This window comes from Giraffa tippelskirchi, chromosome 14 (assembly GCF_054371585.1).
Source record: "Giraffa tippelskirchi isolate mGirTip1 chromosome 14, T2T-mGirTip1v1.2.pri, whole genome shotgun sequence".
Classification (NCBI taxonomy): domain Eukaryota; kingdom Metazoa; phylum Chordata; class Mammalia; order Artiodactyla; family Giraffidae; genus Giraffa; species Giraffa tippelskirchi.
In genome coordinates this window covers 29,216,886-29,288,974 of record NC_137288.1, presented here as the reverse complement: position 1 = coordinate 29,288,974, position 72,089 = coordinate 29,216,886, and the positions used below count along the sequence as shown (strand labels likewise).

The 72,089-nt window shown below is 37.5% G+C and overlaps 1 long non-coding RNA gene across 1 annotated transcript; it reads left to right on the top strand.

Annotated features, from left to right (window-relative positions):
- The first annotated feature begins 27,484 nt into the window (after positions 1 to 27,484).
- Positions 27,485 to 61,159, top strand: LOC145534224 (uncharacterized). The gene is made up of 3 exons (XR_014074358.1): positions 27,485 to 30,784; positions 46,440 to 46,526; positions 60,975 to 61,159. It is a non-coding gene; the product is annotated as an uncharacterized LOC145534224 (long non-coding RNA).
- The last annotated feature ends 10,930 nt before the right edge of the window (positions 61,160 to 72,089 follow it).

Sequence of the window (72,089 nt, the reverse complement as noted above, 5' to 3'; positions counted from 1 at the left end):
GTCAGGAAAATGAATGCTCTCTATCACCTTGATAGCGAGAGTGTGATCTTTGAACTAGTAACATTGCCATTTTCTGGGAATTTATTAGAAATTCAAACTGCAATCTATGGGCTGCAATCTCAGGATATCCCCTGGTAAAATTCACAACTAGTCCTGAACTCAGAGTGTGAGAGCAAGGAAAGAGGCAGGTCATCCAGGTTGGTAGGTGGGAAGTTAAACAACGGCTTGTCTTGGTGGTACAAGATAAACAGATCCCATAGCTGCTAGCAGAACCTAAAGAGTTTATATAGAGACTTAAACAGGATTTAGACACACATTCATTTTCAGATGGTCTTAATACATTGTTCTCTCAATCCCTTGCCCTTGAAAACAGCTCTTGCTGTGGGAACTGTGTCCAAAGCATACCTTCCAAGGACAAGGGAGGGGGCAAGGAGCACCTTGATTTCATGTCAACTAGGGGTTACATCCTCTGGATGGACTCCTTCAGCACAGGCCTGCCTCAGACCAGAAATTCAGGGCACACAGGCAGGATCCTGGTATTAGCAAGATTTCAGGTCATTGATTTACTCATCAAATTTTGAAAAGCACTGCTCTATTCTTATGAGGTTTATATTATAAAGTTTAAACCAGTCACTAGTGAGGCCAGCTGGATGAATCCAACCAGGATTCCTTGCAAAAGATAAAAATAAGCCTAAAGCGTAGACCAGTGGTTCTCCAAATATGGCAGTGCTGGACCAGTAAGCAGCAGCAGCAGCAGCACTTGGAAAAATACAGATTCCTTGTCCCAACCTAGAAGTGCTGAATCAGAAATTTCAGGGGCGAAGTCTAGCCATAAGGGATTTAGCAAGCCCTGCAGAAGAATTAAATGCCTACTAAAGTCTAAGAACTACCTACTTAGAACCAGTCACAAGCCTGTGCCTAGGCCTACACCAAAATTTTCTGCCATTTTTTATTTACCACACTATTAGTGAAAAAAAAAAAAAAAAACCCAAATAGGCCACTGCTGCTGCTAAGTCACTTCAGTCGTGTCCGACTCTGTGCGACCCCATAGACGGCAGCCCACCAGGCTCCGCCATCCCTGGGATTCTCCAGGCAAGAATACTGAAATGGTTTGCCATTTCCTTCTCCAAAATAGGCCACAAAGGTCACTTAAAACACACCGAAAGCCAACCAAACAGCCCACGTGAAGTTTGCTAAGGATTCTCAAGCAGCAGTGTTCTCTTTACTTCCTTATTTTTGGACAAAACGATTCCCCCAAAGGTTCCTATACATGAAGGCCCAAAGCTTAGCCACCTAAATTCTAGGCCTCTATTAATGTCCTTGCTGTTAATCTGTTCTCCTTAGCTGTTTGCATGATTGTGGTCGAGTGAATGATGGTAAGGGGAATAAGAGAGTGATACTGAGAGACCTTGGAGAAGGCAATGGGAACCTACTCCAGTATTCTTGCCTGGAGCATCCCATGGACAGAGGAGCTGGCAGGCTACAGTCCATAGGGTCCCAAGAGTCGGACATGACTTAGCGACTAAACCACCACCACCAGTGAAGCCTCATCTATGCTATTTCTCAGGTTCTGTTTAGAAACTGCTTCACCCTGCCCTGCAAGCTCCTACAGTTCTGTTGCTCACCTTCACTTCCAGATGTGGCCACTTATTCATGATGCAGTAAGCAGTTACCTACCTTTGCTATCTGTAGTAGGTTAGAATGGTAGCTTCCCTAAAAATATATTTATATTCTAATCCCTAGAAACTGAGACTGTTACCTTATTTGGGGGAAGAGAAACAATTTTTGCAAATATAATTAAATCCAATGATGGGGGGCATAAATTAGGAGTTTGGGGTTAACTATACAAATTGTTATATGCATAATAGATAAACAATGAGTCCCTACTTGTATAGCACAGGCAAATATATTCATTATCTTATAATAAAATATGGTAGAAAGAAATATGAAAAAGAATATATATGTAATGTATACATATGCATGTGTGTGTGAGTCACTTTGCTGTGTACCAGAAAGTAACACAATGTAATGTCAACTATACTTCAATAAATAAATAAATAAATCCAATGATAAATCTCCTTATAGGAGAAAAACAGAAGGAAGTTTGAGGAAAAAGGTGAGACGACACAGAGAAGAAGGCAATGTGACTATGTCAATGATGACTGGGATGACTTAACTTCAAGCCAAGGGATTCGCAGAATCACTGACTCCTTGAAGAAGTAGAGAACAGAATCTCCTTAGGGGTGTGCTAAGTCACTCAGTCATGTCTGACTTTTTGCAACCCCATGGACTGTAGCCTGTGAGGTTCCTCTGTCCATGGGACTCTTCAGGCAAGAATCCTGGAGTGGGTTGCCACTTCCTCATCCAGGAGATCTTCCCAACCTTGGAACCAGACTCACATCTCTGTCTCCTGCATTGCTCGGCTAGTTCTTTACCACTCGTATTACCTGTGGAGCCCAGTCTGCACACAGCCTTCCTTCATCTATTTCTTTCACCCTCTATGAATTCAATGCAAGTCAGTTGTGGGTTCTGGTCCTTACCTATGTCTCCAGTATTCACACATTAGAGAAACTGTCATCATGAGAGTTGTTCATCACAATGGCAGAAGGCAAGATATTACCAGAAATTAGATACTCCAGCCTAGAAATGACATATGCCACTGTGACTACTGGATCACTGGCAAGACATGCGATCCTACTGTGTGCTATGAAGATGAAAGTCCAGAAATTCTTAGTGAGTTGCTGTACTTATTACCACAGTTTATTCTTTTGGCTTGCTTCCCCTTACATAACCAGAATAATCTCATACCCTCCTAGAGCAGACAATTCAGAACTTTATTGCTTAGGTATGGGGTGGATAAGATGCCTTTCTTGTATTAATTAGAAAGGTGCCTTTCTTCTATAAGTTAGAAAAGGTGTGATTGTGGAAGAGAGAGTGGGAAAGGCAAAACTGAGTTGTCAACTGCAGCAGCTCTGTTGTAAGAAGGCAAAAGCTTGCAGTTTGAGGATCTAGCAGTTAATTCCCTTAAAATTCCCCATGTCCAGGCAATCTTGCATAGTCTTCTTAGAACCCTAGGGTAGACAAAGCAAGTTTGATGAATACCAGCCAATTCTAGTCCAACAGAGAGGAAATCATGGTACTCTAAGGCAGGCAGACCAAATATTATACACATTTTACATTGAAGAAGCCAAATTTTAGAAAAAAGTAAATGATTTTTCCAGATGCATTAAAGAATTGGCATAAGAAAAAAACAAGATTGATGTGTGTTAACGTGTGTGAGAGAGAGTGAGAGAGACAGAAGCAGAGAGAGACAGACAAAGGCAGAAACTGAGGAAAATAGATATGTACATAATTTTGGTTGTTGAACTTGTAATTTCAGATCCTTTCTTTAAGTAAAATGACTTTCACAACTGATCATGCATGGCTAAACATAAAAAAAAATCAGCAACTATAAAGTAAGTAATTTTATGATAAGATGCTAAAACTCTATTGTCCTAATACAAGCCAAACTTCCTTCCCATATCTATTTTGATACGATTAAGACACTGAAAAAAGGTGGCATTTTAAAATCTTTTCTTGAATTATTTGTATTCTTATTAGTATGGATTACAGGTAAGCATGTACAGAACTTGTCAGTTCCTCCTTTTTCTCCCTGCCTTATTGAGAAAACAACACGTGCTTACAGACCGAGCTTTAGGGCAATGACTTACTGCCATGATACAAAGCATTCATAATTGTTTCTGTGAGAATTTCAAGACCCTAGCTCCCAAGGTCATCTATTATGTGCACTTTGCCATCTGACCACTTATCTAGTGCATTGGGATTGTCACTTAAAAGAACTGACCTTGCATTTTGATGATGTGACTGAATATGGAAAAAAATGAAGTGATTTTTTAAAGGATTAGTAAATCACAGTAGGGATATAAAAAAAATAGTAGTAAGTGTTTCTAAAGAAACAATTGTTTATTTACCTGAAGTTTCTATAGTTCATGTTTTAGATAAACTGACAAGGCTTGACAGATGCAAAACTGCTAGAAACTTTTATTACTAGGTAAAGATGAATCACTTTTCTTTTTGTTCCAATAAAATACTCTCCCCATAGAGGAAAAAAATGAGCTCATTTCAACTCAAAAAAAACAAAAAAAAATTCAATGGGCCATATTTCATATAGGAAAATGATACCACTGATACATTGTCAATAAGACATGCTCTTTGAACTTCTTCTATGGGAAAGAAAGTTTTCACTAAATTACCCACAGTTACTCATTTGATTTCTGTTTTTGAATAAAGACACTCTTGATCTGGTAACAATGTTTTCTCTACAAAAACTAATTCATTTAGCTTCACTGACTCTACTCTCTAATCCACTGATTTTCCAAGATTCATTAAATGTCCCACCTTCTCCATGTTGCCTTTCATGTATGGAAAACCCACTAAAATCTTACAGTTATACTATTAACTCTTATGACTCTTACAATATACTGCTTGCTGTTAATCATCTTCTCTTTATGAATTGATAGTAAGCTCTTTTAAAAACATGTGTAAAAGATCTCAATTTATTGAATTTTCCATGAATGCTCAGAGGCAACAAAGGGGCTCAAGATAAACAGAGCCCAAATACTTGAAGGAAAGCAGCATGCTTAATTTCTAGCTGGTTGTCCCAAACCATTCAGGAATCTCTTACCAAGTCAATTTGCAGTGAAAGCAAGTCTGAGCGAGGAAGTTCCTCCCCCCACCCCCTTAGGCGTAGTGGCTTGGAATGGATGGAGTAGGCTGAATGACTATATTCCCCTGAGCCCCATGGTGAGTCACTTGGCCTAATTACTCAAAGTAACTATGCACATACTAGTTTTAAATGTGAATTGAGTCAGACTCTTTGTTGCTACATTGTCTTCAAGGAAGTGGCAAACTTTACAAGAAAAAACTTCCTTATAGAAAAGGATGTTCCGCTCTGGCTCCTTTCTTCTTCATCTCTTGTACCATCATGAAATCAGAGCATATTACCTACAGTTCAGTTCACTTCATTTCAGTTCAGTTCAGTTCAGTCGCTCAGTCGTGTCCGACTCTTTGCGACCCCATGAATCGCAGCACGCCGGGCCTCCCTGTCCATCACCAACTCCCGGAGTCTACCCAAACCCAGATGTTCCCAAAAGATGTTTCATCTTTTCCTGTAGCCTGTTTACTTTATCTCAGAGCATTCATCAAAACCTAAAATACATCTCTGCTTTATTCTTCTGTTGACTAGGATCCTTAAGAGGAGGGACTAGGATTGTTTTATTTTCAGTTTATATACCCACTTATAATTTCATACCTGATGTATCAGTTCAGTACAGTTCAGTCGCTCAGTCGTGTCTGACTCGTTGCGACCCTGTGAATCGCAACACGCCAGGCCTCCAGGTCCATCACTAACTCCCGGAGTTTACCCAAACCCATGTCCATCGAGTCAGTGATGCCATCCAACCATCTCATCCTCTGTCATCCCCTTCTCCTCCTGCCCCCAATCCTTCCCAGCATTAGGGTCTTTTCCAATGAGTCAACTCTTTGCATGAGGTGGCCAAAGTATTGGAGCTTCAGCTTCAACATCAGTCCTTCCAATGAATACCCAGGACTGATCTCCTTTAGGATGGACTGGTTGGATCTCCTTGCAGTCCAAGGGACTCTCAAGAGTCTTCTCCAACAACACAGTTCAAAAGCATCAATTCTGCAGTGCTCAGCTTTCTTCACCGTCCAACTCTCACATCCATACATGACCACTGGAAAAACCATAGCCTTGACTAGACGGACCTTTGTTGGCAAAGTAATGTCTCTGTTTTTAAATCTGCTATCTAGGTCATAACCTTCCTTCCAAGGAGTAAGCGTCTTTTAATTTCATGGCTGCAATCACCATCAGCAGTGATTTTGGAGCCCCAAAAGATAAATTCTGACACTGTTTCCACTGTTTCCCCATCTATTTCCCATGAAGTGATGGGACCAGATGCCATGATCTTAGTTTTCTGAACGTTGAGCTTTAAGCCAACTTATTCATTCTCCTCTTTCATTCTCATCAAGAGGCTCTTTAGTTCTTCACTTTCTGCCATAACAGTGGTGTCATCTGCATATCTGAGGTTATTGATATTTCTCCCAACAATTTTGATTCCAACTTGTGCTTCTTCCAGCCCAGCATTTCTCATGATGTACTCTGCATATAAGTTAAATAAGCAGGGTGATAATATACAGCCTTGACGTACTCCTTTTCCTCTTTGGAACCAGTCGTTGTTCCATGTCCAGTTCTAACTGTTGCTTCCTGACCTGCATACAGGTTTCTCAAGAGACAGGTCAGATGGTCTGGTATTCCCATCTCTTTCAGAATTTTCCACAGTTTATTGTGATCCACACAGTCAAAGGCTTTGGCATAGTCAATAAAGCAGAAATAGATGTTTTTCTGGCACTCCTTGCTTTTTCGATGATCCAGCAGACGTTGGCTGATGTATCACATGATCACAATGCAAATATGATGAACAAATGACTGAATGTATAACAGAATCGTCACCAGATATATTAGGGTCTCTTTGTCTTAATGAAGTCTCTCTAGAACTTTTGGTGAATATCCTATATTTTCATAGGATACCCTGAAATCTGTTAGGATTGGTATATAATTGCTAATATTCCTATTCCTTATGATATAGGGTAGCATGTATCACAGTGACTTCAGAAGATATCCATTATATATGCATCTACCTCAAACCCAGATCTGGGATTTGTATTCCCAGGAAAAATATTTGATATTACATACTTTGAGAAAGCATTCAAAGTGATTTTAATAAACACTACTAGATGGACAACACCACAATGTAGTTATGAACTGCTGTATATTTCATTTGCCATATCAAATTTTATCTAACTATGTTACTAAATATAGTCCATTTCATTAACCTTTTAAAGAATCAAAATTTTATTTTATTTTTTATTGAATGTAATTGACTTACCAAATTATATTAGGTTCAATGTACAACAAAGTAGTTCAATATTTTATTAATATATGTTATAAAATTATCACCATGATATTTACTTACCATCGCACCATATAAAATTATGATGATATTATTAACTGTATTCAATATTGGTGAACATTGCATTCTTGTGAATTATTTACTTTATGACTGGAAACTTGAACATCTTATTCTCACCTATTTCACTAATCACACCCCCCACCCCCTTCCCTCTGGCAACCACCAGTTTGTTCCTTGTACCTATGAGTCTGTTTCTGCTTTATGTTTCTTCATTTCTTTTGTTATTTAGATTCTACGTGTAAGTGAAATCATATGTTGTTTGTTTTTCTCTGACTCAATTATTTTGCTTAGCGTAATACACTCTAGGTCCATCCATATTGTTCAAATGGTGAGATATCATCCTTTTTATGGCAGAGTAATATTCCATTGCATGGAATATATCATTTCAGGTTTTGATCAATGCTTTGAGATGAAGTAAATAGGCTACAGGAAAAATGACTAAATAAGCATATCTGCAGGTGGTATGCTGATTTCATGATAAGAGAGATGAAAGATGATACAAGGGATAAAGGATGAAGGTGAATTTCATGATACAAGATTCTAGATACCAAAATATTTCTCCACAAAGGTATGAGGTATAAACAATTTAAAAAAACTGAACTTCTAAGAGAAATTTAAAAATGCACATAACAAAATAATAAATTCATAAATTATATCTGAATTAAAAATATTGCAAAAATTAAACAGGAAAGTAAAATATATACATTGTTTTCAACAAAGGTAGACTTACATAATGTATTGAGGCCATAAAGGAAATTTCAACAAATGCCAAGTGCTTGATATCATCATGCTTTGTTCATTATAATAGAATAGAATATGAAAATTTTTTTCAGCAATTCTTCAGGGTTTAAAGGGTCTCAGTCACCCGACCAGGAATTGAACTCAGGCCACGGCAGTGAAAGCCAGAAATCCTAACTACTGGGATGCCAGGAAACTCCCAGAATAAGAAAATTTTTAAATGATATGAATTTATTCGGTTATGCTGGGTCTTAGTTGCGACAAGTGAGATCTTCAATCTTCATTGCAGCATGTGGGATCTTTTTTTAGCTGAGCATGCAAATTCTTAGTTGTGGCACGTGGGATTTAGTCCTCCAAGCAGGGATGAGACGCAGGCCCCCTGCCTTGGGAGCATGGAGTCTTAGCTATTAGACTACAGGGAAGTCCCCAGAATAAGAATTTTTTTAAAAAAAGAAATCAAGTATTTGAGAACAAAATTTAAATAGTGAAAACCCAATAAAATCTTTTACCTGGGAGAAAATGGGGGCTAATATTGCCTTAATAATGTGAAGTTTGGTTTGGAGGTGAGTCCTCTTTCATCACAATCAACATTTTCTCCATGCTTGTTGACAATGTTGTCTTGGTACAGCTAGGGTAATCTTGCACAGTCACTCATGTTTAATGACCTGTGTGGTCTGGTGAGGTTGATAGAACAAGGACAATTGGCAGAAAAAAAAAAAAAAAGTGAAAATAATATTAATAGTATTTTGCATACTGTAGAAATCTTAATGTTACCTGGTAGAAAGAACTGGAAAACCAAAAGAGAAAAATGAAATATATAGTATAATATTTGTTTACAAACAAATTCCAAATAGTGTAAAGCTCCCATCGAGAGGTTATATTTGCTATTACAATTGTGATTTGGGAAAGTTTTCATGGAAATACTCCCAAAATTGCTGTTATATAGAGATGTTGCACTTCTCTCATGAAGAAAACAACTTACATGTTTAATTGTTCAAATGAAGGCTTTTTATTTCATAGAGTTTTTCAGGTATCACATTATATAATATTAAATTTTTTCCATCAACTATTCACTCTATATATTATTTTATGATGTAACTGGGGCATCCCAGGTAGCCCTAGTAGTTTAAAAAAAAAAAATCTGCAGGAGACATAAGAGAAGTGGGTTCAATGCATTAAATGTACCTTCAAAATATTATTCAAAATTTTTCTAGGCAGATATTTTCTTGTTCTTATTTTTACAGGTAAAAACTAATGTTTCTTCATTAAATATAATAGTTTGGGCATATATTGTATTATTCTTGGGGTTTTTATTGGAATTATATATGAATTTTATCAAAATTTTTTTTTTTAATCTTAAAAGAATATGTTTTTATTTCCCCTCAGGAATATTAAAATGATAAAATATTTTAGTAGAGTTCTCCTTTGCTAATTGGGATTAAAGTCTCCTTGGTCATGGTATATTATCTACAGTGATTAATTCATTTGACAATATTTTATTTAGTATTCTTGCATGTATCCTGCAGCGTTTTTTAATTTCTGTGTTACCAGAACTTGCTCTTACTTCATCTTCTTCATTTACTATCTAAATGTTGTTTTAAAAGGGAATATTTCCTACTTTTTCTAAACTCTGTAAAAGTTTGAATCACATGAAACTTACACATTACTTTTAAGCATCTTTAATTTGAAAATATAGACTTGTGAAATAATCTGGATCCTCCATATCTATGGGGATCATACATTGACTACTTCCCATCCATGTTCTGCATGGTTATCTAACTCTTAAGATATTATATTTCTTTTTTGAACTTTATAAAGCCTGAGTTACAATTAGTCTTAAGACACATCATTATTTTATGTATCTTCTAAAAAATACTGCTAATAAATCTATTATGTAATGTATCTATTTTTAAAATTGATTTGAATTATATTGCCCATTTAGTGGAAAAGACTTTTAATACTTATTCAGCACATGCTAGTAAAGTAATGCTCAAAATTCTCCAAGCCAGGCTTCAGCAATACGTGAAATGTGAACTTCCAGATGTTCAAGCTGGTTTTAGAAAAGGCAGAGGAACCAGAGATCAAATTACCAATATCCGCTGGATCATCAAAAAAGCAAGAGAGTTCCAGAAAAACATCTATTTCGGCTTCACTGACTATGCCAAAGCCTTTGACTGTGTGGATCACAATAAACTGTGGAAAATTCTGAAAGACATGGGAATACCAGACCATCTGACCTGTCTCTTGAGAAATCTATATGCAGGTCAGGAAGCAACAGTTAGAACTGGACATGGAACAACAGACTGGTTCCAAAGAGGAAAAGGAGTACGTCAAGGCTGTATATTGTCACCCTGCTTATTTAACTTATATGCAGAGTACATCATGAGAAATGCTGGGCTGGAGGAAGCACAAGCTGGAATCAAGATTGCCAGGAGAAATATCAATAACCTCAGATATGCAGATGACACCACTGTTATGGCAGAAAGTGAAGAAGAACTAAAGAGCCTCTTGATGAAAGTGAAAGAAGAGAGTGAAAAAGTTGGCTTAAAGCTCAACGTTCAGAAAACTAAGATCATGGCATCTGGTCCCATCACTTCATGGGAAATAGATGGGGAAACAGTGGAAACAGTGTCAGACTTGATTTTGGGGGGCTCCAAAATCACTGCTGATGGTGATTGCAGCCATGAAATTAAAAGACGCTTACTCCTTGGAAGAAAGGTTATGGCCAACCTATATAGCATATTTAAAAGCAGAGACATTACTTTGCCAACAAAAGTCCGTCTAGTCAAGGCTATGGTTTTTCCAGTGGTCATGTATGGATGTGAGAGTTGGATGGTGAAGAAAGCTGAGCGCCGCAGAATTGATGCTTTTGAACTGTGATGTTGGAGAAGACTCTTGGGAGTCCCTTGGACTGCAAGGAGATCCAACCAGTCCATCCTAAAGGAGATCAGTCCTGGGTATTCATTGGAAGGACTGATGTTGAAGCTGAAACTCCAATACTTTGGCCACCTCATGCAAAGAGTTGACTCATTGGAAGAGATCCTAATGCTGGGTAGGATTGGGGGCAGGAGGAGAAGGGGATGACAGAGGATGAGATAGTTGGATGGCATCACCGACTCGATGGACATGGGTTTGGGTAGACTCCGGGAGTTGGTGATGGACAGAGGCCTGGCGTGCTGCAATTCATGCGGTCATAAAGAATGGGACACGACTGAGCGACTGAACTGAACTGAGCTGTAGAGATTTATCATTTACTTTTCTGAATATACAAGTTATAATCCCCCTCCATTCCATAATGCTATATTATTACATATACAGTTCTCTTGAGAGAGAACTTTCTAACATGTATGAATTTGGGTCAGTTATTTAACTTCCTTAAGTGTCATGGTTGACAGGTAGATTTGAGAATAATAATAATTCTTAAGGAATTAAATAAAAATGTATGTGAAGTATGCATAAGAATTGCTCAAGAAATGATGTAATTGTTATTTTTCTTCCTTAGTAAATGAGGTCAGCCTTCATCTCTGTTTTCTAGCTCTGATATTGCAGTTTTATTTCTTTAATTTTTTTTTTAATAATTTGCATGGGTGTACAAGAGAAGCTAAAATATACAGTTGAGTTAGTCATTTAGAAAGAGAAACTTTGACTACACATTCTAAACACATAATTCTATAGTTTATTAATTAATGTTTTAGTCATGTCCCTTCTTTTCTTACCAAGCTATATCTAAGATGCTGAAATCAGGTACCACATATTCTTTACATGTTATTCTTCACTGTACTTGGCATGTGCAGACATGCTTCAGTCATAACCGACTCTTTGCAACTATATGGACTGTAGCCCACCAGCCTCCTCTGTCCATGGAATTCTCCAGGCGAGAATACTGGAGTGGATTACCATGCTCTCCTCCAGGGGATCTTCCGGACCCAGGGATCCAACCCACTTCTCTTTACCTCTTCTGAATTGGCAGGTGTGGTCTTTACCTCTGTCGCCACCTGGCATACAGCTAGAGACATAGCAGGTATTCTGTGAATGTGTTTGGGTTAAAACCACAACCAAAGCCATTAAATCATGGTAATTTTCCTCTAAGCATTCATATTTGGGTTCAGTCTCAAGCTAGGTGAATAGAACAGGAGAACCACTACCTTCCCAGGCCTGTTTCTGAAAGGCATGTGAAACATATCAGGGTTTCAACTCTGTTCCCTATAGACCAAGTGTACAGATCACAAAACATTCACTTGCCCTTCTAGTTGTCAGCCTATGCAGAGGATCAATGAATGAAATAGGCCCCAAAGGCAAAACCATACTCATTTTCAGTGGCACCCACGGCCAAGTTTCAAGCAGATTAACAGAGGTGATTCAGGGCTAGTGCAATTGTCCTCTGGAGAAAAAAAAATTCATTTCTAAGACTTGTCAGTCATTCTCATGAAAGCTGGAGCCCATTATACAGAGTGAAGTAAGCCAGAAAGAAAAACACCAATACAGTATACTAATGCATATATATGGAATTTGAAAGATGGTAACGATAACCCTATATGCGAGACAGAATAAGAGACACAGATGCATAGAACATTCTTATGGACTCTGAGGGAGAAGGTGAGGGTGGGACGTTCTGAGAGAATAGCATTGAAACATGTATATTATCATATGTGAAACAGAACACCATTCCAGGTTCGATGCATGAGACAAACGCTCAGGGCTGGGGCAATGGGATGACCCAGAGGGATGGGATGGGGAGGGAGATGGGAGAGGGGTTCAGGATGGTGAACACATGTAAACCCATGGCTGATTCATGTCAATGTATGGCAAAAACCACTACAATATTGTAAAGTAATTAGCCCCCAACTAAAATAAATAAATTTATTTTTTAAAAAAAGCCATATCTGCTCTTTTTAATTTTTTTTCCATTTTTTTATTAGTTTATTTTCTATTTTTTAACTTTACAATATTGTATTTGTTTTGCCATACATTGACATGAATCCACCATGGGTGTACATGTTTTCCCCCTCCAGAACCCCCCCTTACACCTCCTTCCCCATCCCATCCCTCCAGGTCATCCCCGTGCACCAGCCCCGAGCACCCTGTGTCATGCGTTGAACCTAGACTGGCGATTCGTTTCACATATGATAATTTACATGCTTCCATGCCGTTCTCCCAATCAATCTATAGGATTTTCTGATATTTGGTTTCAGAATTACCAGCTTTCTATGAGTTTTAAGGTATGTACTTCAACCCAAAAAAGTAGAAATAGCCTTATGATAAGGCTTCATTGTGTGTATAACATTTTATTTTTACATTATCTTATACTTAGAGAAAACTTTCAAGAATAATACAGGGAAATTTATGACAATCTTTTTCCAGAATGACAACTTTTTCTTTTGCTTCACTGGTTTTATCATTCTCTGTCTGCCTATGTGTCTTTGTGAATGTGTGTGTGCATGTATACAACATATTTATTTTCAAAATAATTTGAGAGTAAAACTGATATCATGATCCTTTATCAGTAAATATTTTCATTTACCTTTTTAATGAGATATAATGACTTACAATGTTATATTAGTTTCAGGTGTACAGCACAGTGATTTGGTATTTTTATACAGTATGAAATGATCACCATGATAAGTGTAGTTACCATCAGTAACCATGAAAAGTTATTACAATATTATTATATCTTCATGACATTTATTTTAAAACTAGATTTTCTTGGTTGTTTAGAAAAGGGTATTCTCTACATTACCAATGTAAAATTGCCAAAATCAGAAAAGTTAACATTAATCACAAAATTATCATCTAACCCGTAGTTAATGCTTATTATTTTTAAAATTTTCTCAGTGATGTTCTCTGTAGCTATTCCTTGGTACAGACATACCTATAAGATTTATTTGTGAAATCTTCCTAGTTTTCTTTAATCTCAGCATTTCTTCATCTTAAACTTGATGATTAAAACTTAACTTAACTATTTTATAAAATATCCCACAATATCTGTGCACTATTGTATCTTATGAATATATATCGTCTATACATTTTTGGCAATTATCAGAGAAATGAAGCTGTTTCCTTCCCCACAAATTGTAACAGGAGGCACATCATGTAGTGATGTTGCTTTGATGATTCTTTTAAAATAGGGTCTATCTGGTTTCTTCACAGTAAAGTTATGATTTTTCTGAATTGTCATAAGTAATTTGTGTGATGCTTTCTTACTTAAATGTCTTTTTATAATCAAAGGTTTATTTATTAATTTTAGCAATCATTTTGAAGATTATCTAACTTTATCATTCCTTCTGTATTTATTAGCTGGTATTCCACTGAATAAGTTTTCCCTTCTCCCATATTAATTAATTAATTTTAGTTTACTTGCATCAATATGAGCTCATGAACTTCTATTTTTAGTCAATGGATTAGATTGCATTCTCATTACTATTTCTTTAAATAATTAACCATCCCTATATTTGGTCAATACAAACCCCTTCATTCTGGCTTAGGTTTTCTTCTGACAAATCTCTTATTTTCTTAAGATTTGCCTTAACACAAGGCTCATTATCAAGTTCCCACTTTCTATTATTTGTCAATCCCTTCTCCAACACTGACAAATATGGTTCCCACTACCCTTAATATTTGTATTTATTTTCCTAAGAAAATTAGACAGTTAGCAGTTAGTTAACAGTTAGTTACTAACTCATACTATTATTCCACTGGAAAAAAAGCAAATCCACAAACTAGAGTTCAGTAATGAAGATATTAACATTAAGAAATGTTAACATTTTTTTGTGAAATTTATATACAGTAGATGCATAATTCTTAAGTGGACAGTTCAGTGAATTTTGACAAATTCATAAGCCTTTGTAAAGTACAGCCCTATCTGGATAAAGGGCATTCCCATTACCTCATTAAATTCCTTTATATTGTTTCCTACTTAATCACAAGCCACCCAAAATCAGTAAATAATATTTTCATAATAAAATTACTATAAAAATACCTGCTGGCATTATTAATTAAATTGTATTATATCTATAGGCCAATCTGAGAGATTTGACACTTCAACAACAGTAAGTCTGATAATCACATATCCTTCTATGAATATAGGTCTGCTTTTATTTTTCAGTGACACTTTATAAAGTTACATGTACAAACTTTGTCTGAGTTGTTAGATTTATCCCTAAGTATTTTATGTGTTTTTTGATATTATAGTGCATGATACTGATTTTTATTTTATTTTCAATTTGTCTATCCTTAGTACATAAAAAAAAAAAATTGATTTTGTAACACATTGGCCACAATGTTCCTTTGGCTTTAAAGTAAAAACAAACAAACAGAAAAACACAGTTTTTGTTTTCACCAAGAGCTTTATTGAACAATATATTCACGGCTTTGTTCCACTACCTTCTGCCATTTTTAAAGGCAACCTTATGAGGAAAATTTCATCTTCCCAAAACTTTTTATCTTTTTGAGCAAAGAACTGTTCCAGGTGTCTTTTACAGTTTTCCAGGGAATGGAAATTTTTTCCATTAAGAAAATTTTGTAAAGACATAATTAAATGCAATTCCAAAGATTCAATGTCTAGTGAATACAGCAGATGAATCAGAACTTCCCAGTCAAGATGTAACAGTTTTTTCCTGATCATCAAATAAACATATGCTCTTGTGTTATCCTTATGGAAGATTATATATTTTCTGTTGACTAATCCTGGACACGTTTGTCAAGTGCTGCTTTCAGTTGGTCTAATTCAGAGTGGTACATTTTGGAATTAATAATTTGCTTTTCAAAAAGGAGCTTGTAATTAGAGGACTCCCTTCCAATCCTACCATATATACAGCACCGCTTTCTTTGAATGAAGATAGGCATTTGGTGTGCTTGGTAGTGGTTCATTTCACTTGCTCCATGATCTTCCATTCCACATTATTGTACAGTATTCACTATTCATTGCTCATCACTATTTGTTTTAAAAATGGGAAGTTTTTGTTACATTTAAGTACAGAATCACATACAGAAATATGATCAAGAAGTGTTTTTCATTTATGTGTAACACAAGCGTTAAAGCAATTAACATAACCAAGCTGGTGCAAATGATTTTCAAAGTTTGATTTGGGTATTTTGAGTATGTCAGCTACTTCCTGTATTGGTATAACACTGAATATTCTCAATTAATATATTGATTTGATTGCTATCAATTTCAACTGGTCTACTCAACCATGAAGCATTGTCCACTGAGAAATCTTCAGCATGAAAATTTACAAACCACTTTTATACACTTGATCAGTCACAGCACTTTTTCCATATGCTTCACAAATCTTTTATTTTCATTTCAATTGCATTTTTACCTTTTTTGAAATAATAAAGCTTAATAGGTTGAAATTTGTAGTCTTTTTCTTCCATCATTGATGTTAAAATGGCTACACAAAAATTCACCAATTTTGATAATTGCTTTTAAATGCATAATGATATAACAGCTGTTTTAACAATACAGCCTAAGAAAATTGTTTCAGTAAAGTTAAAGACAGCTAAGCACTACTACAGCCATCATACAGAAAGAAAACAGCGAACGTTTTGGTCAACCCAATATATTGGCCTACTGTCCTGTGACCTTGAAAAATTCACATGAGTGTTCTAAATTAATTGCCTTGTAGACTTCTTGGGATTATTTTATGTAGAGAATAATTTCATCTAATTTTTTTTCTTTTTACAATCTTTATGCCTGTTGTTTTGTTGTGTTTTGTTATTGAATTTTTAAGAGCCTACCAGATAATAGTAAATACAAGATGTAAGATTAGATAACTAATGTCTTTTTTTTTTAATTGGGGTATAGTTGCCTTACAAAGTTGTGTTTGTTTCTTCTATACAGTGAAACAAATCAGCCATATGTAGACATATATACCCTCTCTTGTGGACCTCCCTCCCTTTTCCGTCCCACTCATCTAGGTCAACACAGAGTACCGAATGAGCTCCCTGTGCTATACAGCAAGTCCCCACTAGCTATCTATTAATATTGTACACATGGAAGTGTATATTTGTCAATCCCGACTTCCCAATTCATCCCACCCTCTTCCTCTCCACTGTGTCCACACATTCATTCTGTACATCTGCATTTCTACCCCTGCCCTGCAAATAGTCTCAAACCCAGAGATAAACTCACACATCTACAGTCACCTAATCTATGACAAAGAAGACAAGGATATACAATGAAGAAAAGATAGCCTCTTCAATAAGTGGTGCTGGGAAAACTGGACAGCTAAATGTAAAATAATAAAATTAAAGCAGTTCCTAACACCATACACAAAAATAAACTCAGAATTGATTAAAGACCTAAATGTAAGACTAGACACTACAAAAACCTTTAGAGAAAAACATAGGAAAAACACACTTTGACATTAATCACAGACAGAACTCTTTTGACCCATCTCCTAGTGTAATGAAGACAAACAAACAGAAAACAAATTGGATGTAATTAAACTTAAAAGCTTTTGCACAGCAAAGAAAACCATAAACAAGACAAAAAGACAGCACTCAGAATGGGGGGGGGGGAACGCTTGTGAACAAAGTAACTGAAAAAGGTATTAATCTCCAATATATACAAACAGCTTATGCAGCTCAACAACAAAAGCAAACACCCAATCAAAAAATGGACTGAAGACCTAAATAGACATTTCTCCAAAATAAATAATTATATTTTGTCTCTAATCTTACATGGTGGTGGTGCAGTTACTATTGCTGCTTCATAATCTATGTCAAAATGTAGTAAAATAAAACCAATATTTTATTATTATCACCAATTTTCTTAATCAGAATATTAAACAAGAAAAATGATTTATCTCAGTTCTTCAATCTCAGGGACTTTTGCAAGGAAAACTCAAGACTTTCGCAAGGCTGAGGAAGACTCACAGTGGAGGCTAAAATTATGTTTATGTGCTTTCACTCATATGTCTGGTGGTTAATTCTGGTTGTCAGTTGAGACCTCTGCTGGAACTGTTTACTGGAGGACCTACATATGGTTTCTCTGGGTTTTCCAAACTAACATTTTAAGCTACATTGGTCAATGTAGTTATATACCTGAACAGATTGAAGTGAATCAAATATATACTCCAACTCTTGATGAGCCAGAATAGAAGGTCACAGGGCAAGAAATATGTGGGATGGGAAATTTTGCCACAGAAAGTACAATTAGCTGTCAATGTTTTACATCCACCCTTTATCAAACTGAGATAGTTTTCTTCTATTCCTGGTTTGTAAAAAGCATGTGACATGATCATGGAATTATTCTTTTGTTTTTACTAATGAGGTAAATTATGTTGACGTTTCAGTTTTCAGCTATGCTTGAATTGCTTGGATGAATTCTAATTGTTCATATTGCTCTATCCTTTTCATATACTGCTGTATTGCAAATTCCTAACATATTTTAAAGAAAATTTGCATATATGTTTATAAGATATATTTGATTGTACTTTAATTTTTATTCATTTTGGTATATCAGATTTATGCTGGCATTATAAAATGAGTTAAGAAGTGTTCTTGTCTTTCCTATCTTCAATATTTTCTGAAAAAGTGTTTTTAAATTGTTATTATTTTTTCCATAAATATTTGACAGAATTGAAAAGTAAATTATTATTATTGTTGTTTTTAGTTTAAGAGATTTTTGTGTGTTAATTTTTTAAAATTTGTATTCATTTATTTTTTTACTGTGCTGGAGCTTCTTCACTTGAACAGTAAATTCTATTTGGACATGGATAAGTCTGTAGGCGAAGGTTTTTAATAATTTATTTAGTTGGTAGAGGACTATTCAGTTTTTCTACTTCATCTCATTTCAGTTTTTGTACATTGTGCCTTTCTAAGAGTTTGCTCATTCCATCAAATGTCTCAAATGTATTGGCAAAATATTATTAATAATTATATTTTATCACTTTAATTTCTATAAAATATATAGAAATATATACTTTTTCATTCTTATTCCAATTGATCAGTCTTGCTAGCTATTAATCTTTTCAATAGTCATCTTTGGTTTGATAAACTTCTCTAATCTGTCTTTTATTTTGTTGTCTTCTATTCTGTTTATCTCTCTACTTATTTTTGCTTTAACTTTATACTCATAAGGTATAAACATTGATAATTGACTTCAATATTATTCTTCTTTTAATCCTTAGGTTATTTAAAATATAAAATTTCCTCTAAACACTATTTACTTGCCTCTCCCAAGTATGTAACACTTTATTTTATAATTGTTTTGAATATTTTGTAGTTTTTCTTGTGATTTATTACTTGCATTTGTGCCATTTAAACTATTGCATTTAGTTTGAAAATATTTGGGATTTTCCTTGGTATATATAAATAGCTTCTAAGTTTACTTCAGTGTAGTGAGAAAATATGGGCTTCCCTGATAGCTCAGCTGGTAAAGAGTCCATCTGCAATGCAGGAGACCTCTGTTTGATTCCTGGGTCAGGAAGATCCCCTGTAGAAGGGATAGGCTACCCACTCCAGTATTCTTGGGCTTCCCTGGTGGTTCAGTCGGTAAAGAATCCTCCTGCAATGTGGGAAACCTGGGTTCAATCCCTGGTTTGTGAAAAATCCCCTGGAGGAAGGCATGGCAACCCACTCCAGTACTCTAGCATGCAGAATCCCATGGACAGAGGAGCCTGGCGGGCTGCGGTCCTTGACTAGATCTTCTCGTATGGGCTAGCATATGGCATATCTTGGTGAAATACCATTTTCATTTGAAAACAATGTGCATTTTGCAGTTATCTTCCAATATTTCCATGAATACCAAATAGGTCATACTGTCTGTGTGCAGTCGTTGACTAGACCTTCTCGTATGGGCCAGCATATGGCATATTTTGGTGAAATAACATTTTCATTTGAAAACAATGTGTATTTTGCAGTTATATTCTGATGTTTCTGTAAGTATCAAATAGGTCATACTGTCTGTGTTATTCAGATCTTCAACCCTTACTGATTTTTGTGTCTAATGTTCTATAAACATTACTTAGCGATATTTCTTAAAATATTTAATTCTTAATAAAGTAAACATATCAATGTGCAATATTTCACTTTATCTTAGACAGTAATTTTTGTCTGGTAGTTAATTTCATCTGATATTAACATACTATATCCAGCTACAGGCATAATAATGGCCCACTAAAATTGTCTACATACTAATTCCTGGAGACTGTGAAAAAAGTTATGAAAAAGGGGAATTAAGGTTTTAAATCAGCTGACGTGGAATGGGCAGATTACACTGAATTGTCTGAGTGGGTCCAATGCAAACACAAGGATTTTTACAAGATAAGAAGTGAGGAAAAGTCAGACTCAGGGAAGGGAATGTGGCACAAAAACATCAAAAGTCAGAATGATTTGATTGCCTATTGTTTCTAGAAGTGGGAAAGGCAAAGAAATGGATTTTTCCCTTGAAGCAATACAGACTTGCCTCCACTTTGAATTTAGCTCGGTGGGACTCAGTTTTTACTTCTGACCTCCCAAATTAAGATAACATGTTTGTATTGTTTTAAGAAGCTGAATTTGTGATAATTTGTCACCATAGTAGTAAGAAATCAATAGACCAACAAAGTGAATCAGTTATACATATATCAACTCTTTTTTAGATTCTTATCCCATATAGGTCATTACAGTGAATCAGTTATACATATATCAACTCTTTTTTAGATTCTTATCCCATATAGGTCATTACAGTGTATTGAGTGGAGTTTCCTTTGCTGTATATAGTAGAGTGTATATGTTAATCCAAATCTTCCAATTTACCCTAATTTCACTTTTTGCCTGGTAACCATAAGATTATTTTCTCATCAAGAAAATTATTTTTTAAAGAGTGTAAGCAACAAGAATATATTGCATAGCCCAGAGAATTATAGCCATTATCTTGTAATAACTATTAATGGGGTATAATCTATAAAAATATTGAATATTATGCTGTACACCTGAAATGGATATATTATTGCAATTCAACTAGACTTCAATAAAAATAAATATTATTTAAAAGAGAAACTAATAAACCAGTCTTCTTTTGCTTAATTTTTCTATAGTATAATTTTTATACTTTTATTTTCATCTTATCTGTATCATATTTTAGAATATTCATAGACGAATCTTAATTTATATCTTATTTGGCAGTCTTTAACTTAAAACTGGAGTTTTCAGCTCAAATACATGCAATGTAATTATTGATACTGCTGGATTTTTTTATAATTTTCTTTTGAGTTAAATAAATTTTTGGTTTTATATTTTAATATATTTATTGGATTTTAGATATGACTCATTTCATTCTTTACTAGCTGTTTGGAAATTTTAGTGCATGATTAACAAATGGCACTCAATTTATATTAAATGTTGTAAAGTTTAATTAAATGTTGTTAGACATCTGTAATTTCTTTCCACCATTTAAGCTATCATCATATGCACTCCTTTTACATATGTTGGAAAAATCATCACTCACAAGAGAGTGACATATCCTTTTCTTTAGAAAGTCATATGTCTTTTAAAAAATTCTTCAGGCTAGAAAGAAATATCAAAGGAAGACGAATCTATAGAAATGCACAAAGAGTACTAACAATGGCAAATATGTACATAAATATGAAAGAATAGTTTCAAATTTTTCCTTATGGCTTTTTTAAAACTACTCTAGGCAAATTCACTTAGCGTTCTCTTTTGCTTTCTTGAGTATGCTAAGTATCAGTTCATTTCAGTCTCTCAGTCATGTCTGACACTTTGCAACCCCATGGACTGCAGTACCCAGACTTTCCTGTCCATCACCAACTCCTGGAGGCGGCTCAAACTCATGTCCATCAAGTCGATGATGCTATCCAACCATCTCATCCTCTGTTGTCCCCTTCTCCTCCCGCCTTCAATCTTTCTCAGCATCAGGGTCTTTTTCAATGAGTCATTTATTCACATCAAGTGGCCAAAGTATTAGAGCTTCAGCTTCAGCATCAGTCCTTCCAATGAAGATTCAGGATAGATTCTTTAAGATAGACTGGTTTGATCTCCTTGCAGTCCAAGGGACCCTCAAGAGTTTTCTTCACACCATAGTTCAAAAGCATCAGTTCTTTGGCGCTCAGCTTTCTTTATAGTCCAACTCTCACATCCATACATGACTACTAGAAAAACCATAGCTCTGACTACATGGACCTTTGTCAGCAAAGAAATGTCTCTGCTTTTTAATATTCTGTTTAGATGGGTCATCACTTTTCTTCCAAGGAGCGTCTTTTAATTATATGGTTGCAGTCACCATCTGCAGTGATTTTGGAGCCCAAGAATATAAAGTCTGTCATGTTTCCATTGTTTCCCCATCTATTTCTCATGAAATGATGGGACGGGATGCCATGATATTCTCTTTTCGAATGTTGAGTTTTAAACCAGCTTTTTCACTCTCTTCTTTCACTTTCATCAAGAGGCTCCTCCGTTCATCTTTGCTTCCTGCCGGAAGAGTGGTATCTTCTGCATATCTGAGGTTATTGATATTTCTCCCAGAAATCTTGATTCCAGCTCGTGCTTCATCCAGCCGGCCGTTTCTCATGAGGTACTCTGCTGCTGCTGCTAAGTCGCTTCAGTCATGTCCGATTGTGTGTGACCCCATGGACTGCAGCCTACCAGGCTCCTCCTTCCACGGGAGTTTCCAGGCAAGAGTACCGGAGTGGGTTGCCATTGCCTTCTCCGAGGTACTCTGCATACAGGTAAATAAGAAGGGTGATAATATACAGCCTTGACACACTGCTTTCCCAATTTTGAGCCAGTCTGTTGTTCCACATCCTGACCTGCATACAGATTTCTCAGGAGGCAGGTAAGGTGTTCTGGTATTCCCATCTCTTTAAGAATTTTTCAGTTTGTTGTGATCCACACAGTCAAAGGCTTTGGCATATTCAATAGAGCAGAATAGATGTTTTCCTAGAAATCCCTTGCTTTTTCCATGATCCAATGGATGGTAGCAATTTGATCTCTGGTTCCTCTGCCTTTTCTAAATCCAGCTTGAACATCTGGAAGTTCTCAGTTCATGTACTGTTGAAGCTTCGCTTGGAGAATTTTGAACATTACATTGCTAGTGTGTGAGATGAGTGCAATTTTTGGTAGTTTAAACATTCTTTGGCATTGCCTTACTTTGGTATTGGAATGGAAATTTAGTGATGCACTGTGTGCAGCACTTTCACAACATCATCTTTTAGGACTTGAAATAGCTCAACTGGAATACCATCACCTCCACTAGCTTTGTTTGTAGTGATGCTTCCTAAGGCCCGCTTGACTTCAGACTCCAGGATGTTTGGCTGTAGGTGAGTGATCACACTATCATGGTTATCTGGATCATTAAGGTCTTTTTGGTATAGTCCTTCCACGTATTCTTGCCACTTTTTCTCAATATTTCTGTTTCTGTTAGGTCCAATTGATTTCTGTTCTTTATTGCACTCATCTTTGCATGAAATATTCCCTAGATATTTCTAATTTTCTTGAAGAGATCTCTAGTCTATCCTAATCTATTTTCTTCCTCTATTTCTTTGCACTGACCACATAAGAAGACTTCCTTTTCTCTCCTTGCTATTCTTTGGAACTCCTCATTCAGATAGGTATATCTTTCCTTTTCTCCTTTGCCTTTTGCTTCTCTTTTTTTCTTAGCTATCTGTAAGACTTCCTTAAAACCATTTTGACTTTTTTTAAATTTCTTTTTCTTTCCTTTTCCATTTCTTTTTCTTGATCACTGCCTCCTGTACAGTGTCACGAACCTCTGTCCATAGTTCTTCAGGCACGCTGTCTATTACATCTAATCCCTTGAATCTATCTGTCACTTCCACTGTATAATCATATGGGATTTGATGTAGTTCAGACCTGAATGGTCTAGTGGTTTTCCCTATTTCTTCAATTTAAGTCTGAATTTTGCAATATGCAGTTCATGCTCTGATTCTCAGTCAGCTCCTGGTCTTGTTTTAGCTGACTGTATAGAGCTTCTCCATTTTTGGCTGCAAAGAACATAATCAATCTGATTTTGACATTGACTGTCCAGTGATGTTCATGTGTAGAGTCCTCTCTTGTGTTGTTGGAAGAGGGTGTTTGCTATGATCAGTGCATTCTCTTGTCAAAACTCTGCTAGCCTTTGCCCTGCTTCATTTTGTACTCCAGGGCCAAACTTGCCTGTTACACCAGGTATCTCTTGATTTCCTACTTTTGCATTCCGTTCCCGTATGATGAAAAGGACATCTTTTCCATTAAACTTCAGCTTCCTCAGCATTACTGGTTGGGGCATAGACTTGGATTGCTGTGATACTGAATGATTTGCCTTGGAAGTGAACAGGGATCATTCTGTCATTTTTGAGTTTGCACCGAAGTACTGCATTATGGACTCTTTTGTTGACATGAGGGGTACTCCACTTCTTCTAAGGGACTCTTGCCCACAGTAGTAGATATAATGGTCATCTGAATTAAATTCGCCCATTCCAGTCCATTTTAGTTCACTGATTCCTAAAATGTCAATGTTCACTCTTGCCAATTTCTGTGTGACCACTTACAATTTGCCTTGATTCATGGACCTAACATTCCAGGTTCCTATGCAATACTGCTCTTTACAGCATCGGACCTTGCTTCTATCACCAGTCACATCCACAACTGGGTGTTGCTTTTTGCTTTGGCTCCATTTCTTCATTCTGTCTGAAGTTTGGACATGGGGTATCTTTTTTTGGTGGGATCCAACATTATCCTGCCAATGGTTGTTCAGCAGTGAGTTGCAAATTTGGAGTTCTCATAGGAGAAGATGAGTATGTGTCCTTCTACTCAGCCATCTGGCAGAAGAACCTCTATGTGCAAGGTATATCTGGGAATTTTTCTCATTTTACTTTTCAGTTCTGAGAATTTCCATTTGGTTCCTCTTTTGATAGTGTTCATTTCTCTTTGAAATTCCTCAAACTGGTTATTTATTCAACCTATATTCTTATTTAAGTTCTTAAGGATGTTTATAATAGCAGTTTTAATTCTCTTGCCAACTAATTTCAGTATTTTGATCATCTAAGCATATGGTTCCAATAATTGCCTTTTCTCTTAATAATTATTCACATTTTACTGTTCCTTTTTATGTTTAGAAAATTTGATTCAATATTGAAAATTATAGTTGATATTTTTAGAGGTTCTGGATTCTGGTATCTTCTTCTAAAAAATGTTGATCTCTTCTTGTTGAAGACATTTAACTTGGCTGCCTATTGAGAAATCTGTATGCAGGTCAGCAAACAACAGTTAGAACTGGATGTAGAACAACAGACTGGTCCAAAATCGGGAAAGGAGTACATCAAGGCTGTATATTGTCACCCTACTTATTTAACTTGCATGCAGAGTACATCATGAGAAATGCTAAGCTGGAAGAAGCACAAGCTGGAATCAAGATTGCCAGGGGAAATATCAACAACCTCAGATATGCAGATGTCACCATCCTTATGGCAGAAAGAGAAGAACTAAAGAGCCTCTTGATGACAGTGAAAGAAGAGAGTGAAAAAGTTGGCTTAAAATTCAACATTCCGAAAACAAGGATCATGGCACCTGATCCCATCACTTCATGGCAAATAGATGGGGAAACAATGGAAACAGTGATAGATTTTATTTCTTTGGGCTCCAAAATCACTGCAGATGTTTACTGCAGCCATGAAATTAAAAGAAACTTGCTCCTTGGAAGAAAAGTTATGACCAACCTAGACAGCATGCTAAAAAGCAGAGACGTTACTTTGCCAACAAAAGTCCATCTAGTCAAAGCTACCTTTTTTCCACTAGTCATGTATGGATGTGAGAGTTGGACTATAAAGAAAGCTGAGCACTGAAGAACTGATGCTTTTGAACTTGGCATTGGAGAAGACTCTTGAGAGTCCCTTGGACTATAAGATCAAATCAGTCCATCCTAAAGGACATCAGTCCTGAATATTCATTGGAAGGACTTATGCTGACACTGAAACTCCAATACTTTGGCCATCTGATGTGATGAACTGACTCATTTGAAAAGACCCTGATACTGGGAAAGATTGAAGGTGGGAGGAGAAGGGGATGACAGAGGATGAGATGGTTGGATGGCATCACCAACTCAATAGACATGAGTTTGAGTAAACTCAGGGAGTTGGTGATAGACAGGGAGGCCTGATGTGCTGCAGTCCATGTGGTCACAAAGAGTCAGCACAACTGAGAGACTGAACTGAACTGAACTGAACTTAGCTGCACCTAAACCTGTAACTTTCATCCTTGTGATAGTAGCTAAAGTCCATATTCAGTTATTTTAGATGTAATTTCTGCAAGGGCGCTTGTTTCTCTTCTGTGGATCTGTAAATTAAAACTCATTTATGTAGTTAGGCAGAGATCTATACAAATTTGGGGACAGGTTTTTCCAGAATTATTTCCATTCTGAAATTTATCCATTTTCAGACAGTCCCTCAGTTCAGCTCAGTCGCTCAGTCGTGTCCGACTCTCTGCGACCCCATGAATTGCAGCACGCCAGGCCTCTCTGTCCATCACCAACTCCCGGAGTCTACCCAAACCCATGTTCATCGAGTCGGTGATGCCATCCAACCATCTCATCCTCTGTCGTCCCCTTCTCCTCCCGCCCCCAATCCTACCCAGCATTAGGGTCTTTTCCAATGAGTCAACCCTTCGCATGAGGTGGCCAAAGTATTGGAGCTTCAGCTTCAACATCAGTCCTTCCAATGAACACCCAGGATTGATCTCTTTTAGGATGGATTGATTGGATCTCCTTGCAGTCCAAGAAACTCTCAAGAGTCTTCTCCAATACCACAGTTCAAAAGCATCAATTCTGCGGCGCTCAGCTTTCTTCACCGTCCAACTTTCACATCCATACATGACCACTGGAAAAACCATAGTCTTGACTAGACGGACTTTTGTTGGCAAAGTAATGTCTCTGCTTTTAAACATGCTATCTAGGTTGGCCATAACCTTCCTTCCAAGGAGTAAGCGTCTTTTAATTTCATGGCTGCAGTCACCATCAGCAGTGATTCTGGAGCCCAAAAAAGTAAAGTCTGACACTGTTTCCACTGTTTCCCCATCTATTTCCCATGGAGTGATGGGATCAGATGCCATGATCTTAGTTTTCTGAACGTTGAGCTTTAAGCCAACTTTTTCACTTTCCTCCTTCACCTTCATCAAGAGGCTCTTTAGTTCTTCTTCACTTTCTGCCATAAGGGTGGTGTCATCCACATATCTGAGGTTATTGATATTTCTCCCGGCAATCTTGATTCCAGCTTGTGTTTCTTCCAGCCGGCCACTGTATAATCATAAGGGATTTGATGTAGGTCAGACCTGAATGGTCTAGTGGTTTTCCCTACTTTCTTCAATTTAAGTCTGAATTTTGCAATAAGGAGTTCATGATCTGATTCTCAGTCAGCTCCTGGTCTTGTTTTTGCTGAGTGTATAGAGCTTCTCCATCTTTGGGTGCAAAGAATATACTCAATTTGATTTTGTTATTAACCATCTGGTGATGTCCATATGTAGAGTTATCTCTTGTATTGTTGGAAGAGGGTGTTTGCTATGACCAGTGCATTCTCTTGGTAAAACTCTGTTAGCCTTTGCCTTGCTTCAGTTTGTATTCCAAGGCCAAACTTGCTTGTTACTCTAGATATCTCTTGACTTCCTACTTCTGCATTCCATTTTCCTATGATGAAAAGAACATCTTTTTTTTGGTGTTAGTTCTAGAAGGTCTTGTAGGTCTTTATAGAACCATTCAACTTCAGCTTCTTTGGCATTCTTGGTTGGAGCATAGGCATGGATTACTGTGATACTGAATGTTTTGCCTTGGAAATAAGTTTGAAATTGTACCGAAGTACTGTATTTCAGACTCTTTTGTTGACTATGAAGACTACTCCACTTCTTCTAAGAGATTCTTGCCCATAGTAGCGGATATAATGGTTATCTGAATTAAGTTTGCCCATCCCAGTCCTTTTTAGTTCACTGATTCCTAAAATGCCGACGTTCACTCTGGCCATCTCCTCTTTGACCACTTCCAATTTACCTTGATTAACGGACCTAATATTCCAGGTTCTTATGCAATATTGTTCTTTACAACATCAGACTTTTCTTCCATCACCAGTCACATCCACAACTGGCTATTGTCTCCACTTTGGCTCAGCCTCTTCATTCTTTCTGGAGCTATTTCTCCACCTTACTCCAGAAGTATATTGGACACCTACTGACCTGGGGAGTTCATCTTTCAGTGCCATATATGTTTGCCTTTTCATAATGTTCATGGGGTTCTCACGGCAAGAATACTGAAGTGGTTTGCCATACCCTTCTCCAGTGCATCATGTTTTGTCAGAAGTCTCCAACATGACCTGTCTCTCTCGGGTGGCCCTACATGGCATGGCTCATAGTTTCATTGGGTTAGACAAGGCTGTGATCTAAGTGATTAGTTTGGTTAATTTTCTGTAACTGTGGTTTCCAATCTATCTGCCCTCTGATGTACAATGATAAGAGGCTTGTGGAAGCTTCCTGAGCCACCAGGGAAACCCAAGAATATTGCAGTAAGTAGCCTATCCCTTCTTTAGTGGATCTTCCCAACCCAGGAATTGAACTGGAGTCTCCTGCATTGCAGGTGGATTCTTTTACCAGTTGAGCTACCAGGGAACCCCAGGGAAGAGAATAGAAGGATAGAAAAGAGATGTCAATTAAGATATTGGGTTAGGGGGAGATACGTGATAAAAATCATGTTACTTCTCTGAAAACCTGCAATATGCTGTCATCATTGAGAGGAAATTGCTAGATTACTTTATTCCAAAGGATATCAATAACTAGGTGATTTACTCTATGGATATACTGTAATTACCATGTTATTAGAATAAGTGAAATTTGGGAGCACGATTTGCACTTATGCTAGGTTGTGATTTCACTCAATAGCATGCCTGTGTAATATGGTTTTCAGATGTTGATGATTTAAGGTTAGGTCAAAATTTATTTTTATTTCTAGATACAGACATATTTCTCATTGTTTCACTGACATTGTTCAGCAAATTTTATTATTCTGGCTAGTTCCAGAATATCTTCTCTCTGTAGCAAAATCAGCATTTAGTGGTGAATGCCCTAAATTTCTTTCCATTTTCAATGTTTCTTCTAAGTTCCATGTATATGTTTCTTACTCCAAAATTTATATTTTTTCAGCTTCAATCTCTTTTTTAAGTTTCAAACTTAAATATTTCAATATATTCTCTGATATTAGGTTAACATATCTAATATTCTAGATTTTTCTTAACCTACTCCATCCTATACTTCCCAGTGTTTTCCATGGCAGTAAATAAATCATTAACTCTGGCACTTAGACAAAAATATACTTGTTATTGTTAATTATTTCACCAGCTATTCCCTCATGTCCCATATGAAATATACTCAAATTTGTTCCAAACCTCGGGAATTTTTGCCGCTTCCAATACTTCTACCTTAGTTTAAACAATTATCTTCCCATATCTTTTCCATTCTAATTTTCTGTGATGTCTTAATTTTATTCATGTTTTTGAAACTTTCCCTTTTAATATTTGTTCTCTATACAATAAAACCAATTATCTGTAAGACATATAAATTATAGCAAAATACTACTTACTAAAATTCCACCATTTATTTATCAAATGATGAGAAGTAACCTCAAATTTCTTAACATAACCTAGAAGATGCTCATAATCTTATTTTACCTATTTTTATAATGTCTTAGGTCTGCAAAGCAATCTATATATATTTTTTTTTTTCTTCCTTTTTTGAGATTGCTAAACTGGATTCCATGTTAAAGCCTTTTGCTTCTATTTCTGCTGCTTCAAATATTCTTCTCTCAATCCTTCTTATTCTTTACTTCCTTGCTTCATTCATCTTTATATCAAATGTTAACCCAACATTTTTATCTTTACTATCTAGACTAACTAACCCCATCCTCACCCAGCCACATCCACCATTTAAGTTTAATTTACTATTTTTATGTTATGCATCACTTAAAATGATAGATAGATAAACAAGTACATAGATGAATAGATATAGGTATGTTTAAATATATAGATTCATAAATAGATATTGTTCTGGGATTTTTTTTTGTTGCTTTTTACTTTTTTTTTCTTTTCAGAAGCCTTTAATAGAAAATAAATTCTACAAAACTTGGCATTTTGTTTTTATAATAAGAAATATAATCTATATTTGCAGAATGAGATTTTGTAAAATGTAAACTTAGACGAAATGAGAGGATAAAATTTACATAATATCTCATCATTCTAGAGAATTACTTATAAGTAATGCTATAAATGTCCTATGATTTCAGGCATTTCTATGCATTTACTTAAAATTGTACCAGTTCATACACAGATTTCAATTATATTTTTTCATGTCATTTTATATCATGAGCTATGCCCTATACTCTTATTCTTTAAAGTGAAAATCTTGATGAAATATATTATCTCATAGATTTCATAAAACTCCATGTTCCTGATGCCTTATTAAAGACTACTTAAGTTGGTACAGTGGGCATAAATCCTTAGATGAAAATAAGTGCATTCATAGTCAACAGAAGGGTCCAAAAAGCAATGTTTGGGTGTAGCCTCAAAAATAGAATGATCTTGGTTCATTACCAGGGCAAAACATTCAACATCACAGCAATCCAAGTCTGTGTCCCAAACACTGTTGCCCAAAATGCTGAATTTGACTGGTTCTATGAAGACCTACCAGAGAAGGCAATGGCACCCCACTCCAGTACTCTTGCCTGGAAAATCCCATGGATGGAGGAGCCTGGTAGGCTGCAGTCCATGGGGTTGCTACAAGTCGGACACGACTAAGTGACTTCACTTTCACTTTTCACTTTCATGCATTGGAGAAGGAAATGGCAACCCACTCCAGTGTTCTTGCCTGAAGAGTCCCAGCGACGGGGGAGCCTGGTAGGCTACTGTCTGTGGGGTCAGACAGAGTCGGACACGACTGAGGTGACTTAGCAGCAGCAGCATGAAGACCTACAGCACCTTCTAGACCTAACACCAAAAAGAGATGTCTTTTTCACCACAGAGAATTGGAATATAAAGGTAAGAATTCAAGAGACACCCAAAATAACAAGCAAGTTTGGCCAGTTCAGTTCAGTCGCTCAGTCGTGTCCGACTCTTTGAGATCCCATGGAATGCAGCACACCAGAGCTCCCTGTCCATCACCGACTCCCTGAGTTTACTGAAACTCATCTCCATTGAGTTGGTGATGCCATCCAACATCTCATCCTCTGTCGTCCCCTTCTCCTCTCGCCTTTAATCTTTCCCAGTATCAGGGTCTTTTCAAATGAGTCAGTTCATCACATCAGGTGGCCAAAGTATTGGAGCTTCAGCTTCAGCATCAGTGCTTCCAATGAATAATCAGGAATGATTTCCTTTAGGATTGACTGGTTTGATCTCCTTGCAGGCCAAGGGACTCTCAAGAGTCTTCTCCAACACCACAGTTCAAAAGCATCAGTTCTTTGGAGCTCAGTTTTCTTTATAATACAACTCTGCCATCCATACATGACTACTGGACAAACCATAGCTTTGACTAGACAGACTTTTGTTGGAAAAGTAATGTCTCTACTTTTAATACGCTATCTGGGTTGGTCATAACTTTTCTTCCAAGGAGCTAGTTTCTTTTAATTTCATGGCTGCAGTCAACATCTGCAGTAATTTTGGAGTGCAAAAAATAGCATCTGACATTGTTTCCATTGTTTCCATTGTTTCCTCATCTATTTGCCATGAAGTGATGGGACCAGATGCCATGATCTTAGTTTTCTGAATGTTGAGTTTTAAGCAAACTTTTTCACTCGCTTGTTTCACTTTCATCAAGAGAATGTTTAGTTCTTCTTCACTTTCTGACATAAGGGTGGTGACCTGCATATCTGAGGTTATTGCTATTTCTCCTGGCAATCTTGATTCCAGCTTGTGCTTCACCCAGCCCAGCATTTCTCATAATGTATTCTCCATATAAGTTAAATAAGCAAGGTGACAATATATAGCCTTGAAGTACTCCTTTCCCAGTTTGGAACCAGTCTGTTGTTCCATGTCCAGTTCTAACTGTTGCTTCCTGACCTGCATACAGTTTTCTCAGGAGGCAGGTCAGGTGGTCTAGTATTCCCATATCTTTAAGAATTTTCAACAGTTCGTTGTGATCTACACAGTCAAAGGCTTTGGCATAGTCAGTAAAGCAAAGTAGATGTTTTTCTGAAATTCTCTTGCTTTTTTAATGATCCAACGGATGTTGACAATTTGATCTCTGGTTTGGTCTCAGAATACAAAATGAAGCAAGGAAAGGCTAACAGAGTTTTGGAAAGAGAATAAGCTGGTCATAGCAAATATCCTTTTCTAACAACACAGTAAGACGACTCTACACACAGACATCACTAGATGGTCAATACTGAAATCAGATTGATTGTACTCCTTACAGACAAAGAACATAGGTATCATAAGATCCTATGTTCCTGATCCCTTATTTAATGCTATTTAAATCAGGAAGAATAAGACCTGGATCAGACAGTGCCTCACATCATGAGCTCCTATTGCAAAATTCAGGCGTAAATTAAAGAACGTAGGGAAAACTACTAGGCCATTCAGATATGACCTAAATCAAGCCCCTTAGAAATACACACTGGAGGTGAAGAATAGATTCAAGAGATTAGAACTGGTAGATAGAGTGCCTGTAGAAATATGAATGGAAGTTCATAACATTGTACAGAATGCAGTGATCAAAACCATCCCAAAGAAAAATATAAACAAAAAGGAAAAGTGGTTGTCTGAGGTGGCTTTACAAACAGGTGAAAAAAGAAGAGATGTAAAAAGTGAGGGAAAGGGAAAGATATATCCAAATGAATGCAGATTTCCAGAGAATAGCAAGGAGAGATAATAAACCCTTCTTAAGTGAACAATGCAAGGAAAGAGAGGAACACAATAAATGGAAAAGACTAGAGATCTCTTCCAGAAAATCTGAGATATCATGGGAACATTTCATACAAAGAAGGGCATGATAAAGGACAGAAGCAGTAAGGATCTAACAGAAGCAGAAGATATTAAGAAAAGGTGGCAAGAATACTCAGAAAAAGTATACAAGAACGATCTTAATGACCCATATAACCATGATAGTGTGGTTACTCGCCTAAGGCCAGAGTCCCAGAGTGTGAAGTCAAGTGGACCTTAGGAGGCATCACTACGAACAAAGCTAGTAGAGGTGATGGAATTCTAGTTGAGCTATTTCAAATCCTAAAAGATAATGCAGTGAAAATGCTGAACTCAATATGCCAGCAAATTTGGAAAACTCAGCAGTGGCCACAGGACTGGAAAAGGTCAGTTTTCATCCCAGTCCCAAAGAAGGGCAATGCCAAAGAAATGTTCCAGCTACTGTACAGTTTAGCTCACCTCACAAGCTAGTACAGTTTTGCTCAGAATCTTCCAAGCTAGGCTTTTGCAATATGTGAACTGAGAAATTCCAGATGTACAATCTGAATTTTGAAGAGGCAGAGGCACCATAAATCACTGGATCATGGAACAAGCATGGGACTTCCAGAAAAATATCTACTTCTGCTTCACTGACTATACAAAAGTTTTGACTGGGTGGATACACAAACTGTAAAAATTCCTAAGGAAACAGGAGTACAACATTGTTTTACCTGTCTCCTGAGAATCCTGTACGTAGGTCAAGCAACAAAAGTTAGAACTGGACATAAACAAATGACTGGTTCAAAACTGGGGAAGGAATACATCAAGACTGTGTATGTCACCTGCTTATTTAACTTATGCAGAGTACATCATATGAAATGCCACCTGGATGACTAACAAGCTGGAATGCAGATTTCCAGGAAAAATAGCAACCTCAGATATGCAGATGGTATGACTCTAATGGTAGAAAGTGAAAAGGAACTAAAGAGGCTCTTGATAAGGGTGAAAAAAAAGAGAGTGAAAAAGCTGGTTTAAAACTGAACATTCAAAAAAACTAAGATAATGGCATCTAGTCCCATCACTTCATGACAAACAAATGGGGAAACAATGGAAACAGTGACAGATTTTAGTGTCTTGGGCTCCAAAATCAGTGCTAATGGTGACTGCAGCCATGAAATTAAAAGATGCTTGCTCCTCGTGAAAGTGAAAATTGTTCAGTCGTGTCCGAGCTCTTTGGGACCCCATGACTACAGTCCATGGTATTCTCCAGGCCAGAATACTGGAGTGGGTAGCCTGTCCCTTCTCCAGGGGATCTTCCCAGCCCAGGTCTCCTGCATTTCAGGCAGATTCTTTACCAGCTGAGCCACAAAGGAAGCCCAAGAATACTGGGGTGGGTAGCCTATTCCTTCTCCAGGGGATTTTCCTGACCCACGAATGGAACCAGGGTTTCCTGCATTGCAGGCGGATTCTTAACTAACTGAGCTGTGCTCCCTGAAAGAGAAGCTGTGAATAAAACAGACTTTGTATTAAAAAGCAGCAACATCACTTTGCCTGCAAATTTCCGTATAGTCAAAGCTATGTTTTGTTTTGTTTTTTTTTTTTTCTAGTAGTCATGTATGGATGTGACTGTTTGGCCATAAAGCAGGATGAGTGCCAAAGAATTGATGCTTTTGAATTGTGGTGCTGGAGAAGACTCTTGAGAGATCCTTGGACAGCAAGTGAAAGTGTGAAAGTAAAAGTTGCTCAGTCACGGCCCACTCTTTGCAACCCCATGGACTAGCCTGCCAGTCTTCTCTGTCTATGAAATTCTCCAGGCAAGAATACTGGAGTGGGTTGCCAGGACAGCAAGGAGATCAAATCAGTCAGTCATAATGGAAATCAACCCTGAATATTCATTGGAAGGACGCATTGTGAAGCTGAAGATCCAATATTTTGGCCACTTGATTGGAAGAGCCAACTCATTCGAAAAGACCCTGATGACAGGAAGGATTGAAAGCAAAAGGAAAAGGGGGTGGCAGAAGATGAAATGGTTAGATAGCATCACTAACTCAATGGACATGAATTTGAGCAAACTCCAGGAGACAGTGGAGAATAGAGGGGCATGGCAGGCTACAGTCCATGGGGTTGCAAATAATTGTACACAACTTAGTTTCTGATTAACAACAATTAGTTGTTTCTAACTTTTAATGACGAGGCAGTCCTAAGATGGCAGAGGAATAGGATGGGGAGACCACTTTCTCCCCTACAAATTCATCGAAAGAACAATTGAACGCTGAACAAATTCTACAAAACGACTTCTGAATTCCGGCAGAGGACATCAGGCACCCAGAAAGGCAGCCCATTAATAACTTTTAATAAGTAATAATAGAACGAATATTCTTTGACAAGTCTCTTAAGTATATTATATGTGTGTGTGTGTGTGTGTGTGTGTGCTTATGTATTTGTGAAGAAATTGAAATTTTGAGTATATTATTCTGAGTATCTGATATTGAATAGAAACACACACATGTATATATGTGCATGTATAATAATATAATAAGCCTTATATATCTAACTTGGGGGAGAGGGGAAGAAACCAATCTCATGACTTGACCTTATCTGAATTTTCCAATTTTAAGTGACTCACAACTAATGAAAAGCATTAATAAGCTGCATCTTTTGTGTGTCCTATTATATGGCTGATGTACATGTCTGATTATTTGAATAACATTTTTATTATTTGAACAACATTTTTACAGCCCTTCATCTTCTTCATAAATGCCTATACTTATTTGTTACAAACAGAAAGGAATTTCGTCTCACATAAGACTGTTTACAATACTATTTTCACCTTCTTTTTCACTATAAAGCTCTATTTATTTTATACATTAGAGTTGGAAATAAGATATAATTGATTTGTTTCCATCTATACTCTCAAAAAATTACTTTCTTATATTTCCTGCATGTGCTGAATATGAACCCAAAAATTTCAGACACACTTCCTGTATCTTTTAAGTGTAACTCTAATGTAAAATCCTTGCAAATAAAAAATGCAGACAATATATTATGTTATTTTACAATGATGCAAAGATGTATATTTTTCCAAAAGCTCAACTGAGTTATATATGACCTGATATATCCGTTTTATGCTTTTCACTATATTTTATCAGTAACAACCTTTGTTTACCAAAATATCAATATTACCCTAATTATACATAACTCAACAAACTGTGAAATAAATTAAAAACTTTAATGTTGAGAAAAGGATATAAAGTAGCCCTATAGAGCAAAAACATATTTTATTCTGGGATGCTCTGAAAAAATAAAACTTTTAGGGAAATCTATATGCATTCTCTGAAGAAGCCAAGGGATTATTTTGAAGTTGAAACAGAAAATCATATTTCTAGACATTTGAGAATCTGTTGGGTCTTTAAGTTTTTCTTCTTCAGGGACGGTTTTGACAGATCACATTTATAACATATTGCTGATGCTAACAGCTGTCTCTGCATAAGATGCCCATTTAACTCTTCTCCAAGGCACGCTTCAGGCTCTACCTCATCAGGAATACAGTAGAAAAGTCTAGGGGCTCCCTTATGTTATGTTCTGGTTAAGCTTCTTCTTTATCATAAGTATTGCAAATTGGTACGTTCTGCAAAATGACCCCATTACACATGATGGCTGTCCAATAAACTCTTAGTCGCTCAGCTGTGTTCAACTCTTTGCAAACCCATGGATTGTTGCCCAACAGACTCCTCTGTCCATGGGATTTCCCAGGCAAGAATAGTGGAAAGTGAAAGTTTACAGTCCATGGAATTCTCCAGGCCAAAATAATGGAGATGGTTGCTATTTTGCTCTCCAGGGGACCTTCACAACCCAGGAACTGAACCAGGTCTCCTGCATTGCAGGCAGATTCCTTACCATCTGAGCCACCAGGGAACCCAATAGGCTGTGTATTATCTACAGTTATGAAAAACTGTGCTTTTGTTTTCTCATTCTCAGTTCAGTTCACTCAGTCATGTCCGACTCTTTGCAACCCCATGGACTGCAACATACCAGACTTCCCTGTCCAACACCACCTCCCAGAGATTGCTCAAACTCATGTCTATTGAGTCAGTGATGTCATCCAACTGTCTCATGCTCTGTCATTCCCTTTTCCTCCTGCCTTCCATCTTTCCCAGCTTCAGGGTCTTTCCCAATGAGTCAGTTATTTGCATCAGATGGCCAAAGTATTGGAGTTTCAGCTTCAGTATTAGTCCTTCCAATGAATATTCAGGACTGATTACCTTTAGGATGGGCTGGTTTGATCACCTTGCAGTCCAAAGGCCTCTCAAGAGTCTTCTCCAACACCACAGTTCAGATGAGATCGGGCGCGTTCAGGGTGATGTGGTCATAGACAACACCACAGTTCAAAAGCATCAATTCTTCAGAGCTCAGTTTTCTTTATAGTCTAACTCTCACATCCACACATGACTGCTGGAAAAACCGTAGCTTTGACTAGATGGACATTTGTTGGTAAGTAATGTCTCTGCTTTTTAATATACTGTCTAGGTTTGTCATAACTTTTCTTCCAAGGATCAAGTGTCTTTTAATTTCATGGCCTCAGTCACCATCTGCAGTGATTTTGATTTCTCATTCTTAGGAAGCCTAACCAGGACATCAAGACAAATTTTTTCCAGTGTATATTCTCTGATTGGGGTGCTTTGTATATCTGAGTAAGATCCTAAAGTGGACAAATGTAGTTTTAGTGATTATATTTTTATATCACAGACATCATAATAGAAAATTGGATATTTCTATTATATTTCATTCAGTTAAGTATCTCATAAATCTGATGAGTGACAGGGGTCAAATGATTGATTAAATTGATTGACTAGATTTATTCCTGTTTGAAATATAAATTAATATGTTTAAAAGCAATCTTGTTGCCTTCCACACAATAAATTGTAAAGGGATAGATGTGAACTTGAGCTTAGAGGGGAATGAAATAATATTGTTGTTGTTTAGTCACTCAGTCATGTCCAATTCTTTGCAACTCCATATACTGCACCACTCCAGGCTTCCTTCTCCTTCAATATCTCCCAGAGTTTGTTCAAACTAATGTCCATTGAGTAAGTGATGTCATCCAAACATCTCATCCTCTCTTGCCCCCTTCTCCTCCTGACCTCAATTGTTCCCAGCATTAGGATCTTTTCCAACGAGTCAGCTCTTACCATCAGGTGACCAAAGTATTGGAGCTTCAGTTTCAGCATCAATCCTTCAAAAAATATGCAGGGTTAATTTCCTTTAGGATTGACTGGCTTGATCTCCTTGCAGTTTAAGGGACTCTCAAGAGTCTTCTTCAGCACCACATTTCGAAAGCATCAACTCATTGGTGCTCAGTCTTATTTATGGTCCAACTCTCACATCCACAAATGACTAATAGAAAATCTATAGCTTTGAATATATGGCCCTTGTTGCAAAATGATGTCTCTTCTTTTTAATACACTGTCTAGGTTTGTCATAGCTTTTCTTCCAAGGATAAAATGTCTTTCAATTTCATGGCTGCAGTCACTGTCCACAGTGATTTTGGAACCCAGGAAAATAAAACCTATCACTGTTTCCACTTTACCCCATCTATTTGCCATGAAGTGATGGGATGCAGTGAAGTGATTTCCTGAGAAATCTGTATGCAGGTCAAGAAGCAACAGTTAGAATGTCACATGGAACAACAGACTGGCTCCAGATTGGGAAAGGAGTATGTTAAGGCTGTATATTATCATCGTGCTTATTTAACTTATATGCAGGGTACATCATGAGAAATGCTGGGCTTGATGAAGCACAAGCTGGAATCAAGATTGCTGGGAGAAATATCAATAACCTCAGATACGCAAATGAGACCACCCTATGGCAGAAAGTGAAGAACTAGAGCCTCTTGATGAAAGTGAAAGAGGAGAATGAAAAAGTTGGCTGAAACTCAGCATTCCGCAAACTAAGATCATGGCATCTGATTCCATCACTTCATGGCAAATAGATGGGGAAACAATGGACACTGTGACAAACTTTATTTTGGGGGGCTCCAAAATCACTGCAGATGGTGACTACAGCCATGAAAATAAAAGATGCTTACTCCTTGGAAGAAAAGCTATGACCAACCTCGACAGCATATTAAAAAGCAGAGACATGACATTTTCAACAAATGTCTGTCTAATCAAAGCTATGGTTTTTCCAGTGGTCATGTATGGATGTGAGAGTTAAACTATAAAGAAAGCTGAGCACCAAAGAACTGATACTTTTGAACTGTGGTGTTGCAGAAGACTCTTGAGAGTCTCTTGGACTGCAAGGAAGTCCAACCTATGCTATGCTATGCTATGCTAAGTCGCTTCAGTCGTGTCCGACTCTGTGCGACCCCATAAACGGCAGCCCACCAGGCTCCGCCGTCCCTGGGATTCTCCAGGCAAGAATACTGGAGTGGGTTGCCATTTCCTTCTCCAGTGCATGAAAGGGAAAAGTGAAAGTGAAGTCGCTCAGTCGTGTCCGACTCTTAGCGACCCCATGGACTGCAGCCTACCAGGCTCCTCCATCCATGGGATTTTCTAGGCAAGAGTACTGGAGTGGGGTGCCATTGCCTTCTCCGCATATTGTGATAGATATCAATAATTATACATCAGAAACAATCTGATCACAATATATCAATTACTTCATAGCATGTGTGCAAATGAAGGCTTTATGAGAGAGATTAAGCATGTTACCTGCTCAGATAATGCTGCTCATTTTGCTGTAGTAGAATGGTGAATATCATTTAAAAGTCCACACCACTCATATTATTGCTTATGTAAGACATGTCTCTATTTCCCTAAACTTGCATAGGACTGCAAGTTTCATTTATCATCATCATCAAGGAAGTCCAACCAGTCCATCCTAAAGGAAATCAGTCCTGAATATCCATTGGAAGAACTGAATTTGAAGCTGAAACTACAATACTTTGGCCACCTGATGTGAAGAACTGACTCGTTGGAAAAGACTCTGATGCTGAGAAAGATTGAAGGCAGGAGAAGAAGGGGATGACAGAGGATGAGATCGTTGGATGGCATCACTGACTGGATGCACATCAGTCAGTTCAGTTCAGTCACACAGTTGTGTCCGATTCTTTGTGACCTCACGGACGGCAGCATGCCAGGCCTCCCTGTCCATCAGGAACGCCCGAAGTCCACCCAAACCTGTGTCCACTGAGTCAATGATGCCATCCACACATCTCATCCTCTGTCGTCCCCTTCTCCTCCCGTTTTCAATCTTTCCCAGCATCAGGGGCTTTTCAAATGAGTAAGCTCTTCCCATCAGGTGGCCAAAGTATTGGAGTTTCAGGTTCAACATCAGTCCTTCCAACAAATATTCGGGACTGATATTCTTTAGGATGGCCTGGTTGGATCTCCTTGCTGTCCAAGGGACTCTCAAACATCTTCTCCAACACCACAGTTCAAAAGCATCAATTCTTCAGCACTCAGCTTTCTTTATAGTCCACCTCTTACATCCATACATGACTACTGTAAAAACCATAGCCTTGACTAGATGGACCTTTATTGGAAAAGTAATGTCTCTGCTTTTTGATATGCTGTCTAGGTTGGTCATATCTTTCCTTCCAAGGAGTAAGTGTCTTAATTTCATGGCTGCAATCACCATCTGCAGTGATTTTGGAGACCCCAAAAAAATAAAGTCTGACACTGTTTCCACTCTTTCCCCTTCTACTTTCCATGAAGTGATGCAACCAGATGCCATGATCTTACTTTTCCAAATGTTGAGCTTTAAGCCAACTTTTTCATTCTCCTCTTTCACTTTCATCAAGAGGCTCTTTAGTTCTTCTTCACTTTCTGCCATAAGGGTTCTGTCATATGCATATCTGAGGATATTGATATTTTTCCCAGCAATCTTGATTCCAGCTTGTGCTTCCTCCAGTCCAGCATTTCTCATGATGTACTCTGCATATAAGTTAAATAAGCAAGGTGACAATATATAGCCTTGACACACTCCTTTTCCTATTTGGAACAAGTCTGTTGTTCCATGTTCTGTTCTACTGTTGCTTCCTGACCTGCATACATATTTCTCAAGAGGCATGTCAGGTGGTCTGGTATTCCCATCTCTTTCAGAATTTTCCACAGTTTATTGGGATCCACACAGTCAGAGGCTTTGGCATAGTCAATAAAGCAGAAATAGATGTTTTTCTGGAACTCTCTTGCTTTTTCCATGATCCAGTGAATGTTGGAAATTTGATATCTGGTTCCTCTGCCTTTTCTAAAACCAGCTTGAACATCTGGAAGTTCACAGTTTACATATTGCTGAAGCCTGGCTTGGAGGATTTTAAGCATTACTTTACTAGCGTGTGAGATGAGTGCAATTGTGCAGTAGTTTGAGCATTCTTTGCCATTGTCTTTCTTTGGGATTGGAATGAAAACTGACCTTTTCCAGTCCTGTGGCCTCTGCTGAGTTTTCCAAACTTGTTGGCATATTGAGTGCAGCACTTTCACAGCGTCATCTTTTAAGATTTGAATAGCTCAACTGGAATTCCATCACCTCCACTAGCTTTGTTCGTAGTGATGTTTCCTAAGGCCCACTTCACTTCACATTCCAGAGTGTCTGGCTCTAGGTGAGTGATCACACCACCGTGATTATCTGGGTCGTGAAGATCTTTTTTTGTACAGTTCTTCTGTGTATTCTTGCCACCTCTTCTTACTATCTTCTGCTTCTGTAGGGTCCGTACCATTTCTGTCCTTTATTGAGCCCATCTTTGCATGAAATATTCCCTTGATATCGCTAATTTTCTTGAAGAGATCTCTAGTCTTTCCCATTCTGTTGTTTTCCTCTATTTCTTTGCATTGATCGCTGAGGAAAGCGTTCTTATCTCTCCTTGCTATTCTTTGGAACTCTGCATTCTAATGGGTATATCTTTCCTTTTCTCCTTTGCTTTTCACTTCCCTTTTTCCCACAACTATTTGTAAGGCTTCCTCAGACAGCCATCTTGCTTTTTTGCATTTCTTTTTCTTGGGGATGGTCTTTCTCCCTGTCTCTAATGTCACAAACTTCCATCCACAGTTCATCAGGCACTCTGTCTATCATATCTAGTCCCTTAAATCTATTTCTCACTTCCACATTATAATTGTTAGGGATTTGATTTAGGTCATACCTGAGTGGTCTAGTGGTTTTCCATAGTTTCTTCAGTTTATGTCTGAATTTGGCAATAAGGAGTTCATGATCTGAGCCACAGTCAGCTCCCATTCTTGTTTTTGCTGACTGTGTAGAGCTTCTCCATCTTTGGCTGCAAATAATATAATCAGTCTGATTTCGGTGTTGACCATCTGGTGATGTCCATGTGTACAGTCCTCTCCTGTGTTGTTGGCAGAGGGTGTTTGCTATGACCAGCGCGTTCTCTTGGCAAAACTCTATTAGCCTTTGCCCTGCTTTATTCTGTACTCCAAGGCCAAATTTACCTGTTATTACAGGTGTTTCTTGACTTCCTACTTTTGCGTTCCAGTCCCCTCTAATGAAAAGGACATCTTTTTTCGGTGTCTGTTCTAGTAGGTCTTGTAGGTCTTCATAGAACTGTTCAACTTCAGCTTCTTCAGTGTTACTGGTCGGGGCATAGACTTGGATTACCGTGATATTGAATGGTTTGCCTTGGAAATGAACAGAGATCATTCTGTCGTTCTTGCGACTGCATCCGAGTAATACATTTCGGACTCTTTTGTTGACTATGATGGCTTCTCCACTTATTCTAAGGGATTCCTGCCCACAGTAGTAGATATAATGGTCATCTGAATTAAATTCACCCATTCCAGTACATCTTAGTTTGCTGATTCCTAGAATGTTGATGTTCACTCTTGCCATCCCTTGTTTGAGCACTTCCAATTTGCCTTGATTCATGAACCTAACATTCCAGGTTCCAATACAATATTGCTCTTTACAGCATCGGACCTTGCTTCTATCACCAGTCCCATCCACAACTGGGTGTTGTTTTTGTTTTGGCTCCATCCCTTCATTCTTTCTAAAGTTATTTCTCCACTGATCTCCAGTAGTATATTGGGCACCTACCGACCTGGGGAGTTCATAGTTCAGTGTCTTACCTTTTTGCCTTTTCATACTGTTCATGGGGTTCTCAAGGCAAGAATACTGAAGTGGTTTGCCATTCCCTTCTCCAGTGGACCACATTCTGTCAGACCTCTCTACCTTGACCCATCCATCATGGGTGGCCCCACATGGCATGGCTTAGTTTCATTGACTTAGACAAGGCTGTGGTCCATGCAATTAGATAGGCTAATTGTCTGTGATTGTAGTTTCAGTCTGTCTGCCCTCTGATGCCCTCTCTCAGTCCCTACCATGTTACTTTGTTTTCTCTTACCTTGGATGTGGGGTATCTCTTCACAGCTGCTCCAGCAAAGTGCAGCCACTGCTCCTTACCTTGGATGTGGGGTAGCTCCTCCCAGCTGCTGCCCCTGACCTCGGACTGAGGGTATCTCCTCTCGGCCGCTCTTGTGTGCCATTGCAGCTGCCTGTGCTTCTGCAGGTGACAATATAGAGCCTTGATTTATTCCTTCCCAATTTTGAATCAGTCCATTGTTCAATATTGGGCTTTTCCGGTGGCTCAGATGGTAGAGAATCGACCTGCAATGCAGGAACCCTGCGTTTCAATCCCTGGATTGGGAAGATCCCCTGGAGAAAGCCATGGCAACCCACACAAGTATTCTTGCCTTGAGAATCTCCATGGACAGAGGAGCCTGTCGGAGGACAGTCCATGGGGTCCCAAAGAGTCAGACATGACTGGGCAACTAAGCACAGCACACAGCACACAGCACACATGGTTCCATGTTAGATTATAACTGTTGCTTCTTGATGTGCACATAGGTCTCTTGAAGGCAGGTAAGGTGATCTGGTATTCCCATCTCTTTATTAATTTTACACAGTTTTTTTATGATCCACACAATCAGAGCTTTAACATAGTCAGTGAAGCAGAAGTAGATGTTTTTCTGAAATTCCTTTGCTTTTTCTAAGATCCAATGGGTGTTGGCAATTTGATCTGTGATTCTTCTGCTTTTTCTAAATCCAGCTTGTACATCTGCAAGTTATTGGTTCATGTAGTGCTAAAGCCTAAGGACGGATTTTGAGCATTATCTTGCTAGGGTGTGAGATGAATGCAGTTGTACAGTAGTTTGAACATTCCTTGGCATTGTCCTTCTTTGAGACTGGAATGAAAACTGACCTTTTCCAGTCTTGTGGGCAATACTGAGTTTTTCTAAATTTGGTGGCATATTGAGTGCAGCACTTTAACAGCATCATCTTTTAGGATTTGAAATATCTCAGCTGAAATTCCATCACTTCTACTAACTTTGCTCATTGTGATGATGAGAGAGTCAATTTCTAGGTATGCTGATAAGAAGTCCAGGGTACCCAAGGAGGAGAGTGGGGTCTGGGGTTCTCAAGGAAGAGAAAGTGACAACAAGTTTTTTTTTTTTTCTTTAAGCCTAGAGCTGAGATTGCACAGTAAAACAACTTATCTTGCTCAAGGATATTTTTTCCCTTAAACTCTGTACCAAAGATTATATAACAACTATGTATCCTACTTGAGGACATGTTTCTCCTTCTTGAGAACCTTCTGACTAATCCTGTCATCTTAAAATGTGTATTATGGGAGTGGGTCTGGTAAGATCTTTCTATTGTTAGTCCTAATTTTAATTTAAAATGTAAATTGTGGGAGTAGATCTGGTAAGACCTTTACAACCTTGAGATATTCTTTTGATTTACTGTAATAACAAATTAAAAAAAGTATATAGCTCCCTTGCTAAGACTAGCAAAGGGGGCATTCTCTGTCCCCCTTCTGATGTCTATGACAGAAGCTTTCTCTGTCCCATTTTATACTTTAATAAAATTCTGCTACACAAAAGCTCTTGAGCGATCAAGCCTGGTTTCTGGTCTCAAAGCTAAATCTTCTTCTTTGGAGATCATGAATCTGACATTGTTCACCATAAGCTCTCAATAGCTCAGCTGGAATTCCATCACCTCCACTAACTGTTCATTGTGATGGTTCCTAAGGCCCACTTGACTTTGCACTCCAGATGTCTTCCTCTAGGTGACTGATAACACCATCATGGTTATCAAGGTAATTAATACTTTATTTGTACAGTTCTTCTGCATTTTCCTGCCACTTCTTAATCTCTTCTGCTTCTGTTAGGTCCATAATACTTATGTCCTTTATTGTGCCTTTCTTGAATGAAACATTCCCTAGGTATCCCTACTTATCTTAAAGAAATCTAGTCTTTCCCATTCTATGGTTTTCCTCTTTTTCTTTACATTGTTCACTTAAGAAATCATTCTTGTCTCTCCTTGGTATTCTTTGCAACTCTGCAGTCAGTTGGTTATATCTTTCCTTCTCCTTATTCCCTTTTGCTTCTCTTTTCTCAGCTATTTGTAATGCCTTCTATTTGTAATGGTTGTAATAGCAAACATTTTGCCTTGTTGCATTTCTTTTTCTTAGGGATGATTTTGGTCACCACCTCCTATACAATGTCATAAATCTCCATCCATAGTTCTTCAGGCACTCTATCTATTAGAGCTAATTCTTTTAATATATTTGTCACTTCCACTGTATAATCATAAGGGATTTGATTTAGGTCATACCTGAATGGCCTAGTGGTTTTCCCTACTTTCTTCAACTTAAGTCTGAAATTTGGAATAAGGAACTCATGATTAGTAGTTTATGAGAAATCATTATTATCTGTTATGATAATCCTTACCTCTTAACAATAATGTTTCCACACTCCTGGAGTCTTTTGATTTACCAGTATACCAAAAGTTTTCACATATGTTACCTTATTTCCAATAACCAACAACAACAACAAAAAAAGAGGAAATAAAAATCATGTTCAAGTACAGATAATTTTTTAAAAAACTACTATTTTTTAAAAAATCTAGTTACTTAACAATTTGGTAAAATGAGTTGAAACAGTGAGCTAACTTACAGTACTGAAAGTGTCAATTTTAAATGAGTTCATAATTTTTTTCAGTTTTCCAATTTTTAAGAAGAAATTAAATCATCATGGTAATTAACAATGCCGCAAAGCTAAAATGACTGCAGAATTAGATATATGTAGGTAAAGGACGTATTCTAAGCAAAAGCAGCAGTTTGAAAGGCAACAACTACAGTCACAAGTGTGTCCCCTTCTTGTTTTACGTGTTATTTCTGCCATGTAACAGCAATGCATTAATTCAATTTCATCAAATCATGGAGAAAAGGTAAATTTATCAAACTTTATTGATTTTTTCTTCAGAAATAAATTTTATCATAACAGTGATAGAAAATTTACTCTGAATGGAAAATATGGTTGTCAAACTTGGAAGGCAGAAAGCTTGGGGAAAATATCTTTAGTCTCACCATTTTTCTTCTACTTTCTTCTAGCATCTTTTTTTGCCATGACTAGATCATGCCTCTGCAAGCATAATGAGCAGTGCCAGGTTAGGACAACATGGTTAGGCTAACTCCTGATCTAGACACACAGAACTAACAGCTCCTGGCAAATTGGCCAAACCACCCACTTGTCTGTTTCTCCTGGTATAGCCACAGGGTCCTTACACAATCTCTAGGCCTTCCGCCCAGTGACATCACCGGAGCTCTCAGAACAAGACAAGCATAGCATGCATGCCAACCAAATCAATGGGTGAATACGCAGAAATATTGCTCATAGAGTTCTAATTGACTTGATGACACTTAACTCTGAACTCTCAAATGTGCAGAGTCATTGAAAAGAGCTAAAATGAAATATATCCATCAAGGTTTGTGTCTCCACTTCATTCACAGCAGCACATGAATTGCACCTCAGATGCACCATCATCCTGTGTGATGAAGAGTGAGGAGGAGAGAAGCCACAGTAAACCAGTGCAGATCAAGGTAAGCATGGTCACTGAAGGACCCAGGAGAAATGAAAATGCTTGGCTCTAGAGAGGTCTTATCTAGAGAGTGGACAAGGAAGACAAAGAGATTGATGCTGAGGAATCTCCCCGAAATATAAACTCTCTTTGTAGCTTGGAATATTCCCTCTGTATGCTTCTAGGTTATCTAACAGTATGCTATTTTTACTTTGTATGTTTGGTTATTATTTTAGATCAGGGACGGTATAATCTCTCTGACCAACCTCAGTGCATAGCAGCCTGGAGCCAAAATGTTTTATTCATGAATGATGTCTTTTTTTTAATAAACTATAAAAATGTGAAACAATAAAAGTGATATATACCTAATAATGAGTGAACCAATAAACCCACTGGGCAACTTTGCTCTGCAAGTGGAAAAAATTGACTTTGTATAACAAATTGCAGAATTATTAATCCTGTTTGAAACCCTTTTTATATCACACCATTTACTTTAATTCTTACTAGTTTGACCATTATCATATATTATGCATTTTTCTTTGTACTTTTTGGGAGGGGAAGTGGCGACTAACATGTACTCTTGAACTTTCAAGGCCTTGGAGCAAGTTCAGGGGAAGGCCCTGGCCAGCTGGCAAAGGGAGGGGGAGGGAGGCTCCAGGCTGCTAAAGATGCTTTCCACATCTTGATTGACAGAAACCTCCAGTTTTCCTCTGGAAGAATGTTCTTTCTCCAGGCAGGGTGAAAGAGAAGCAAACAGAAAGAAGCAGGTGCTTGCCTCCGGTGGCTTCCAGTATGTTTATCACTACATCTGCCAAAGAACATTCTTCTGTAATTAAATAAATAAATAGAAGTGATTTCAAATTCCTGAAATTTTAAAGGAATTCTGAGAAAGAAAACAACAATGTAAGTGTTGAGACCTATATTAAAAAGTTAGTCCCCTTGCAAATGATTACCAGGGTAGCGAGGGAAAAAAGGAACACGGAAAGCATACAATGTTGACACACTTGGAGGGAAGGTTATTAGCAATGCAAATATGAAACTACCTTATCTTGCATTAATGAATTAGACTGAGAGATATACAGCATACTTGACGGCTTTATATTAAAAATTTTAAACATTTTGAGAGACAAAGATCCCACCCACCTATTTTGGACACCATTCTCAGCTGGAGCCTCAATCATGTACATCCTAGGTTCTAGTTTTTATCAAATGCATGCTATAGTGAGAAATTCTGGACTCACCATCCCACTAGGAAGAAAAACCAGGAATGATATTGGTATGGGACGTAAGGGGGCACAAAATATGTGCTTGTTTCTCTGATTGTGAGGTAAGTGAGCTATGGTAGGAGAAAGGGATAATTGGAAGAACGTATTTCACTGTTTCCTTTGGGCATTGTCAGCACAGCAACATTGATGGCTACAGTCCTGAGGGGCTGTCTTCTCACCAGGGTGCTGGAGAAATGGCATCCCCTTTGGTGGGTGTCCCCTTATGAGAAATCACTGTGCATCAGAAAGGATATATCGTATACCTAGAATGGGAGAAGTAAATATGGCAAGATGAGCACAGGCGGGTTCTGTGAGGACTTTCTGGAGCAAAGTCTTGAAATTATTATGGAACCTACATTAATTTCCATTTTGCTGTAGTTCAAGACACCTGTACTGCATACTGATGCAGGGAATAGGGCCTGGAGGAATAACATAACTTCTAAAACCATCACCTATTTAGACAGAGACAGCTCTGAATAGATTTCTGGTCTTCTGACTTGACCAAAGTCTTTCAGTACATTCATCACACTCTAGCTAATATATAAGCACATTAGAATCTATTGACTCAATCATTGAATAAATATGTATTTACTTATTTATTTAGATTCTATTATGGACTCTGGGAAAACATTGCTGGCATCATATAATTTATGGTCTAATCAACAGCAAAACAACAACATATAATTATATAATATGTTAGGCACTGACAGTTTTAATGCTTCAAAAATAAAGCAAGAAAAGGAGCTTGAGTATTACAGGAGGACTATTTTTTATATTAATTAATTGGAGAATCTTTGATTGTGGGGTGAAAATTCACCAGAGACATGAAAACAGTGAGAGAATAAAACCAGCAAATTTTGGAGGCAAGTCTGCCATCCAGTGAAACAGAATGGAGCTGAATTTACCTGAGACTCAATTGGCTGGGAAACTGGCATGGTTCTGCTGAGACATCATGCAGAGGATAAGGAGAGAAAGTTGCAGAAAGCACAGGGCCAGAGCTTGATGGGCATTGAAGGCAACCATTCAGTATTTGGACTTTATAGAAAGAGTTATAGAAAACCGTGGCGACTTAGGGTCAGGGCGTTAAAATGATCTGATAAAGGTTTTAAAAAAATCACTTGAGCTTCTCTGTTGATTGTCAGGAGGTGAAGAATGGAAGTGAGGAGACCCATTAGAAAGGAAGTATAGTTGTGCAGTAGAAAGAGAGAGAGATGATGGTGACTTGCATTAGAAGTAGCTATGTAACTGACGAGAAATGAACAGATTCAGGAGGTGTAATGGGAAAAATTAGCTTACATTGTTTACTGCATCGGGGTGGGAAGCAGTGTAAGTGGTGAAGTTCACGTAAGCTACGTGAATGGTAATACAATTTATTGAGATAAAGGTAAACATGCTGGTGATCTAGAGAATATATATTTTATCTTACATATGCTAAGCTTCTGATATCTGGAGACATCCAAGTAGATGACTTGTCTATATATGAGAGAGTTGATTTCCATACATGGATAATAATAGATATTTCAGTAATATTTTATGTTATTGGCAGAATAATAAATTCAAATAAAGGCAATCCATACAAAATATTTTTGAACAGACTACTCTAGTCACTTCACTAAATAGAATCCTCTATATCTGTAGTAAACTTAAGAATGTTTTATCTTCCTTCTTCCTTTCTGTTTTGGAAGGTAGAACCAAGAAAGATGGAAAGAAACATGTTCAATAATGTGCTGTAACCTCTGTGCACAATTCCCAAGAGACTATCATTATGAAAGTATGTAAACTACAATGCTATACATAGTATCACAAATGTCAGTAGAACTAGAAAAAAAAAATGTTTCATGGACTTTCAAATTGCACAAGTACATTGTGGTTGATTAGACTGACGACAAATTCTGTGGACACGATCATCTATTTGCTGTGACATCACAGGTCTTTCAATAACACTTAATTCCCACCTCCCCATTCTCAGATAAATTGTTAACTTCCACTCATTTCTTCTGGGGTTTTATCCTCTCGGGTTTTGTCCTGTTCCTTCATTTGGAACATATTCCCTTGTCACCTTCTTCTGCCTAAATTGCTGTTTTTATTTTTATGTATTTGGTAGTTTGGGTATGTTTCCCAGCTTTGGAGAAATGGTCTGTTTTTAGAAGGTGTCCTAGGTGTCCCAGCAGCCCAGTCCTCCTAAATGATCCAGCAGTGGCCCCTATGTGGACTGTTTCTGTTGTGGCAGACTGATTAAGGTGAGCAGTCTGGTAAGTTGGCTGACTCCCATTCTGGTGGGTTCTTAGGGACCACCTTGGGTGGAGGTTGCTGGCTGCTGGAAGGCAAGATTGGGTCATGAAGTGGCGGGGTGCAGAGCCCTCGGGGTCCTAAAGTTGGTGTTGGCCCACCGGTGAGCAATACTGTGTCCTAAGGTATCTGGCTGCAGGATCCAGGGATCCCAGAGCTGCTGCCTGCAGACCGGATGGAATGGTTAAGACCTAGAGTGTTCCAGGTCCCTTACTGGCCCAGTGTGGGCCGAGCTGTGTCCCAGAATGTCTGGCTGCAAAGCCCCAAGGGCCCCACTATTGATGTCAGCCCTCCAGTGGGTGATGGTGTTTAGTCGCTCAGTCGTGTCCAACTCTTTGTGACTCCCTGGGACTTTAGCCTACCAGGCTCCTCTGTCCAAGGGATTTTTCAGGTGAGAATACTGGAGTGGGTTGCCATTTCATCTTCCAGGGGATCTTCCTGGCCCAGGGATCAAACCTGTGTCTCCTATGTTGCAGGCAGATTCTTTACCCTCTGAGCCATCTGGGAAGCCTAGTCCCCTGGAAGGATCCCAGGGCTAGTGCCGGCAATAAATGTGGAACCACGTCTTGGGCCTTCTTGTATACAGGGCTGGGTCCTAGGATGCCTGTGGGTTCTAGGGGTCTTAAGGTGGCCAATGATCTTAAGACTGCTGGTGGTAGGGCCTGTGTCCTGTCTCAGTCTTAGGAGTCCTAATACCTTCACATATTGGCTGCTGGGTAGGGCTGGGTCTCAGTACTAATAAGCCAGAGGGAGGGTCCCAAAGAGATGCTTGCCAGCACCAGTGTCCATATGGTAAAATGAGCTCCCAAAATTATGCTGCCAGTGTCTCTGTCCTTAAGGTGAGTTCTAGCTGACTCTTGCCTCTCTGGGAGTCTCTCCAAGGTCAACAGAAAGATCTGAACCAGGCTCCTTTCAAATGACTGCTTCTGTTCTAGGTTCTGAAATGTGTGGGATTTCTCTGTGGTCTTTAAGAATGGAGTCTATTTTTCCAGCGCCTTCTGGCTCTCCTAAAAATAATACTCACTGGCATCCAAAGTCAAACGTTCTGGAGGCTTGTCTTTCTGAGTCAGGACTACTTACTGGACTGGGGACCTGAGACTGCTTGTTTCTTTGAGAGAACTTCTGCAACTCTAGTTACCCAGACAGTTTTGGGTTGCCCACTCAAGCATATGAATCTTGACTATACCCTATGTCTTTTCCTAGTCTTCACATTTTGTGATTTCTTCTTTATATCTTTCATTATGAAGATCTTTTCTGCTAGTCTTCTATTTCTCATCAACACTGCTCTGTAAAAGTGAAGGTCAAAGTGTTAGTTGCTCATTTGTGTGTGACTCTGCAACCCCATGGACTGTAGCCCACCAGGCTCCTCTGTCCATGGGATTCTCCAGGCAAGAATGCTGGAGTGAGTTGCCATTTCCTTCTCCAAGGGTTCTTCCTGACCCAGGGATTGAACCAGGTTTGGGTCTTGCATATTGCAAGCAGATTCTTTACCATCTGAACTACCAGGGAAGCCTAGTGTCTCTGTAATAGTTGTGACTTATGTATGCCTGTGGGAGGAGGTAAATTCAGGGTCTTCCTATTCAACCACCTTGGCTATTCTTCCTATGATCTTCCTTTTGGAGTTTTATGGAGGAAAAAATTTGTAGTACATTTAATAGAAAGAATTTTGAAAATGCAAAGTGAATTTATTCACATAATAAGTAACATGAACTTAATAAATGTTGAAAATAAGTACATATAAAAATAGCTTAGATAAATTAGTTGATTCAACCAGTATTATAAATAAAAAATGAAAACATGTACCAAGTGTCTTGGATTTGTCCCTAAGATGTGAGAATAATTTCAAATAATATATAATACCAGGCCTTTCAACATATAAAATTCTTCTCTGAATGGGGATTGGATTTGAATCTTTGTGTCATTTTTCCTGTTATTATGTAGCACAGGGTAGCAATTAATTCTTGTGATTTTCATACCAAATAATCAGCATCTTTCTTAAAACTTTTCCTTTCTGAAATATCTACCCCCTAGCCCAGAGCTATTTTGTCCTCATCCAGTGTCATCTTTGGGTGAAAGTAAAAGAGATATTATTCAACTTCAATGTTTTTGTATTCCTTGTAATTTAATATTACTTATGATGCAAGGTTAGTCTGGCTTCTCAGAATGTATTTTCTAGGAAAGATGCTATAGCAAATATAACTGTGATGTACACAGCCTAGAAGACAGAAATTTACTCATTTTATTTTGAAACACTCATTTTCAAATTCTGGAGGGATAGAAACACAAACACTTTCATTTTAATAATTGCTTTGAAAAGGTATTTGTTTAACTTTTATAGGGATACAGAGCTGAGGAGGGCCTTCATTTTCATGAGCTGCCAAAGATTTAAGGGCCTGAGTCCACCCCTCTGCAGGTTTCATTCTGTCATCCAATGGTCTTGTCTATCCCACTTTGGCCATAATCCGGATATGTTGAGGCAGTGACAAAGCTGAACAATTTAAGGCAATGACCTTGCCCCTGGACAGATGTGGTTCAACACCTTGTACAAGCAGCTAAAGTGATTAATGTATTTTCTCTGAATACAGTAGACAGTTGGCAAAATCACATGCATATTAATCTTGCATGGCACACATACACATCTTGTTATGTGCAGCAGATATATTTTTAAAATCTTTGATGCATCAAGCAAAGAATCATCCTACTGTATGCTTTAAGGCCTGATGAGAAGTACTGAGTGATATATTAGATTTCTGAAGTTGTCGGGGGTGGGTAGGTACAAAGAGCTTATCCTGCTAGAAAGAAGAGGATATAATGTTCTATTGTTGCAGAAAAAGCAAAATGCTTTATGCTTCTCAAAGTTCCTAAGGGGATCACCATTAAACCCTGGAAATTATTTTTTATCTACATCATGAGAGGGGAGTAAGGGCAGAATGGTGTTTAATGCTTTTCCTTTCAGGAAAGTTTGTAGCATTTCAAAGCCTTTGGTGTCTCCAGCTTAAACTAAATCAGTACAGTCATAAAAGTGTACCTCCTCCTCCACAAACCTTCTCACCGACTGTTTTAAAACCTACTGCAGTGTATAACTAGAGAATTTAAGACATTTTATGTGTTTGGACAATGAACTTGAATGCAGAGCTTTATAAGGCTAGAAAGGTACATGAATTAATAACTTTGTAATTTTATCGACTTGGTAAGGAAGGTAAAGATATGAACCAAGGCAAGAAAATTCATGACTGGCATTTAAATCCCTGATTTGGGAGGTCCTTCTGACATGAAAGTAAAGTACAGATGAAACTCATGGGGAAAAGAATACCTTGGTGTTATTTATGGATTAATTTCAAAACAAACTTTCTGTTACTTCACACCAGTAAAGATATGCTTGATGGGATAGTGAAATATAGCCTTTTCCTTGTAGCTGGGAAATATTTCTAACATCTCTGAAACACAGGATTTTGTTGGAGAGAGGCTGATCTGCTTTCTGTTTGCCCTTCTGACAAATTGCCCTCCTGTCCCTTTAGATGTGCCTACCCTTCTCTTTCCCTGTCCTCCATGAAATACTTGCTGAACACGTGCCACACCCCAGTTCCCACACCTTTCTTCATATGGGTTCCCCTCCACAGAGCTCCCTTCTCCTTGAAATTCAGCTCAACCTTCACTTCTGTCTAAGGTTTTCTTGTTGTTGCTGTTCAGTTGGCCAGTCATGTCTGACTCTATGTGACCCCACGGACTGCAGCACGCCTGTCCTCCTTGTCCCTTGCCATCTCCCAAAGTTTGCCCAAGTTCATGTCCACTGAGATTTTCTTAATAGTAATCAAAAATACACATATCCAATATCTACTGGCTACCGTCTATATTTATAACCACAAGTGTCTATTTGCAACGTAGCTATTACAATACAAGATCTCAAATTATATATGCATTATGTGCATACATTACTATATATTATATAAATTATATTATCATATACACTATATGATTATATAACTAGATAATTGTATAAATGTACATATATACATATGTACATATGTAGTGCTGGAGAAGACTTCTGAAAGTCCTTTGGACAGCAAGGAGATCAAACCAGTCAATCTTAAAGGAAATCAACCCTGAATACTCGTTGGAAGGAATGACGCTGAAACTCATCTGATGTGAACAGCCGACTTATTGGAAATGTCCCTGATGCTGGGAAAGATTGAGGGCAAAGGAGAAGAGGGTGTCAGAGGATAAGATGGCTGGATGGCATCACTGATGCAATGGACATGAACTTGGACAAACTTCGGGAGATTGTGAGAGACAGGGAGGTCTGGCCTGCTGCAGCCCATGGGGTCCCAAAGAGTTGGACACAGCTAAAGCAACAGAGCATGTATGCATACATACATATATTAATATATATACACACAAATATAATACAGAAAGATTAGGAGAAAGAGAGAAGAGAAAATTTGTCATTGGTATTCTTCATAGCAATAAGTCTGAGCAGTATCGTGCTATACAATCAAGGACTCTTTTCAAGGCAAGGGACTAAGGATCAGGGACATTACTATACTTAGATGAGGCAGAAAATGAAATAAAAATCTAACAAACACATACCCACATACACACACATAAACCACGTTTTTCTTGTATATGTTTTTAGAAAATTGAAATGGGAAAAAGTACTCAAGCAAATTATGTTTGCTGCTGCTGCTGCTGCTGCTAAGTCGCTTCAGTCGTGTCCAACTCTGTGCGACCCCATAGACAGCCAAATTGTGTTATTAATGTATAATTTCTAATATTCAAAGGCTAGAATGTTAGGTGTGCTGGTCATCTCCACCAAAGCACAATGGCAGGGAGAGTTACTGAGAAGGAGGAAACAGTGTGATTTTAGATGTGAGCCTCAGTTTACATCCAGCCCAACTAAAGTTATAAAATATCAGAAAAGGTGTGCATGCTGATGTTCATAAGTCATCTAGTTGATATAATTTTTTCGTCGTTGTTTCACATGGGATCCTAGATCAACAGTGCTTCTTGTGTCATAATATCCATAACATGTAGCTAGCAAATGTGCTTCTCTCCATTTTCACCATGCACTGAACTGAGTATGTGTGTGATTGTGTGTGTGTAAATGGGGCAAGGGATCAAACTTGATTTTAAAATCTTTATTTACACAAACTTGAATTTACCCTAAGCCAAACAAAGGAAACTTTATTGTGCATTACTTCATATCGTTAATCTCACTGACAAGCAAAGGAGCTATGCAAAATTGGAACAATCTTGGGGAAAATATCGAGCTTTAAAATTATCAAACTGCTCTGTGGCTTGAAGCAGAGCAAGACAATGTAAGCAGGGCTTCTGTCAGATGATATCTTCCACTCCATAGAACATGTTATTTAGTTCAATTTTTGAAGCAAATCTAAGAGAAATTGTCAAATATGCCATTTGCCTTCATCTTGTAATAGTATTAAGCAATCGTGAGCTCAGATGGCTTCTATTCACATGCTTTAGTCACCACCATGGATGTCTTACGAGAAAATATCCATCTCCTTTTGAAAAAGATACTTTTTTGGAAGGTTATACTGGTGCCGGAATTCTACTGGAACTGTCTTAGAAAAGTATTTCTTTTTATTGATTTCTCTGCAGTCAGGAGATTTGCAGACAGCTGTAAACATTGAGGAACAGTTTAGGAATTACTCTTCAGAGGATCTTACTGGTGCTCCTTGATACAGATTGCCCCTCCTTTTGCAAAGTGAGATTTGAGAATCCTTACTTCTTTTGCCATTAGTTACCTTAGTTTTGTAAATCTTGGATTTACTAAAATCAGATTCATCAAAATTTGTTGTCATCAGGGTAAAGCTGGCATCAATTAATTGTCTGAGGTGATGTATAAGTTTGTATGTTAAAGATCATGTGAAAATTTTGATGTTTTTTGCTCATTCAAGTTTAAAAGTAATTGAAGTTCACTTATCAATTAATGTATTTTCATCTAGTCTCGTATTTTCATAATTTTTATATTCCTTTTTTTTCAAAAATGGCAGTATCTTAATAAGATAAGAGGATATATGTACAAATTAAAGCTTAAAATGACAGTATTTTTGACAGAAAGTAAAATAAATATTTGCGTTCATATTCATATATCATAAAAGCTGGTATGCATTCATATTTTTGAATAAATTAATAAATGAGAATGAAAAGGCAGCTCTTCCCTACACCAGAATTTCATTAAAAAAACAAGGAAATAGCGAATCACCATAAGACAAGCATCATAGTAAATTTGTCACAGATAATTTCCAGTAAATTATTTGAAAATTAATGAGTTAAAGTTTAAAATGAAAAAGTATACACATTATCAAAGTAATTTTCCCAATGTATTGATAAACTACAGTGGCAAAGATGGTAACTTTACAGTAAAGAAACCGGAAGACATCACCTTAATAATATGATCACAGTTAACATCCCAAGGAGTAAGGCATACATCATGATCTCCTTAATATGATATATTGAGAAGGACACAACATAATTCCTGGGATATTGCTGCTGAAAATTCATGACCTCATCCCAATTAGGATAAAATATCAGATAAATTCAATTTGAGAAACATCAACAAAATAATTGTCTGGTACTCTTTAAAAGCATTAAGGTTAGGAAAGACAAAGAAAGGCTGTTTAACCTTAAAGATTGAGGACATTGAGGAAAAATATTGGTAAATGTGATGTGGGATCCTGAATAGACTCTTGAAATAGAAAAAAGGCAGTAGAAGAAAAACAGGTAAAATTCAATAATGTCTGTAGTATAGTTAATCGCGTTGTAGCAATTCTCATTTTCCAATTTTGACAACTGTGCATTGATTATATAAGATATTCATATTAGAAGAACCTGAGAAGGGATAAGTTGGAACTCTCTATAATCTTTTGCAACTTTTTAAAAACGTAAGTATAAGGTAGCCAAAAATATTCATTTGAATTAAACTGTTAGAGAAAAAAGTTTATAATTGTATATGTCTGCCTGCATGCGTGTACTATACACCATCTACCAATAGATAATACGCGTTTGTTTCTATTTTACTAGAGAAATGTTCTTATCTTTTTAACATTAAGATCTGTAAAGATGCTGAAAATTTTAAAATCACTTCTCTAAGAATTTAAGCTAATCAGTTCCTTGTTTGGTTTTATAAAACAACTTTTCACATTTTCCAACACCTCCTCCTCTTTTCCTCAGCCCTCACCTTTTCTCAAGTAATCTCCTCTGCCTCACCTTGTGAATTACTGAGCCTAGCCCAAGGTACAAACTATGGGTCAATTTGGCTTTATTTTTTAGATTTCTGTGAACATAAGTCTAAAACACAAAATGAGCCCTCAGAGAAGACCACATATATTCAGAAGAAATATTTTTTGTGTCATGAAGCAAGAAAACTCAACTAGTAATTCAACCTAGATTACAGTGTTGGCTCTATCTCTTTTTTCCATTCGAGAAAGTCTCTTAGGCTTTTCTACTTTACTATGCAACTGCCAGCATCTTGCGACTCTGCAAAGCTTTAGTTTCCTGTCTGTTAAGCAGAAGTAGTATTTAACTCACAACATTATTGTGAATACAATATGAGAGATGAGGGGAAAAGCACAGCGCTTGGCAGTGGTGAGTGGTAAGTAACAGTTGTCAACATCTCCTTTTGATATTCTCAAAGACAAACTAAGTCAGAATAAAATTAATAAGACTGGGACCACTTTCTACTCGGTCTTCAGGTACATTTGGCAACACTTGGCTGACTGCAAGAGGACAAGCAAACAGGATGGTGGTGGTGGGTTAGTTGCTAAGTCATGTCCGAGTCTTGTGACCCCATGGACGTTAGCCCACCAGGCTCCTCTGTCCATGAGATTCTCCAGGCAAGAATACCAGAGTGGGTTGCCATTTCCTTCCGAGGGGATCTTCCTGACCCCAGAATCAAACCCAAGTCTCCTACATTGTAGGCAGAATCTTTACTGACTGAGCTACAAGGGAAGTCTTCATATGGGGACATGTCGAAAAGGAAGGATGCTCAACAGAGGAAGAGGCTTCTGTGTCCAGTTTCTAGAATAATTAGGGAGTGAATGTGGTCCATCCCCACTTTTATATGGTCAAGCTGTCATCGCGATCCTTATGGATGTGGCTACAGGTCATGTCTCAGTCCCCCTTTTGGTCATTTTCCCTACTGAAATCAAGAGATTAACCTTGACTCAGGCCACTGTGCCATCATCATCACTAGGTCATCACTGACCATGTTGGGTCCCTCCTTAAAGGTTTTATCCTCATAGTCTATCTTGTTGTCTGGTTGAGTGTTGCATGATCACCTGTTGTATAGTCCAAAATGACAGCAGCTGCCCTACAGCATTTAACATCCTGGAAATGACACACTCACACTCGTTGACTGATATGTACCCTTCCAGCAATTTCAGAGAGCAATCTTTCTTTGATGTCTCTCCCAGTAAACAAAGTCTCTCATTTGAAGATTATGAAGAGGCTGTTTAGAAAAACGTTGTTGAAGGGTATCTTTGACCTACTAGTGATAACACTGGTGCACATGAATTCTTTAAATAATTTTGCCATGTCTGCATGTGGCAGTGCAGGCTCTCGGGTGGGATATAAACTACCTGGTGTGTTTTCCAGTCACAAATTCATAGGTACATAACTCACATGGCACCAAAGGGGTAGCTTGGATGGCCACAACAGCCATAGACTGTGCTTTTAGCCAGAGGAGTTCAAGAATTTCTGAGAGTTTTGCTAGTTATTCACTGCTTAAGAATGCCTTTGGCTTTTTCAACCTTTCTAAAAGATGGTTGTGAGGTGGTACATGGTGGTCAGTGCAGTGTAGTTTTTGAGTAAGAAGAAACACTTAGTAGATTTCTTCTACAATAGTTACTGAATACTGTGTAATTTTATTAGTTGGTATAAAGGTCTATCTGCCGCAAGCTGGAATCATAAAGCAGCTTTTTAGCAAAGGTGAGAGTTATAACTTCGCTACGACTTCTGCACAACTTGCATTTGAAGAGCTTACTAAGACATGGATTAATTGATTAATAAGTCAGGTAAACTAGGAGGATTGTAAGAGTTTCACTGACTAGCTGTCTGACTTTAATATGCTTAGGAAAATCCCTAATACTATCCTAGAACCAAGGTTTAAATTCACTTGTGGAGGACATTTAAAGCTTATGAACTGAGTGGACCTTAGAAGGAGTTGGCTGATGAAAGTGGCAGGAAACTTGTGAGGAAATGGTTCAGGGAATAGAGAGGGAGAATGTGGACCTGAAGAGTTAGCAGTGCAGTGGAGCATGAGGGAATATGAAGTGCACAGGAAGGTAGGGTTCTAATGGGGAAAGCGGTCCTTTGTTTCGTGCTGTCAAAATCTTTTCTGACTTTGGCCAAAGAATCTTTTAGAGAAGCTAATTTGAGTCAGAATTTCACTTAGAAACTTCAATGTACCAATTAAAATTTTTCCCGCTGGACTAAGTATTGTATTCCCCTTTTCCTAAGACATCTTTCAAATGAGTAACTTTTGCTAGATCAATGCTCCTCAAAGTGGTATTAGAGACCCACTTTACTAACATTTGCTAAATGACATTGGTGAAATTCTGCCATTTAGAGAAATAAGCACAAGAGTTCATATTGTAAAAGTACGTATAGGAAGATGGGAGTTTCTTCAGAGGCAGAGAAGCTTTCGATTAAGGAGACCCCATGAAATGTGGTCACAGTCAGTAGAAAGTAGTTTGTGGATTTTGTGCCTCAAATCTCTAACTTTAAGGTTAGTTACATCTAAACACAAATTTGACAAATTGTACCACATTCCCACCAATGGAAAAACAAGAATAATCCCTCTGTGTGAGGCCAATCTCTCAGGATGAATAATCAAGATATAGGGGAATCTCATCCAATTTTGTTGGCAACTAAGAGCAAAGTGTGTTGCCCTCAGATTACACAAGTCTGGAGAAAATCACAAACTTCTCAGCCTGGGAAGCTGGTTGGAACAACAGACTTGTACCTTGAGACCTCCCTCCTTATAACTAAACAACATTTAAAACTAATACAAGCAGAGTCATATCACCAAGGATGTGAACCAAAAAGCGGACTTCCAATAAGTGCAAAAAGCCAGAAATGAACAAATGAACAAAATGCCAGAAGAACTCTTAGACAAAGAGGGTGGACCCTTTGAAGAAGGCTTACTCCTCTGTGCAGTGGGAGAAGCAGCTGCAGCTCAAGAGGCCTGGGTAGGATTAGTTCCTGCTCAAGAGCCAAAGTCCACATCATGGGTATATCTGGTGTGTCTAAGTGTGGCACTGAGATAACTGTCAAAGAAAAAAAAAAGAAAGAAGAAGAAGAAGAAGCTAAGTCAGCAACAAAATTAACAAAGGCTGTTTATTTGTAAACTTACTGCTAGGATCCCTGTCTTCCTTCACTTTTGTTTCAGCAGGGATTCAAAGGTGTTAGAAAAGGGGATACATTCTATAGACCAAGAAAGAAGAAATACTGAAATAGTCTCTGTCAAATGTTCTGTTACACTGGAATTTTTAGAAGTGGGTAGATTTTTTGATTGTTCTTAGGAACAGATGATTGTCCTCAGGATGCAAGAGAACAAGCTCTTTGGGCACATTTCAAAAGAGGAAAGATTGCTCAGTATTAGGGCAGAGGATTTTCTGTGGCCAATCATTTCCTGGAAAAAGCAGGGGTTGCTGGTGTTTTTTGCACTGTCATAATAGTCTTTACTGTGGTAGTATCTGTGATGTTGATGTTTGGCAGTTTCTTTCTATCCTATTACTATAATATTATATGCAGTTTTAGAGGAGAAATGTACATCCAGAATTTGAGCTCTTTCACTGACAACAATTAGAACAGATTTTTCCTTATTTGGCTATATACTTTTTCCATCTGATGAATTTGTCATATCCTCTCTAAATTAATGCCTTCCTTTGTTTTAGCTTTCATCTGAGAAGAGGATGATGATATTCTCCTAGGATATCTGATGTGAACTTGCCTGTATCCCAGGAGTTTGAACAGACTTTTCAAAGAGCAATATTACTGAGTACTGAGAGATCCAATGGCCACAGCTGCTTGCCTGGATACCTTCCAGCCCACTTCTAATTAAAACTAACCTGATCATAAATAAGAGACTAAGGATTTGCTAATGTTTTCACTAAATGCTCCATCTTAAAATCATGTACTCTGGAGGCTATATTTCTTGGACAGCATATGCCTTTACTGAATGATGAAGCCCCCAAGTATAGTGTCATAACATGATTTATTCATAATACTATTTTATTATCATAATACATTTATTATCTGCAATAATAAATCTTTTTTTGTTTTTTCCTAAATAAACTGAAACTTGCTTAAGCCATTTCCTCTCACAATGTTTAACATAATGCCATCTATACTTGACAAAGAACCATATGTAAGGTAAAAATAGCTTTTTGAATTTTTTGTTACTTTTTCTCCCATACTAATTTTATATAATTAGCTTCTTCCCCTTATTCAACCTGATAAAACAAGTGACTATCTTTAATATTTTTTTTCTTTACAATACTCAGCTACATCATTCTTTTGTTTTTCATCTCCGCAGTTGAATTCTGTATCTCTATTTTGTCTCTTTGGAAACTAGATTTCTACAACCAAAGTTGAAGCAGAAACTAACCTTGATGGGGTTTTACAGAACTGAAGAAGGGTGTATAGACTTTTTCTCATGGAGAATCCCAAATTTTTACTTGCTATTCTGTAAGCTTAAGAGTTTGTTTCCCTTTAAAATACAAAGGCTACTTGAAAAAGTAATGGTTTAAAAGAAAGCATAACATTAAAGGTAAGGAAGGTTTTGGAAGGAAAGAGCACATTGAAAGGGAAGGTTTGTGAATAGAAAGTAAACAAAAGGAGAATTTGAAGTCTAGGGCTTTCTGACTTGAATTTCCTTGATATCAAAATGGTTTCAGGGGCTTGACCCACTTCTTTTCTTTTTAAATTATATCACTTAATTATTAATCAATTGTTCAACAGTTATTTACAGCAAATGTTTTACTCTATCCTCTTTTCTTCTTTTTTCTTAATTTACTTTTAACTGGAAGATAATTTCCTTACAATATTGTGTTGGTTTCTGCCATACATCAACATAAATCAGCCATAGGAATACATATGTACCCTCTATCTTGACCCTCCTTCCTGCCTCCCATCACGTTCCACCTCTTTAGGTTGTCGCAGAGCAGCAGTGGAGCTCCCTGCACCACACAACAAATTCCCAGCAGCTATCTATTTCACATATGTTAATATAAATATTTTCACACTACAATCTCAATCTGTCCCATCCTCTCTTTCTCCCACTGTGTCCACAAGTCTGTTCTCTATATCTGCATCTCCACTGATCCCTGAAAATAGGTTCATCAGTACCCCCTTTCCAGATTCCATATATATCCATTAATATACACTATTTGCTTTCCTCTTTCTGACTTCACTCAGTATACTAGGCTCTAGATTCATCCACCTCATTAGAACTGACTCAAATACATTCCTTTTTATGGTTAAATAATATCCAATTTTATATGTATATATACATATATACATGTATACATATACATATATATACACCACAACTTCTTTATCCATTTATCCATTAATGGACTATTCCATATCTTAGTTATTGAAAATAGTGCTGCAATAAACATTGGGGTACATGTGCATTTTGCAATTACAGTTTCCTCAGGGTATGTGTCCAGTGGTGGGATTGTTGTGTCATATATTAATTCCTAGTATTTTAAGGAATCTCCATATTGCTCTCCATAGTGGCTGTACCAGTTTACATTTTTCCACCAATAACGCAAGAATATTCCCTTTTCTCCAACCCTCTCCAGCATTTATTGTTTGTAGATTTTTTGTTAATGGCCATTTTGACACATGTGAGGTGATATCTCATGGTAGTTTTCATTTGCATTTCTCTAATAATGAGCGATATTAAGCACCTTTTCATGTGTTTATTAGTCATCTGTGTGTCTGCTTTGGAGAAATTTCTGTTTAGGTGTTCTGCCCATTTTTTGATTGGATAGTTTGTGTTTTCTGATATTAAGCTTTATGAGCTGCTTGTATATTTTGGAGATAAATCCTTTGTCAGTTGTTTCGTTTGCTATTATTTTGTTCACTAAAATCTCCTTGTATCAGGTTATTTCACTGCTTCGTCTCTGTTTTTTGTTTGCCAAATCCATCACTTTAGGGAGAACGTACATTCAGTTTTATTTCTAGATGGGGACAATAATATGACAATAATATCTTATTCACAAAGAGTAATGATTTACGAGTAAAATGGGACAGGTTCCAAACTCCTTATTCTTTACACAAGGTCTTTAAAATTCAGGCTTGTAGCTTGCCTTCTAAATCCTATTTCAGATTACACTCATTCTAAATTTTCACTTGAACTCACAACACTTGTCACAACAATCTAATTAATGATAGCTCACCTTTATTCTACTTTGTGCTATCACTTGTTTTACTGTCTTCTATCGTTACATATTTTACTTTATCATCTTTCTGTCTAAGTAAACTATGTTAGGATATCACTTCACATGTCTTAACATTCCCAGTATATCATTTGCATGCCATAGATTATCTTTATTTTAATGTGCACATGCTACACATTTATCTATTGGATGAAAAAAATGAATGTGTATATTTATAAAGGAGAATAAATGGATTTAATTTTTTCCAAAATGTCCTCTAAGTACAATTTAAAATATTCTGATATAGTATTACTTAGTTTTCTCTCTAAATTGAAATTTAAAACATATATATTTTTTTAATTTATAAATGTTGGTAGGCCAATAATTACATAAAAAAAAAAAATACTGAAATGGCCTAAGTTGGGCTTCTCTTGTAGCTCAGCTGGTAAATAACCCATCTCCAGTGCAGGAGACCCCAGTTTGATTCCTGGGTTGGGAAGATACCCTGGAGAGGGGATAAGCTACCCACTTTAGTATTCTTGGGCTCCCCTGGTGGCTCAGCTGGTAAAGAATCCACCTGCAATGCAGGAGACCTGGATTCAAACCCTGGGTTGGGAAGATCCCCTGGAGAAGGGAAAAGCTACCCACTCCAGTATTCTGGCCTGGATAATTCCATCTACTGCATATCCATGAGGTCACAAAGAGTCAGACACGACTGAGCAACTTTCACTCAATGGAATTTAGTAAGTAAAAATCACTAACCCTGTATGCGAGACATCAAAAGAGACACAGATAAATAGAACAGTATTATGGACTCTGTGGGAGAGGGTGAGGGCAGGATGCTATGGGAGAATAGCATTGAAGCATGTAAATTATCATATGTGAAACAAATCACCAGTCCAAGTTCGACGCATGATACAGGGTGCTCGGGGCTGGTGCACCAGGATGACCCGGAGGGATGGGGTGGAGAGGGAGGTGGGAGGGGGGGTTCTGGAAGGGGAAAACATGTACACCCATGGTGGATTCATGTCAATGTATGGCAAAACCACTACAATATTGTAAAGTTAAAAAATAGATAAATAAACTAATTTTAAAAAAATTACTAACACTCAGAAATTCTTACTACTAAGAAATAAAACACACTTTCCTAAATTTAAACTACTAAGATCATACTGAGTCAGTTTGAGGTGTGCTAATTGATTCACCAGCTGTATGCTTGCATGCATATATGGTATCTTGGCACATAAAACCTAAGGGTCTTTACTCTAGGCCTGAGTCCTTTAGTGATTAGTACGTCTCATGTAGTTGTTTCCCCTTAAGTCTTTACTATGGATTATATTTGACAAAATCAATGATGAATTTTATTTAAAACAGCTCTGATCAGCTAACAAGGAAGAATTTTACTCCCATTTTATAGATCAGGAAATAGGCACAAAGAGATCAAAGTCACTGGTCTGCATATGGTAATCATTGCAACCATTCTCCTAAAACAGACTCATTATTTGTTCTATTTTGTCATTCTGCTTGACATTTTTTTTTTTTTGAGCATTGCTTAGTTCCCAGAGCAGGGCTTGAACTCATGCCCTTAGCAGTGCAAGCATGGAGTTCTAACTACTGGACTACCTGGGAATTCCCTGCCTGACTTTCTAGGAGGAATTTCATTCATCTTGGGACCAAAGGAGAAGATTCAACTAATAGAAGATTTAACAAAACTAAGAATGGAAACTGTCCACCATGACGCTTATTAACTAGAGGAAAGGTAAAAGTATTATAAGGTTTTGTTTGTCTTACTTTGCATATATTTATGGGAAATGTTCAATTTCCAGCTGTTGGCCACCTAGGAAAAACACTGTGACTTTCTCACAATGAACCAGTGTAAACTTATTGGATATCAGGAGCAAGATGGAATGAGGAAGGCAATTCTGCTGCAGCAAAAGTGATATAATATGATTTGAAGACAATTGTGAATAATCTTTTTGTCTCTGAATCAGTCATGCAACTGTTACCCTGTATTAGTGCATGTAATTGAGAGTAGAATGTATATGCAAAGAATGACTATTTTAACATTGAAATTCAAATTGTCTCAAGTTACGCTGTTTGGGGAATAGAATCCAATAGCCATATATAGTCACCAAAACATGTATAATACAGAACAGCTAAAGACAATTAGATTTAATGACTTAATTTGGCCTTCCAGAAACTTCTCAATCCAAAGTACTCACTGCTTCCAGAAGCATATTGAGCAACTGGAAGTAACTGGTCTATAGCAGTATTATAATATAAAGGAAAAGCAAATTGACTCTATTCAGCTTTAAAAATATGACCCTAGTCCATAAACATTTTTAACTACTTATGAACCTTTTGGTCAAATATCCTATCCATCTATCTATCCTCTTACCTTCAGGTTATGGGACATCAACTTCTTGTTTTTTACTTATTACAATAGGTTAACACTCTTTCAGTCAAGCACATTGTGGGTAAAAACTCTCATAACACATGAAAATAATTAATTATAATTTAGTCAAGAGAACTATGCTTTAAACAAAGATTCTTCTACCCCTCTCAAAATCAGAGAGATTTATTTATGTTTTCTTGATTTAATTGGCAAGTTCCATGGTGCTTCAAAAGTTTAAAAATGAAAAGAAAAAAAGAAAAGTCAAGAGCTCAAGGATGATTTTTTGCATAACTTCACACAACAAGCAGGTGTTTGTAAGATCAATTTACAACAGGGACCACACTATCCACCTAGCTTGGATGACTTCCAACCCACTTCCAATTAAAACTTACCTGATCATAAATAAGAGATAAAAGCTTGCTAGCCAGTACAGTAAATAATAGATCTTAAAATAATGTATTTGGGGGCTGTTTAGAGACAGTAAATGAATTCCCATTAGGTTAGATAATGTTAGAAGAAGATTTGAGGTCAGGATTCCCAGGAAGCCCATAGAATATTGTCTTTTTCAGCATTGACTCTGATATTTTACAACGTGAACTGTGAATTACTAAAAAGTTTACAATGCAGGCTGTGCCTGTCAGACACCACAGTGAGGTGGTTATTTTTCAGTCCCTATGAAAGTTTAAATAAATGTAGTTCTCTGGCAGTAAACAGTTTGGAATGGGCAACATGAATAGTGTGGTCAAGTTGGACAGGAAGCCTGGACATACTAGCCTCTATAGACCAGGGCATCCTGTACAATTGCACTCCTCCCATTCAAAACAGGAGTTCTTATGATTTTCATGGAGGAATTTTTGTTTATGACAAAGACCCAGAGAAGAAATTTAGGCAAAACTCTGCCTCCTTCCATATACTGGAAAATGTCAATGGAAACTGGAGAAACAATGAGTATCAGAAGGAAGGAACAGGAGGAAAGTGAGATCTTACAACATTCATCCTTCCTGTTATGAGTTAAATTGTGTTCTCCAAAAAGATATGTTGAAAACCATAAGCCCAGTGTCAGTAAATGAGACTTTATTTGGAAATAGAGTCTTTCAGAAGTGCTCAATTTAAGATAAGGTCACAAAAGTGGGCCTTAATCCAATCTGACAGATGGGCTTACAAGAAGAAGGAAATTTGGACACAGACTCAAAGGAAGGTGGTTATATGAAGATGGAGAAAAAGATTGGAGTTATGCTGCCACAAGAAAAAGAAGGCCTGAGGCAACCAGAAGCTGGAAGAACAAGGAAGAATTTCATCCTAGAGCTTTTACAGAGAGTTTGTCTCTGCTAACACCTTGATTTCTTACCTCTAGTCTCTGGCACTGTAAGACAATGCATTTATGTTACTTTAAGCCACTTACTTTATGCTATGTTGTTATGGTAGCCCAAGGAAAGTAAGGCAACTCTCTTTAAAATTTAGAAAAGACTGCACCAAGACCTACTCTCCTTGACTAAAGCATTTCAAGCCATCTTTCTAACACCAAAAGACTTGATAGTCACACTGCTTTAGAAATGTTTTAATAACAGATCACCATCAAAAAACATTCTGGCTTTATGCCTTTATTTAAAGAGGTGTTGCTCTTTCATCTTTTTCCAATAGGATTTGACAACTGAAGGCAAAGAAGCCAATTCCTTTCAAATGAAGGGAATGTAATACAAGAAATATGTACACAAAGAAACAGGTTATAAGGCCTAAGATGCAATTTAGAGGATGGTGAGGTGGTTTATAAATCAGTAATAGTGGAATAATGCTACTAACTCTAGACCTAATGGGACAATTGAATTGATGGTACTAAAGCTGGTGTTACCCAGTTGAAGCCAGAACCACAGAGATCCTGCCTAGTAGGGGCTGGAGCTATGAAGAGCAGAGATACTCTGAGAGCTTCCTTCCTCTCAGCTATCCATTCCTGGCCAGTGCCGCCTGTTAGGCAAACGTACCCTGATAAGTTTAGAAATTGCAGTCTGCAGTGGCAGAACCCATAAGAATGAAGTGGTAGGACCAAATCATGAAGAATCCATGGACTGTGGTTTGTATTCTGGATTTTATTATACCCATAATGGATTAATCATTTAATAATCTAAGCAGGGACATCAAGTGACCTGAAATAAACTTTTAAGATATATTGAGGAAAAATATACAGTAAAAACATTATAAGTTGAAACAAACAGGTTAAATATCAGGTATTGCAATTATGGGGCTTCCCAGGTGGCTCAGTGGTAAAGAATCTGCCTGCCTAGAAGAAAATGATGGTAGATAAAACTAGGATGCTTTGCTGTTGTTGTTCAGTCACTAAGTCATATCTGACTGTTTGGGACACTGTGGACTACAGCATGCCAGGCTTTTCTGTCCTTCTCTATCTCTCAGAGTTTGCTCAAACTTATGTCCATTGAGGCAGTGATTCCATCCAACCATCTCATATTCTGTTGCCCTCTTCTCCTTTTGCCCTCAATCTTTCCCAGCATCAGAGTCTTTTCCAGTGAGTCAGCTCTTCTCATGAAATGGCCAAAGTATTGGAGTTTCAGCTTCAGCATCAGTTTTTTCAATGAGTATTCAAGGTTGATTTCCTTCAGGGTTGACTGCCTTGATCTCCTTGCTGTCCAAAGACTCTCAAAAGTCTTCTCCAGCACCACAGTTCTAAAGCATCAATCTTTTTGGTACTCAGCCTTCTTTACAGTCCAACTCTCACATCCATACATGACTACTGGGGAAAAAAAACATAGGTTTGACTATGCAGACCCTTGTCAGCAAAGCAATGTCTATGCTTTTTAATACACTGTCTAGGTTTGTCATAGCTTTCCTTCCAAGGAGCAAGCATCTTTTAATTTCATGGCTGCAGTTGCCATCTACAGTGATTTTGGACCCAAAGAGAGTAAAGTCTGTCACTGTTTCCAGTTTTTCCCGAACTATTTGCATGAAGTGATGGCATCAGTTGCCATGATCTTAGTTTTTTAAATGTTGAGTTTTAAGCCAGCTTTTATCTTTTTTTTCAATTTTGTATTTTTCTTATTTAGTTCTATCTCTTTTACTGATTTATTTATCATCTTAGTGGTTGCTGTAGGGCTTAGACATTTTTAATTAATCTTAGATTAGCTTCAGATGATATGTTCCAATACTTTGGCCACCTGATGGGAGGAGACGATTCATTGAAAAAGACCCTGATATTGGGAAAGATTGAGGACAAAATGAGAAGAGGATGGCAGAGGAAAAGATGGTTAGATAACACCAAATCAAAGGACATGACTTTGAGCAAACTCCAGGAGATAGTGAAGGACAGGGAAGACAGGTGAGCTGCAGTACTTGAGGTCACAAAGAGTTAGACACAACTTGACAACTGAACAGCAACTATATGCTGCTGCATGTGTAGTACAAGGACCTGTCAGTAATGTATTCCAAATTGTTCCCTTACATTTTGTGTACTGTCTTTGTCACATATTTTGCTTTTACGTATGCTGTAAAACTAATAATTTTGTTTTAGGATGTTATACTTTATGGTATTTATATAAGAAAATAAATTTTGCTTTACGTTTATTCTTCCCAGTGCTCTTTATTTTGCTTGATTCCTATCATAATTCTTCATATTGAAATTTTTTTCTTTAACATTTTGTGTAGAATAACACTACTTGAAATGAATTCTCTCAGTTTTTGTTTGAGCACATTTTTATTTCTCCTTTACATTTGATGGATATTTTTCTTAACAGAGAATTCTGGGTCTACAGGGTTTCTGCTTGCTCTGTTTTCTTTTTTCAGCATTTTAATATGTCACTTTATCAATTCTTTTTTGTATATTCCTGATAAAAATAAGCTTTAATCCTTCCTCTTATTCCTCTCCAGTATGCCCTCTGTCTTTTGTCAAGATTTTCTTTTCAAGTTTTGTTCTCAATAATTTGAACATAACATGACTAGGTGTGTGTGGAAAAGAAGGAGGATTTTACTCTGCTTATAGTTCTATCAGTTCTTGACCTGTGGTTTGATACAGTCATTAGTTTTATGAAGTTCTTGGCCCTTGTTTTTCCAAATATGTCTTTACTGTTTCCTACCTCTTCTTATAGAATTTCAATTATATTTATATTAGATCATTTGATATTTCCCCACAACTCTAGGATCATTTCTTCTATGTTTTTATTATTCATCCTAACCACTGTGATTTCCATTGTATAATTTATACTGACTTACTTTCAAATTAATTATTTCATCAGCTGTACTGACTCAACTTATGAAACCACCAAAGATGCTCTTTGTCTTTTCTAATGTTTTTCATTGGTTGTGCTTTCATTTAATTTATTCTTATAGTGTCCATCTCTCTGCTAAAGTCATCCATCTGATGTTGTGTGTTATCTACCTTTAATTTAGAAATTTTTAACATTTTAATGATATTTAATTTAAATTATCTGCCTGCTTAATCTAATATCTGTGACATGTCTGATTTAGTTATTGTTTTATCTAAGACTACATTTATTATGCTTCATATTATAGCTTATAGTTGATTTGTTTGATTGATTTTAACTGAAAATATGACACCTTATTTAGGATAGTTGATACTCAGGGAAATCTTTTTTGTAATGCTTAGAGATGAGTATAATTTTCCTATTGCTACATTTTTATTTTGTGAGCTTATTTTACTATAGTGAGGAGTAAGACTATGTTTGAAGTTTACCGGCACTATTGTTATCATCAGGGCACTACAATTTTATATTCTTCTAGTAATTATTTTTCTTTAGAGTGTTGCTTGAAATCCCAAAATTTATTTTTTCATTGTCTGACCCCTACCCTTGGCTTTGTGTCTTTGTGCTTTGTCCATGAGATAATGTTTCTTGAAATTCTCCCTGCTGTATCCCACTACAGTTTTCATTCTTTGCTTCTTAGTCTGGTAATGAAGAGTTAAAGAGGGGATTATTCCTTGCTATTCTGATTAAGCCTCCTTGTCCCGAGTCTGTATGTGAAACCTTCACAAGTCTCCCCTGCTCCTCCTTCCCAGTGGAGTGAGGTCAATATCCTTGTTTATCCTCTAGGAAAGGTTTCCCATGTTCCTCTTCACCAAGGCTTCTATTCTGTATAAGAGAAGATATGATGATTCAAAAGTTTTTATTCCATGACTGCTGTGTTTCTTCCCCATCAACCCCCCTATATACTACAAGAAGAGCTGACTCAATATTCTCCCCAATCTTACCTCTGAATTCCTGGGAAAATGTGTGAGAGAAAAAGTCTTCAAGAGGGATAGAAACATCTATACAGGAGAAAGGGACCAAGACCATCCCCATGGAAAAAAAATGCAAGAAAGCAAAATGGCTGTCTGAAGAGGCCTTACAAATAGCTATGAAAAGAAGAGAAGTGAAAAGCAAAGGAGAAAAGGAAAGATATTCCCATCTGAATGCAGAGTTCCAAAGAATAGCAAGGAGAGATAAGAAAGCCTTCCTCAGTGATCAATGAAAAGAAATAGAGGAAAACAACAGAATGGGAAAGACTAGAGATCTCTTCAAGAAAATTAGAGATACCAAGGGAACATTTCATGCAAAGATGGGCTCGATAAAAGACAGAAATGGTATGGACCTAACAGAAGCAGAAGATATTAACAAGAAAGAGGTGGCAAGAATACACAGAAGAACTGTACAAAAAAGATCTTCACAACCCAGATAATCACGATGGTGTGATCACTCACCTAGAGCCAGACATCCTAGAATGTGAAGTCAAGTGGTCCTTAGAAAGCATCACTACTAACAAATCTAGTGGAGGTGATGGAATTCCAGTTGAGCTATTTCAAATCCTAAAAGATGATGCTGTGAAAGTTCTGCACTCAATATGCCAGGAAATTTGGAAAACTCAGCAGTGACCACAGGACTGGAAAAGGTCAATTTTCATTCCAATATCAAAGAAAAGCAATGCCAAAGAATGCTAGAACTACCACACAATTGCACTCATCTCACATGCTATTAAAGTAATGCTCAAAATTCTCCAAGCCAGGCTTCAGCAATACGTGAACTGTGAACTTCAAGATGTTCAAGCTGGTTTTAGAAAAGGCAGAGGAACCAGAGATCAAATTGCCAACATCTGCTGGATCATCGAAAAAGCAAGAAGTTCCAGAAAAACATCTGTTTCTGCTTTATTGATTATGCCAAAGCCTTTGACTGTGTGGATCACAATAAACTGTGGAAAATTCTAAAAGAGATGGGAATACCAGACCATCTGAC